This window comes from Malania oleifera, chromosome 4 (assembly GCF_029873635.1).
Source record: "Malania oleifera isolate guangnan ecotype guangnan chromosome 4, ASM2987363v1, whole genome shotgun sequence".
NCBI lineage: Eukaryota > Viridiplantae > Streptophyta > Magnoliopsida > Santalales > Ximeniaceae > Malania > Malania oleifera.
Window position 1 is genome coordinate 71,430,115 of NC_080420.1, and position 72,089 is coordinate 71,502,203.

A 72,089-nucleotide genomic window follows, 5' to 3' on the forward strand; every position below is an offset into this window, starting at 1 on the left:
ATATGTGAGGAGGAGTGTCGTGATCAAACATCCCACATATTAAAAGGAACAACGCTAAGTATATGGAGTGGACTAGTCTGGAAAGGATCTAGCCTATCTATGAGGTGTCGGGTCCTTCACCCTAGCATCTTCTCACCTACTCGCCATATCCAATCGAGACCACCCTAGATCAACTTACTCACAAACTTGTCGTGAATACATCTGAGGCATTAACCGGTTGAAGCATCTTCATACGTGGAAAATATGTGTCGTCCTTGACTTTTTGTGATATGTATTTGGGCCGGCATTGACATTTCATTTCATGCGCATGTGTATTGCTTATTCTTTATTTTGCTCATTCTTCATTTTCTGTCTTTTCTTAATCAATTAGGACAATCATAACACTTCTTTTGTAATCTTCATACCATCAATGGGAATTGAGCTCAAATAGGAGTTCATGAATTAAGTCTATCTCTAGGGGTGGCTCAGCCTTCGCATTTTGAGTAGGCTACAAGACCTAGGTTTCTACCTCCCCACTAGGTGTCACCTCTAGGCTAGAAAATCAAAAACAAAGACTAGTGTACAAAAGAATCATCTAGAAAAAGAGAATTGAGTTCCATGAACTCTGATTTGATATTAACACTTAAAAGGATGATAAATAGCTCAAGGATATCTCACAAGGTGTCATAGTCTCCACGGGTGCTCTCTCAGTGTTCACTGGAAACCCTAAGTGCAATGAATCATGTGAGTGTGTATTCAACCTCATGAGATGCCATGTAAATACAGGAAATTATATAACCAAATTAACATGAGTGTACTACCAATCAATTCTTCATAGAGTCATAAAGTCATATAAAGAGAAACTACGCATGATTGGCTCAAGTGTGTCATTCATAAGTTATATGCAAGTATGCAAAAGGGTATGAATCAGTGTTAAGCATGACATAGTGCAATGTAATTCCTCAGTGCTCCTCCTTTATTTCTCTCTTCTTCTTCTTCTTCTTTTTTTTTTTGTTTTTTTTTTTAAAAATATATATATAACCCGGTACGTGTACGTGCACAGTGTTACATGCGAATGCACATCCCCCCCAACTAAAGTGGAACATTGTCCTCAATGTGAAAGCATAAGGGAAATAGAAAAGATTGTGCACGCGAAAAGTAAGGCGTACCTGAGTGGCGAAGTAATGGAAAAGAAAAATCGAACTATGAGATAGACCTGAAAACTAACTAAAAATAAAATAAGATAAAAGGAAAGGAAAAGAAGAAAAAGAAAAACATCACAATTGTCTGGTGGAGGCTCAGGAGGAATTTCGTCTGGTGGCCGCAGGTCTATAAATTACATCGGCGGTTCTCCAAATTTAAGCCGCCACAGTGGATCAGTCTTCATACCTGCACGAAAATCAGCCTCAAATGAATAAATGCGTGTCAAAATACCAAACAATACGTGTACAGGTCAACCCTTATGTGTTGACAAGAAAGGGTCTTTATTCAACATCGTTTCCAGGAAATTTGCTTCTTTATGAACTAATGTGTGATAGGAAGTTATCGGAATAATTACCTGTAGTTCTTCAGAAGCATTAACATTAAAGGTTTTACCTAGTTCTTTGAAAATTATATGCTCACCAGACTGGTCAACCTCTTTATCGGGTGTACATATCATCATACCACTGCAAGAGTCTGCCTCCACATTAGGCTCCTTAACATATGATTCAGGCAGGAGTGACGATTTCATGATTTCTGAGCTCGGAGTATGAGGTACCATAGGTTGGTACTCCGTATGAGTATCAGTCTCCTCATCAACTAACTGCTCCGCTTGTGGCCCCGTTTCCTCTAATTTTTCTTTGACCTCTTCTAGTTTAGCCATGACTTCTAGTGCTGGGACAACTGGTTGTTCGACGATGAGCATCTCAGGTTGGGGAAATTCTTTCTCGCTTCTCGAAGTAGTGGTGGCCTCTGCTGTCTCAAGAGAAACATTGTGTATTTGTTGGTGTGGCTGCTGGTACTCTTGAGGACTAGGCTGAGGTTCCATGGGCAATTCTTCGTTTTCTAAGATGTCCAACTGCGTGCTTATCGCAGTAATGGTATCCCGCAATTCATTATTATGATTGACTTGAGTTTGCATGAATTGTTAGAGCATATTCACCATCTGAGTTATGCTATCCTCGAAAAGGTCTGACGACGTACAACTCGGAGAGATCTGTTGTGGCTGATATTGAGGCGGATGGTTGTTTGGGCAGTTTGGTGGCTTGTATACATCTCCACCACTAATTGTGCTAGTAGGGTGTGCAGTCATGGGTGCCTGAGTGTATCGTGTATTGCACTGTGGGACATTGTCAGCTAAGTAATCAAAGAATGATAATACCTGATCTGGATCCTCGCTGACGGGCTCTCCATTAGACATAGTCTGGACAAAACACTTGCAATCAGGGGTAAGAGCAGTATAAAAACAATCAGCTAATCTCCATAAGTCAAATCCGTGATGTGGGCAAGTACTTAGCAGATCCTTGAATCGTTACCAGCAAGCCCCAAATGTCTCGTCATCCTGCTGCGCAAAATTAAGAATCTGTTCCTGCAAAAATTGAGTTCTCTATAAGGGACAAAACGCATGCAGGAATTCACGCTCCATATCAGACCAATTAGTGATAGAATAAGGTCTCATAGAATGAAACCAAATCAGTGCCCTATCCTGCAAAGTAGCAAGAAATAAATTCAATCTAGTAGATTCGTCAGCTCTAGCATGAGAGAAAAACATGTTGCAGGTTAACTCAAACTCTGCTAGGTGCTGATAAGGGCACTCAGATTTCGTCCCGTAAAACTCAAGTAGCAATGACGTCCTCCCGCGCTGCATCATGAAATTAAGCTCGTCATAAGGCAAAACAGTGGAAGAGGATGCAGTGGCATATTCAAGCTGCAAAAAATCCATTATCGTGCGCGGTGCAGGTGCAGCCATTTTTTCCAAAACTCAAAAAAAAAAAAATTTCTGTTTTTGTTTTATGCTTTTTTTTTTCTTTTTCTTAAAACTAATAAAAATGACAGGAAAAATATAAATTTGAGACTAAGAACGACATTCCCCGGCAACGGTGCCAAAAATGTGACTCAATCGAAAAATGAGCAGCTCGAAAGCTATCCCAAGTATAGGAGTTACGTCGTGTAATATTAAGCCCAAGGGCTAGATCGTCTCCTCAGGGAATGCGTTTAATCTCAGATTTTACGTTTGACCAATCGAAAATAAAAATGTACTGAACTTGGTTCAGATTCAGGATTTTCAAGATGGTTCAATTTCACTTTTGACAAATTAAATGACACGCAATTTAAACCCTAAAACTAACATTCACTAAATTAAAAAGCAAGAATGAAAACCCTAACCTACTTAAGGAAACATTAAAGCACGTGTCAATTAAAGAAGAGAACTTTGAATATGAAATTAAAACACGCAAAGGAAACTTAACTAGACATGAATACACACGATAAAAAACGAACCTTTAACAAGAAGTAGGATCTCGAATCAAAATTAAACCATTAACGATCTAAACGAAAACAGTATATGATAAAAACACAATTTTAACAAAGCCGACCCTAAACTAAGCTAAACCTCAAAAGAAAATTAAACTTGGAAAACTTCAAAGCAAAAACAATATATTTTTCTTTTTATATTTATTCATTTTTTTTCAAGAAATCAAACTTAACATATTCGAACATAAAAAGAAAACAACTTTAACAGAAACTTAATACTCATAAAAATTAAATTCTCTAAATAATAACAATTCAACTTGAACTTTACTTGAAATAAAAACAAAAAAAAAACAAAACATTGAAAGAGAATGGAAGAAAGGGAACAACAAGACAAATAATGATATAAAGTAAAATAAAATAAAGAGAGAGAGCCATGGAGAGCCGAGGGTCTGTTCTGCTGTGGGAGTTCTCGGTTTGCTGATCTGCTGGAGCTGCTGTGCTCTGCTAGGACTGCTGTGTGGTGGATGGATATGCTGGAGTGAAGGCTGGGCTGGTGCATGGAGAGCTGGTCGAGGAGGAGAAGGAGAGAAGCTACTGCTGTGGAAGGCAGAGACTAGAAGGAATTTTGGTGCTCAGGCTGCTGTAATCTACTCTGCTGCTTGCTAGTTTGGATTTGTTCTACCGTGGTGCTCTCGGTGGTAGCTGGTATGGCAGCAGCAGAGTGCTCGGCTGGGCTGAGAGAAAACAGAGGAGAGTTGAGGGAGTTCATGGGAAGAGAAAATAGAGAGCAAGAGAGAAGGAACTCAGAGAGAGAGAAGAGAACAGAATAGGGAGAATAACAGAGATAAGGACAAAGGAAGAAAAGAAAGAAAGAGAAGAGAAGGGAAGGATAGAGAGAGGGAGAGAGTGGGGAACCCTCGGGCTGCCTACGTAGGGAGAGGAAGAGAAGGGGATTTAAGGGGGAGCTGGGTTGCCCTAGAATCCGTGAAGCCACGACCCGACCCGTTTGGAAAGGGTTGACCCGTATTATTATATTTTTTTTCATTTTTTTCATTCTCTATTCATCGCAAATTTGACTCTTCTGGAACCCGTTTCTTGCAAAACTCAAAACATAAAAGTTGTAGATAATATTTTCCTCTTTCTCCAAAAATTTGAATCGTCTCAATCGGATCTTGGACGAAAAAGTTATGCATAAAAAAAAAAACAGGTGTCGGTTTTGGTTCCTGAAAATTTTCCTGCGATAAAAAATTATCAAAAATTCATAAATTGTGCAATAAAACTCAAGAATGATAATTTTGGCACTTTGTTAAAATATTGAACAAATTTGGACATTTAATTAAAAATATAAACCGTAAAACCCGGGTTAAGATGCCCAATTACGCAGTTTTGATGTGTAATCAGTGGCGAGGCACGCACACGTGATCCAACAAATCTGAATTCATGTTCACCTGGTGGTCTGAAAACCACTTCTTTTTTATGACAATCAATGCAAGCGTAATTAGCTGCTAGCCAGTCCATACCCAATATCACATCGAACCCCTGCATGTCTAAAACCACGAGTTCAGCTGGTAATACTTTCTCCTAAATACCCATTGGATAGTTTTTAAGTACCCTCCTACACTTTACTACTGATCCAGTCGGCATGGCTACTGACAATTCAACATCTAACAACTGTGCCACAACCCCAGATAATTTAACATATCTCGATGACACAAAAGAATTAGTGGCACCTGAATCAAATAAAACAACAGCTTTATAAGGTAAAGCAATAAGAATACCTGTAATAACGTCTCCAGCAGCCTCAGTATTTCCCAGCGTCAACGCATAAACCCTCGTTGGAGCTTTGTTCCTCTACTAGCCTCCACAGGGCACCTGGCAACCTCCCAGAAAGGTTTGTGAACTGGTGTGTGGGTCGGCGGTCCCTAACATGATCGTGCCATATGATCGGTCCTCCCACACCGATAGCAGATGTTCTTTCCCATCCGGAATTCACCCAAATGTCTCCAGCCACATCTAGGGAAGATGGGATAAGTCTGCCCACCCTGAGAAGCACTGTCTCCCATCATCTGCCTTTATCCTCCACTGTACCAGTCTCCTCTCCATGAGCCCCGGCTGGAACCCGCCTAAAATCCAAAGGACACGGACCTCTTTCTCTAGCTCAATGCTCCCACATCTTTTTATTGGCTCTCCTCTACTACTGTGGCTCTATCAACCAGTTCATAGAAGTTTTGCATTTTCAGAACTGCTACTTATTTATAGATTTCCCGCCTCAAGCCCCTCTCAAACATCCTCGCCTTTTTAACCTCATTTGGGATAACATAAGGGGCAAAGCATGATAGCTCGACGAACTTCACTTCATACTGCTGAACCGTGAAATTTCTCTGGGACAAATTCAAAAATTCTACTACCTTAGCCTCTCTGACGGTAGCAGGAAAATATCTGTCGAAAAATACTTCCCTGAACCGACTCTAAGTCATAGCCACTGGTATAGGACTCTGCTCCTCCAATAATTTCATAGCTGTGAATTACGAAGTTATCCCAAGAGGGGGGTAATTGAGTATTTCAAAATTATTTAAGTTTATTTTACTGCTTAATCCCTATTTCAATGTTTAACAAAATAATCACAAAGGTCTGAAATTAATTCAAATAATTTTCTCAATAAACTCAATTATACCCAATTAATTATCAAGTGTATGTAATATTAATCAACATACAAACATGCAAAAATTGATAATGAAATGCAGGCAGAAATTAAAAAGTTAAGGGAAGAGAGAAGGAAAATACGATTTTACGAGATTCAACCAACTTGGGCTACGTCCTCGCCTTGAGCAACCCACTTAAGGATTCCACTAAATCCCTGCTCCTTTAACCGGGACGGATCTTCCCTTACAATCCACTGCTTACAAGAGATATAGTTTTCTCCTACTCCGATGATTACAAAAGGCACAGCTTCCTCCTCCCCGGTTCACAACCCGAACCGTGATTACAATATATAATTACAATTCTGCAAAACTCAATATTGCTTCTAACCAAGCTAGTGAGTACAATAGAAATCCTAAGACATATTCATATGATAAAACTTGAAGCTCAGTATGTATGTAATGATAAGATCGTTATATGAACGATATGCTTTGCAAAATTACCCTTAAATCAATATCTCCCAAAATAATTATATAAGTAGATGCTTTGGAGAACTTAGGGTTTTAATTCAACTTACTAAATACAAGAATACCAAATGTTATCTTAAAAAAATATATTCTTGAATGTTATGAAGATCTAAGTTCTTGCTATCAAATAATTCGTAAGAGCGAACCTTCGAATAAATATATGACTTTGAGTATTTCAAAAATTTAATAAACAATAATTTTTCAAATACTCTTTTTACCAATAAAGTAGATCCCTTTGTATAAAAATATGACTTTGAATATTTCAAGGATTCAAACTTTAGAATACTATTCCCACAAAATTTTTCACAATAAATAAGTATGAGAAAATAAAGTTTATTACTCCCAAGAAGATTGTTATTTGAACAGATAAAGGAGAAGACAACCGTTTAATAAAAAATTTATAGCTCAATGAAATATTTCTCAAACCTCAAGATCAAACCTAGATTTAGCAGAAGTTTTCTTGGATCTTGAAGATGCAAATGCCCACTAAGTATGAATTCTTTGGAGTGCAGGCAATGATTCTCAGCAATAGTATTCAAAGCTCTAAAGAGATGTACAAGGATGTTCAAGGCTCCCCAATCCTATTCAACCGTTGAAGGACTAAGGTTTATAGGTTACTTTTATAAGTGTTCTCAGCGTGAGTTTCCTTGTTGCCCTAGATACTTGAAATATTCCCCATGTTTGTAACATTTAAATTTGAAAAACTCAAATTTTCTGTAGGTTCAGTCGACTGAGCTCTCAGGTTCAGTCTTCTGATGTTCCTTAAAGCGCTAAAAATTTTAGTCTGGACACAGGGTCAAAAACGACTAAACTGTAGGTTCATTCTTCTGAAGTCCCAGCTCAGACGATTGAACTTGACGGTTCAGACGTCTGAAGGTGTTCTTCCTGTTCTTTGTTTCAAAAATAATTTTTCAGATGTCTGAACTAAATCTTCAATCTTCTGAGGAAATACTTCAGACGCTTGAAGTAAAACTTTAGTCGTCTGAGGTTGCATTTTCAGACTTCTAAGGATATACCTCAATCGTTTGGACAAACCAACTTCAGAATTTTCATTTTTGTTTTTAAAATCATTTGTGCTTTCTTGCTTTGCTTCTTCATAAAACATTTTTCGGGTTTTCAAATAAGGTCTCTAAGTCCATGTTTAACCATAGAAGGTTTTCATGAGATGCATGTGTAGGGTATATTTTGAGCTTCTAGTTATATCATATAAAATATGCAACTACAATCAATTCTAATTACCCATTCCCACGACGATCTTAAACTTGACGCTTGCATCTTCATTCTTCTACTCTTTTAGTTCCATGGATTTTGCCAGATCATATGCGCTTCAAATTCCTCATGATTTCCATGACTTCCTCACCTTTTGTGCATGCTAAATAATGTTCCTGCTAAAAATCTCAATGCACATATAAGATAATTGTGTTTTGTCATTATCAATACGAGATCGGACCCAAAAAGTCAACAGTAGCCATCCACCATCTCTCGGCCTCGCCTGTCAACTTGTACGTGGCATAGAAGACCCTATGTTCATCGATGCAGTGGAGCACCATTAATACTTTCTCAATCTCCTGCATTCAGTTCTCAGCAACTACAGGATCAGCTCCTCCTGAAAACGCTGGAGGGTTCATCTTTGTAAACCTCTCTATTGTACACCCCTGAGCTACAAATGGGCCTCCCTGCTCCCTGGAGCTCCATGCAATTTTAGCCATAACCTGCTGAGCCACGCTGCACAAAATAGCATCTGAATCTCCGTCGCCTATGTTAGAAGGCCCTGCACCATCATCGCCGCTAGCATAAGCACTACTACCTTCAGGGTCCATCTTGAAATAATATTAAATCCTGAAATCGTCAATGATTTCAGTCCAACCGTCGACGGTTATCCTTCTGCAGCCTACTCTTTTGTTATTTGCTTCACGATGCTTTCCTGATGTATGAGTTCCACTCAAATATGAGTTACATCTCCAACAATCAGTTTGTCTTAAGAGACCTTCAAATGTCAAACTCAATTTTTTTTATTTTTTAAATTACATGCCTATTTTATGATTGGTTAGTGTTTAAGAGCAGAATTATTATTAGTTATGCTCTCTCTCTCTCTCTCTCTCTCTCTCTCTCTCTCTCTCTCTCTCTCTCTCTCTCTCTCTAGATTAAAGATGAAGGAAAATTGCATTACTCACTCTACCATGGCAATAACTCTACCATTGACCAGCCCCTTCTTATTTGTTTTCACTTTGACGTAATTGATGATTAATGGAAGGTTCTTCTTATGTGTGCTCAACAATCCGCCCAACTCAAACCGAATCGACCAAAAAAATCAACTTTAAATGGTTTGTGGGTCAGTTAACAATTTTCTAATTTGCATAACCTAATTGTACAAGTTGATTTGTGGGTTTAGTGTCTAACCACCCAACCTGTCTCTAATGCATATATATATATATATCAAAAAAAAAAATTAGTAAGGGCTTAAAACTATTTGAAACTTATGAAATAATGCATATGATAGATTAAGCACATTTTGAAATGTTTAAATTTTTAATTTAGCTTTTTTTTAATCCTTCTCGAAATGGAATTTTTTTGCATTTCATGATTTAATGTGGTTAATATTATATATGTTATAACAAATATAATACTTTAATTATTTTCAAAACCTTATTTGAATTTTGTTATCAATGAGAAATTAAAAATTGTATATTATTTATTATGTTACATTATATTATTACATTAATATTATTTTTTTATAAGAAATCCATCAATATAATATATTATTATTATTATTATTACTTGGCATTCTTTGTGTTTTTCCACCTTTTCTACTTCGCCTTTAAATAAGTTAAACTAACAACCTGACCTAACACTCGATAATCAAACCAACCCAAATCACATCCTTATTAGTTTGATTTAGAATTGACTTTTTACTAAACCAACAAGATTGGATCGGTTGAAATTTTGGACACAAGCTGATCCATAAATACATGTTTTTGTCAATAAAACTAAAGTTTTCAAAAAATCTTTTAGTGCTGCAATGGCCCTGTTAAGAAATTTGCTAAATTTTAGCCTCAGAAAATTATATATGTATGTTGAAATATCAGTAGCTCATACTTGATTGCGTACCTTAATTTTTTTTATTCACTCTTTAAAATTTTTTCCTTTCAAATAATCATTTGTTTACAAAGTCAGTTTATCATTATTATTATTATGACTCCACGTTCCCTGAATAATAAAAGAATATGGACCCAAGCTCGGGTTACACTGAATTTTGAAGTCACATTCGACGAGAGCTATTGACATTACAAGTGGCAAAATGGGTCAAAATCCGACGAGTGGCCCATGACCTGTCTGTTTAAAACGGGTTCGAGTTTATGCAAAGTCAACACGTTTATAAACGAGTCAACCAATGACCTGCCCGCGTATAAACAAATCAACCCGGGTTTGGGTCGGGTGAATCCGTCTCACTCTTAGTCTCCCTCTCACGATCTCACCCGCAGTATCACCCTCCCTTTCTCTCAGTCTCCCTCTCAAGTCTCGACTCACTCTCAGACCTCGTCTCTCTCTCTCTCTCTCTCAACTCTCTCAATTCGTACAAACAATTTTTTTTACATTCTACATTTTTTTAAGATTTGATAAATAAAATAAGTACTTTAAAAAAAATTAAATATATATTTATATATATATATCATTATTTTTTTAAAACAAGTAACCTGTGAAACTGGAGAATTCAGGAGAATTAAGATTTACATGGTCATGACCCAGAGAGAGAGAGAGAGCATTGGTTCTCAAGCGTGTGAGAGAGATTGAGGGGGTTTTCCCACTAAATGGGTTAACGATCCGGGAATAGTAAGTACGTTTTTTTATTTGAATCATCATAATATTCCCAAGATGATAATATTACACAAGTTCAGTTGAAATAATAAAAGATTAAAATAACTCATCTGTGAAAGTGATGTTGATTTACAATTTTATTTTCATTTTCAATTTTCACATAATTACAAGAATACCCCTTACACGGTAAGGGGTCGAAGTCCAGACACTTGCCCGTTAAAATGCATCACAACATAACACAGATTACACTAGCATGCATCAAAACGATTAAAAAGCTGTTAAATCAATCATAATAATCATCAAATTCAACATTAATAATTGCTGGAGCTTTTAGAAACATCCCAGTAACTACTAGGGGAAAAAAGCAAAAAGGGAAACACATCTTGATGACAACGAAAGAGAGCAAGCATAATAATAAGTATAGGAGTTCACAATATATATAACTGGGCATAAGTACAGATTGTGTATCAGGGTAGAATTAATATACAGAATAAACAGATGTAAAACATATTTTGCTGCCAGCAGCTCACATGCCCAACCTTTCAGCAGACTGGTTTTTGGGAACGATAAAAATCCCAAAGCAAGGAGGGAGAGGGAGAGGGAGAAAGAAAAAGAGGGGTACTTGGAACAAGTCTAAGAAGAAAAAGAAGTGTGGAAACAAAAAATCTTTAATGCAAGACCCAACATGCGATGATCTTCATTCCCAAGTAACTGAGATCATAGAGTTAGCTACTCCCGCCTCCTCAAACGTTAGGTTGCTCTCATATTCCAGACACTTCGAAGCCCCTGGTATTGCATGCGTCAAGTGAAATGGCCGCAACCCACCTTCCTTGAGTTGAGAATGGCAGAACGACCACAGCAACTGCAACAAAAAAAGTGCAAACCATCCCCAGTTGAGTCATTCAGGTCATTAGATGGGTCAACAATTTCTGCAGCTGTTGACAAAATCCTGTTCCCTTGGGTAATTGGGTCAAACTTTCTAGATCTGAATGATTCTTATAAACATTTTTTTTCTAGTTCTGCCTCGACAGTTAACAATTCCCTTTTATGAGTTCTCCAGTTTTTAATTCGTAAGTTGGATCTACAGTCGAATAAAAATTAAATGACTTAAAAGTTCCAATTGGGTCAGTATGTCCCCAGTTCAATTAAATAATAGGAGCAACTCTTAAGAAAATATACACCTTTTATGATGAATGCTCAGCAATAATAAGGATGCATTTAAAATGGAGATGACACAGAAATCTACCAAAGGTTTTCCCGATAAGTTATCTTAGAATATTCTCACCCCTTCCCAAGGCCAAACCTAGAAAAAGATTCCTTGAAATGGAACAAGGGACAGCCAGAATCAACTGCCTGTATATTGTGCAACTCTTAAAAAATATGTCAATGGTTGGGGCGCATTTAAAAGTTTGGAAAAGGCTCACTAAAGACGGCACATCTCGTCCAACACATGTATTTCAATGCATAAAGAAGTGCCTATGCATCATGAACTTCATGGAATTATTTTTACCATATTTACATGTATAAGCGCCTTATTTTATGTTCACAACCAATGCAATAAGTAGACTAAACCCAATGTTCAAAAATTGGTCAAGTTATTTTAGACATGATTTTACACTATAACTCATAAAATTGAAATTCTTTTTTTGGTTCTGGTGCCAAATGCTTACACCCAAACAATCCAGTCATTCACTTAGCAACATTTCATGCTTATGTAAGGCTCTCATCAAATGGCAGGTTATTCATCATTAGACACTGCTTTGTGCCAAAAATCCAGTATATTTGCTAGTGTATATAACAAAAAAGGGAACAAGCAAACATAAATAGACACAAAGCAATAGCAGGTACACTTGTTTACATCTGTGGTCTAGGAAATGGCTTGAATGCATTCCTTTTTCTCATTGTTTCATAAAGCTAATAGAGTTGAGATACTTCAGCTAATATGAGTCTCCGGCATGGCCTGAAATTTCCGAGAAATTGTTGAAATTTACACTTCCCCACCGCCCTTGTCAAAACAGCGGTCATTTTTAAGCTACAGCTCAATATCAAAAGACTGAATCTTGGAAGCTTGTTGGAATTGTTATTGTATTTCATATTGTGAAGCTTATCTTGATTGATTGAATTGACTTATTGAGTTTTGGTTTCATTTGCTAAAAGAAGTATTGAGAAACTTGCAAAGCATTCAAATTGACATAGCCGTCCATAAAGACTTCAAATTAAATTGATGCTTGGCTGAATTTGTGATTGAAAGTCAAACCATACATGTGTGAAGAGTTGAGAAAGAATTAATGAAAGAGTTCAAAGAAAGTTTTAAATCCCAATTCACCCCCCTCCTTGAGAGTACACCTTACTTTTCAATTGGTATCAGAAAAGGGTTATAACAAATTTTAAATTAAAAGCTATATAAAGATCTCTATAGCACACCTAGGTGTATCTCCCTTTGCTGAAGGTCAATCCTCATCTAGATCACCTATTTTCTGCAGTGTAAACTACACCTTTTGGAAACAAAGAATGAGAATTTACTTACAAACTATGGATTGGAAAGCATGGAAAGTTGTCACACAAGATGACCTTATCTCCACTAAAATTGTGGATGGTAAAGAAATACCTAAAGAAGAAAAAGAGATCACCGACAATGACCATAAGATGTTGCAAGTATATTCAAGTGCTATGAATGCATTATATTGTGCTCTTGATGTAAATGAATTCAATAGGGTCGTGCCATGTAAATCAACCAAAGAAATATGGGATAAATTAGAGGTAACCTATGAAGAAACGAATGATGATAAAGATAGTAGAATTGACATGCTCACAAGCGAGTATGAGGCCTTTAGGATGAATCCAGATGAAACTATTACTAGTATGTACACTAGGTTCACCCATATAATAAACTCTCTCAATGCTTTAGGGAAAAATTACTCAACCTACGAGATGATTTGAAAAATCCTTAGAGGACTTCCTCCAATATAGGAAATTAAGGCCACTGCTATAACAGAAGAAAGAAACTTGAAAAATACTTCCATAGATGAATTGATAGGTTCGCTCCTCACATATGAAATGGCTATAAACGAAAGAAATTCTGAAAATAACAAGAGTAAGAAATCAATAGCCCTTAAAGCTACTAAAGAAAACTCTAGTGAAGATGAAGAAGACAATGAATTAAATGATGATGATATAGCCTTCATCACTGAAAGACTTGGAAAGTTATTCAAAAAGAATAAAAAGTTCCCTCGAAAGTTTAAAGGTTCTAAATCTGACGAAGGGGAAATAAGTAAAAAGGAAACTAAAAATGAACCCCCTACTTGTTATAATTGTAAGAAAGTTGGGCATATTAAATCAGATTGTCCACTACTGAAGAAGAAGAAGAAGAAGAAGAAGAAGACAATTAAAGCTACATGGGATGATACAAGCTCAAGTGAATCAGAGGATGAATCAAGTGATCAAGAAGTGGCAAACATTTGCTTCATGGCAAGAGATGCTGAGGTAAACTCCTACACTAGTTCATCTGAAGGATCTAGTGATGAATCTTGTAGTGATTCGTGTGATAGCATGCCTTCGTATAAAGAAATTCAAGTTGAACTATTTGCCTTACACAATAGGTTCATAAAAGTAACTAAAAGAAACATAGCCTTGAAAGAACAAAATAAAAAGCTAAAGAATCAACTAGAAACCTCAATATCTGCTGAAAAAGAAAGACACACATATTTATGATCTTATAAAGAAAATAAATGAGATGTCTCAAGATTTAGTTAAATTACAAGTGAGTGGTGAAAACAAGAAGGACTTAGAAATAAGTAATCTTAAAAGTAAAGTTGAGGATAAAGAAAAAATCATCTGCAATTTTACAAAAGGAAAAGAGAACTTTGAAAAGTTGATTGGAACCCAAAGAATGTCATTAGACAAAGAAGGAATTGGATATAATAGAATTGAGAACAAAAAGAAAAAGAATCTATATATGGGATACTTTATAAAGGAATCAAAGTATTATGAAAGCACATCTTCTACAAATATCTATGAACACACTACATGCTTCTTGTGTAAGAAAAAGGGACATAAAATTTGAATGCCCATTTTGGAAGAAAAAATGTTAAAGTCAAGAAAGTATGGAAAGTCAGAGAAAATAAATCGAAAATAAAAGGACCTAAGAAGGTTTGGATAGCTAAAAATAACACATTGAACCCTTCTTGTAGGTTTGCTTTAGGACAACCCCATCAAAAGACAAATGGTACTTGAACAGCAGGTGTTCAAGGCACATGACCGGAGATAAATCCAAATTCATCACACTAGTGCAAAAAGATGGTGGATACGTCACGTTCAGCGACAATGCTAAAGGTAAAATCATTGGAATCAGAAAAATAGGTAAAGAACCTTCTTTGACCATTGATGATGTTTTGTTAGTAGATGGGTTGAAACATAATCTTTTAAGTATAAGTCAATTAAGTGATAAAGGATTTGACATAATCTTCAAACAAGACAAATGCATTGCTAAAAATAAAGAAAAACATAATGTTCTATTCACCGCTAAAAGAGTTGATAATGTGTATTGCATAAATTTTGAAAATCTAAAATCTCAAGATATCACATGCTTAGCAGCCATGAATGAAGCAAGTTGGCTATGGCATAGAAAACTAGGACACGCTAGTATGGACTTACTACCAAAATTAGTTAAAAAGAACTTAGTTAGAGGACTACCAAGCACTAAGTTTGTAAAGAATAAAATATGTGATGTTTGTCAACTAGGAAAGCAAACTAAGTCCAACTTTAAGAAGAAGAAACATATTTCCACTAGCAGACCCTTAAAGCTTATCCGCTTAGATTTATTTGGCCCTACTAGAACACAAAGTCTAGGAGGAAAGCAATATGCTTTCGTCATTGTTGATGACTACTCCAGGTTTACTTGGGTACTCTTCTTAGCCTCCAAAGAAGAAGTTCGCAATATGTTGATAAAATTGTGTAAAAGACTTCAAAATGAAAAAGATATGGTGTTTTAAATATCAGGAGTGATCAAGGAAGAGAATTCAATAATAAAGATGTTGATAAATTCTGCAATGAACATGGAATAAAACACAACTTTTCAGCACCCAGAACTCCACAACAAAATGGAGTTGTTGAAAGAAAGAATAGATCCCTTCAAGAAATGGCTACGACCATGTTAAATGAACATAAGCTACCTAAATACTTTTGGGTTGAAGCGGTTAATACCGCATGTTATGTAATGAATAGAGTTTCCATAAGATCAACCTTAAGTAAAACTCCCTATGAACTATGGAAAGGAAGAAGGCCAAAACATAGCTTAATTTCATGTATTTGGATGCAAGATGACTTAGGGAAATTTGATGCAAAATCAGATGAAGGAATAAGGAATCTTTTTAGGGTATGCGTTGAATAGCAAAGCATTTAGAATCTATAATAAAAGAACACTCACAATTATAGAATCAATTCATGTAACCTTTGATGAAGTAAATCCATTTACACAAGCAATTGATATTGAAGAAATTAAAGCTAAAACTAGAAGACTTAGAAATCATAGAAATGAAAGAAGAGAAAAATGAAGTTAACTCCAAATAATGATTCTACTAAAAATTATGAGTTACCTAAAGAATGGAAATTTGTAAGAAATCATCCAAAAGATCAAATCATACAAGAACCATCACGAGGAGTATCAACTAGATCTTCATTGAAAAACCTATGTAATCATTATGCATTTCTATCCCAAGAAGAACCAAATAACATTGAAGAAGCGTTAAGTGATGATTCATGAATAGAAGCAATGCAAGAAGAATTAAATCAATTTGAAAGAAATAGAGTATGGAAATTAGTTCCCAAAACCTATAATCATTCAATAATTGGAACAAGATAGGTATTTAGGAATAACAAAGATGAAAATGGTATTGTAGTAAGAAATAAAGCTAGACTAGTGGCTCAAGGATATAATCAAGAAGAAGGAATAGATTATGATGAGACCTTTGTAGCTAGAATGGAAACTATAAGAATGTTATTAGCCTATGCATCCCACAAGGAATTCAAACTCTATCAAATAGATGTAAAAAGTGCATTCTTAAATGGATTCATTAATTAAGAATTATATGTAGCACAACCTCCAGGATTTGAGGATATCAAGAACCCTAATCATGTGTTAGGTTAACCAAAGTTTTATATGGATTGAAACAAGACCCTAGAAAAGGGATTTTCTAAAGGAAAAGTAGACAGCACATTATTTATTAAATCTAAAAATAAAGATATGCTCATCATTCAAATCTATGTAGATGATATTATATTTGGTACTACAAACGAAGATTTGTGTAAGGATTTTGCAAAATGTATGCAAGAGGAATTTGAAATGAGTATGATGGAAGAGTTAAATTACTTTCTAGGACTACAAATCAAGCAAGCTAAAAATGGAACATTATAAATCAATCAAAATATGTAAGGGACATGCTTAAGAAGTTTGACATAGAAGGTAGCAAGCCTATAGGAACACCAATGAGTACTTCCATAAGTCTTGATAAGGATAAAAAAGGAAAACCAGTTGACATGAAATACTATCGAGGTATGATAGGTAGTCTACCATACTAGACAGCTAGTAGACCAGATATAATGTTTAGTGTATGCATGTGCGCCCGGTTTCAATCAGCTCCTAAGGAATCTCACCAGATAGCAGTAAAAAGAATCTTAAGATATTTGATAGGCACTAGATGATTAGTTATTCAGATGCAAATTATGTGGGATGTAAAATTGATAGAAAAAGTACAAGTGGAACTTGTCATTTTCTAGGATGATCTCTTGTGTCTTGGTTCTCCAAGAAACAAAATTTCATAGCCTTATCTACTGCTGAAGCTGAGTATGTGGCAGCAGGTAGTTGTTGTGCACAAACACTCTATATGAAGCAACAATTAAAAGACTTTAATTTAGAGTACTCAGCTATACTGTAAAGAGTGATAAAGCAAGTGTTATAAATATTTCCAAAAATTCGATATTACACTCAAGAACCGAGCATATAGACATAAAACATCATTTTCTAAGAGATCATGTGCAAAAAGAAGATACATTACTTGAATTCGTGAATACAAATGACCAATGGGTGGATATTTTCACCAAACCTCTACTAGAAGATAGGTTTATATCAATAAGAAGAGAACTTGGCCTATTACATAGTAGAGAAGTTGTTTAGGAAGGATACATGATGAGTGAAAAGAGTTTATTTGAAAGATTGGTGAGGTCAGGCGACTGAGCCTGTGACCCCAATCGACTGACAAGCTACTGACTAATAAAAATTAAAATTCACTAAAGGTCAAGCAACTGAACTCAGGACCCTAGTCGACTGGACTGACGAGATTTTAAATACTCCTCAACGCGAAACCCTAACTTTTCAAAATCCCAATCAACTGACCCTGTTTCATCACTCACCCGAACTCCCTTCTCATTGATCTCCATTGATTCTTGTTGGCTTTTTGAGTCTGATCTCTGTTTTGATGCTGACAAACACACGTGTTACTTATGTGTGTACTCTAGTGACTGAACAGGTTATAATTCAACACACATACAAGGGGAAGTGGAATACAGGAGGAACTTCAAGTTTATCATCATTCTAACACGTTTCTTGGAGTCTTGAAGAGCAAAAGGAAGACGAAGACATTTGTTTATTTCATTTGTAATGCATTTATTTTTTAATTTGGTTTGTAATAACTGCATTCATCCTACATAATATGAATGTAAGCTCAGATAGAACCGTAGACAGACCTTAGGGTTGGACGCTAGGTTTTTTAGGATAAATTAAAATGACTAGACCTTAGATTGATCCTAAGTTCCTGCACTTAATTTTTAACTGAAACAGAACTTAGGCTCTAGTTTGTGAGGTTTCGGGCTACCGAACCCAAGCAAGTCAAATTGCCTCGGTCGACCGAATGGTTGACTAGTCAACAAGTTTGACTTGGTTCAGGCGACCGAACCAAATTGAACTGGGTGTCCCCGGGCGACCGAACCTTAGAGCGGTCACTTTTCACCTTCCCTAGACGCCCAAACTCCACATTCAAAATTGCCTCGGGCGACCAAATTGAGAAGTTCGGTAGACCGAACTTGAGACCGGGCAACCGAATCTCGGACATTTTAAAAATCGCCTAGTTCAGTCAACCGACCCTGTCCACGGGCACCCGAACTTCAAAAAATGCCTTTTTTTTGTGAGTGTTCGAGCGACTAAACCTATGGCTCGGGCGACCGAAACTCTCGGGTTGCCAATTTTTTACCAGGGTAATTAAGGTTAAAACTTAATTAAAACATTTCCAAAATTCTCAATAGGTCCCCAACGGTCATATTTTCTTGAAAATTTATAAAGACCCCCTTCATAACTCAACTTAGCAACTTTGATTAATCCAAATTTTTCTCTCTAATCCATTGTCAATCAAAGTTCCCCCAAAATGTTTTTTATTGTTTAAATCATTCTCTTGGAGCAAAATGTTTTAATCAAAACTCTCCAACTCTCATTCCATTCACTTATTTCAAAATCATTGTGGAAGAGAGTATATTCATTTTGGGCATTTATTTTTATATATACATGCTTACACTCTCACATATTATTCATCTTTGAAAATCATTTTCTTGAGAGTATAGCTTTGGTTTCTCCTGGTTATTTCTTTTGAGAAACATTTTTTTGGGAGAAATTATTTATTGCACAAATCTTTTTGAACTTAAACTCCAGATTCTCCAAATACTTTTATTTGCAAATATCTTTATTGGAGAACATATTAATCATATTATATATTCATATGTTTTATTTGTGCATTAATTATTTAGATAAGCACCCTTTACTCTACTGAACTCAAATCATATCATAAGAGAGTGCATACATCTTAGAACTTTAATGTTGTACATTTCTACTTGTATTTAGAAGCATTGTATTATGTACAAAAATTGTTTTCCATGTACTAGTTGGGTTCATCCCATTAATTGAACTGGAGAGTCTCAACCCCCTAAATGAGACCGATTCGGTTCAGCCCGAAAATTGAACTAAGGAGTCTCAGCCCCGGAAATGAGACCGGTTCAGTTCAACCCAGAAATTGAATTGGAGTTTTCCTCGCCCCATAAGGAGAGGATGTAAACGGCTTCTACTCCGCCCGTTTAAGTGAGCAGGGTCCTTGGAGGGTACGCCCAAGCCGGGGACGTAGGCTGGTTTGGCCAAACCTTGATAACAAATATCTTGTGTCACTCTCTCCCTATCTCATTTTAATTCCTACACTTTAAATTCAGTATGTGTATGCCTATTTATTTATTGTTATATTAGTTGCATGCACACCTTTAATTTAAATGAGATATGTTGCACACGTGTATGCCTGCACTCACAGTTCTATTATTTTACATACATGTTTGCATTATGAATGGGATATGATTAGTAGTGAATCGACAAAATGCTTAATTGGCCAAAAAAATTTTAAAACCCAATTCATCCCCCCTTTTGGGATCACACCAAAGCTAACAATTCTAAACCTCAAAATCCTCCGATCAAAGTGAGAAAATCATCTTCCTACATCACCTACCCACGATTCCAAGGATTTTAAAACATTCAATTATTCTCCTCTGAAATCAAAATGCCCCAAACAAAGAGTACGACAAACCACGGTGCAACTTCGGGAAAGGATGACAAAAATATTGAGAGATGGCTCGTTGCTCCTCATGCCAAGCAACGATATCAAAATTATCTTCGCTCTATGGAACCCATCATAGGTAAGATCCTTGATACTTTGTTCTTTGAATCTGAATTTCCCAATATTCTACCGATGTTTCAGGAGATAGGATGAAAAAACTTTGTTGTCTATCAAGCAAAAGGTTTATATCCCAATCTTGTGAAGATTATTTATGCAAATATGGTTCAAGGTGATTCCGTACTTACTACCAAAGTTAAGGAAAAGGCAATCGCCCTAACTCCACAAATATTAACCCCCATTCTCCACATTGGCCAAGGTGACTTTAAGTGTCCGGATTTTGCACAATCGTGGATTATGGAACAAGGTTTCACACCCGAGGAATTCTTACCCTTAATCATGGTTGAAGAACCCGTATATTTTGGAAATCCTCCATTGTATAAACAATTGAACCTCCAAGAACAAATTCTTCAGAAAATTATCACATACAATATTTTACCCCAAGTTGGTTCACATGATTATATGTCTTACGTCGACTGCTTTGTCATGTGGTGTCTGTTGAAAGGGAAGAAACTCGACTGTCAAGTTTAATTCTTAAATGGATGTGGACAAGATTAGAAGCCCGACGAGTTACTCTTCCGTATGGTGGTATCCTTAATCTTTTGTTTACTCACCTTGATGTCACCACTCCTACCGATCTGTTTATAAAACGGACTAGATACGATCTTTTGTCCTCCACAGCTCTGAAACAAATGGGATATGAGAAACATGAGCAAGGTTGGTTTCTGAAAGGAGGACAACCACCAAGACAAGCAACTGGACCGGCTTTTGATCCGCAACAAGAACCCGAGCTTGAAGCTCCTTCTTGGTTTATTCCATTCCATCATTAGTTCACTACTTTCAGTAGTGATATGCGTTTAGGATTTTAGTCTCTTTAGGTGAGCTTTGCCTCACTTCAGTCTACCTGTTCCTCACTTGACCAGCAACTTAGTCGTATGGAACAGCATCGGGCTAGTTCCTCACGCACTATAGATCCTATGGACATCAGCTCTGCAGCTCCCAGTGATGATGCATCTAATGAAGAATCTGAGAAAGATAAAGAAGATGAAAGTACTGAAGATGATGATGCAGCTGATGATGCTTGATATTACTTTCTATTGCTATTTTTGTGTGTATCTCAGTTATCTATGTTCTATCTTTGTATTTGATTTGTATCTCAGTTTTAATTCTTTCTTCTATTTAGTTTGTATCTCCAATTGTTTTTGACACTATGTACACCTCTAGATGAATATGAATACTTTTTTTTGTGTGCTATTCTGTGCCTACATTTGCCTTTGCTTTGTTACTTTTCTCTTTTTGATTGATGTCAAAAGGGGGAGAACGTTTGAGCAAAAATGAGAACAAAATTGAGATAAATAGATAAATTAAATATATAAATAGCAACATTGAGGAGATAAAATGAAAAGTTGAGAAAGTTTAAGCCAAATTGAGCTAAAATGCAGAATATGAGATATGATGATATGAGACATGATATGATGTTGCTAATACTTATATGATGACATGACATGATGATAAGAACTATGATGCACCGATACTTGATTGATATATAGATCTTAAAAAAGAACTTACATGGAATCTGAAATTGAAGCTAGAACTATATGATCATATGAATGAATATTTTTTCAAAACATTGTTAAAAGTGTGCTTATTGCAAGGGGGAGCCTTATCAAGGTTCACTCACCTTTGCTCCTTATTTGTCATCATCAAAAAATTGGAGATTGTTGGCCTAACAAGGCTTACGAATCTTATTTTGATGATAACAAATCAAGGGAATTTAACATTTTTGGTTAAAGTGATGATGTTTAAAGAAACAAGCATATAAGTTCAAGATCAAGGTGATCACAAGCCTTTATTGAAAGTCTACATTCCAAAGAAGTGATCAGATGAAAGCTTAATTGTTCAAAGATAGACCAATTTGATGCAAGTTTAAAGAGTATTGAAGCTCAAGGTCAAGATGGACTCGAAGAAAGACATACATGAAGACTTCGCATTTAGATTGTTTTTAAGTCTTAAAGTCTTATGTACGTACTTCAATTAAAAGTCAATATGGATGCTTTGAAGCTCATTAGGATTAATTATTGACTTAGAGACCAAATTTTGGAAAACCCCGGAAAATATCTTCAAAGACTCAAAGTAATTTGGCAAGTAAAAGCTCACAAAAGTTTTTTGAAACAAACAATATAAATGCAAGAATTTTTACCTGTCCAGGCGACTGACCCATTCTAGTCAAGCGACTGACATTTATGTTGAATTAATTTGGGAAGACAGAATAGGCCCAGTCAACTGACCCCTGTGAATCCAGGCGACTGACCCCATTCTGACTTTGATATTTTGCTGAAATTCAAAGTCCAAGCGACTGACCCCGATAAGTCCAGTCGACTGAACTTCGTAACGGTTATTTTTAAAGAGTGAAAAAAAGTTTCCAAATTAGATTTCTTGGACCCCAATCTTTGTAAAAACTTGGGAAACACTAAGAAACTTGAGGAACATGAAATGGAACCTTTTTAACTCTATAAATACATGGAAAACCAAAAGATTTTATACAACTACATACAATCAAGAATTACATTCAGCAATCAAGCCTTATTGCCAATACTCTTCAAAAGCTTTCTTGCTCACACTCTTTGCTGAGATTTTACTGAGTCTTGCTAATCTATTCTCACCGATTTTTCAATCAAAGAAAGAAGATCTCGATGATAAATTTTCTGAGTTTGAATTCAATTCTTTATTGAAATTTTAAATTGAAATATATTAGTTGTGCTTTATCCTGTACGAATCAGCTCTATTTTGATAGTGCTCTTTGTACACAAGAATTGTTTTTGTTCTTGTTTGGGTTTTTTTTTTTTTTTTGATGGTTCAAGATTGTTGAATCGTTGGATTACCAAGCGTGAGGTATCACTTGGAGAGGAGGGTTTCATCCTACTTGAAGGAGTGTGCAAACGATTTGCTCTGTCCGGTTAAAAGAGTGGTATAGTGAAATCCTTGGGTGGTGTACCTAAGGCAAGGACGTAGGCAAGTATAGTCAAACCTTGTAAAAATCTCGGTGTCACTCTCTCCCCTATTCTTTTTTAAATTTCAGCATATATAAATTGCATGGATGCTTATTTAAATTGCTGGAAATTATTTTATGATTGGGAATTGCGGAAACCTTGAATAAATGGGAGTACGTTGATCGAATCTTGCGGAAACCTTCTAAGGGAGTACGTTCATTATACAGGTCATTCATTAGCTACAGCTCAATATCAAAAGACTGAATCTTGAAAGCTTGCTGGAATTGTTATTGTATTTCATATTGTGAAGCTTAACTTGATTGATTGAATTGACTTATTGAGTTTTGGTTTAATTTGCTTAAAGAAGTATTGAGAAACTTGCAAAGCATACAAATTGATATGCTCATCCATAAAGACTAAAAATTAAATTGATGCTTGGCTGAATTTGTGATTGAAAGTCAAGCCATACATGTGTGAAGAGTTGAGAAAGAATTAATAAAAGAGTTCAAAGAAAGTTTTAAATCCCAATTCACCCCCCCTTTCTTGGGAGTATACTTACTTTTCAATTCTCCATCATGGTCCTCTAGTTTAAAAAAAAATTTCAAGTTAAAACTTGGAGAATTGAAGAATCAACCAAAATTGTTGTTGGGAGAAAACTTTGTCAAAAAATATAACCCTTAGGCCTTGGAAATAAATATGAACACAAGCAAAAAACAACGACTATGACAACGACTACTGGAGGTGGGCTACATGAATCCTTTTTGGTCAACTTGCACAATCTTGGACTATTTCCTCTTATTAAATGGAACATTGTTAAATCCTTACCATCTCTTTCCAAGTTATTCTAGGTCTAACCCTACCCCTTTCACAGCAACTAACATTAACTAGATCAATCCTCACTAATGCATCATTTGGCCTATGCCTAAACCATCCCCTTATACCGCTCATCCACCTTAGCATTCTCCTTTCAGAAACTTTTACTTTTTGTATATGTAGTTTCTTAATTGCCCAACATTTTGATTCATATAGCATGGCTAGTCATATAGCCGTCTTATTGAACTTCCCTTTAATTTTAAAGGTTTTCTTTTAATTTTACGGGCATCCTACAATCACAAAACACGCCTGGACCACTTCTCCATTTTATCCAACCTCCTTTAACTTTGTTTTACATCTTCAATATCTCCTTTAGCTCCATTTATATCCAAGATATCAATGTTAATTATTTCTTAACCATTGAGATTAACCTTTTCTCCAAAATTCCTCTTGCCATGAATAAATTACACTTCATGCTTTATTTCTACTTATCTTAAGACCCCTAGATTCTATAGCTCCTCTATGTAATTCTAACACATATTATACTCCAGCTCTAGTTTCATCAATCAAGACAATATCATTCGCAAAGAACATGCACCATAGAACCTAATTTTAAATACTCCTAGTAAGTTCATCCATCACTAATCCAAACAAATAAGGACTCGAAGCAAACCCTTGATGTACACCTACTGAAATACACTAGACTCTCTAACCATAGTCCTGATGCTAGTCATTACTATACTGCACATATCAATATATCTATTGCATAATTCCTTTTCTTTTCAATAACCGATCCATAGAACTTCCCTAGGTGCCCTATGATGGGCTCTCTCAAGGTCCTTAAAAACCATGTTGCATCCATGTTCTATTTCCTAAACTTTTCCATTAATCTTCTTAATACTTCTGCAGTTAATCTCCCAAGCATAAATTTCAAGAGTGATAAATTTCACATAATCCCGCATTCTTCAAACTTAAAAACAACATTTTTATCCTCCACAGATGACTTAATTTTTACAGTTTCCACTTCCCAAGGTTATGGCACTCAGTCACATGGACTATGACAGAAGGCTGCAGCAAGGGCAGCTATTGACCTGCAACAATAGTCATGCCAGCCTGCTCAAGCAAGGACTCAGATGCTTCTTCTGGCAAGGGCTGACTTCCGAAAATACTGAGTTTGAGGTGCTAAAGAGCTACCAGTCATCAACAATCAGTTTCTCAGCAAGGACTTGTGATTGCTTTAGGTTCCAGAAATAAAATCTGCAGTCACAGATGGTGCTGCTACTTTCCTGATGATGCAGAGGTTCGACAACAAATACTGAATATGGTTCTTCTCCAGCGATGAAGTGATTTGGCTTCAGTTGTAATTCCCTTTTTTTCCAGCAATTAACTGCTGCTCCAACTCTTCAGTTAGTTACAGCAACAGCAAGAACGATCTTCTCTATTCTTCCCTTTTTTACTGTGAGATAGGTGAAGTATTGATGTGTGGCAACAGGTGTGATGAAGACAATAGGATAAGATTTCCACTCTGCCTGGCATGACAGTGAAAGGATCGTTGTTAGACAACTATGGTGGATGATGGTTTGAAGCTGAAAAGACAAACCAAAATTAGGCAGTTATACCAATTGACACAGGACCTCTGTCCTTCCCCACAAGGGATAAACCCTAGTATCTCAAATCCAAATCATAATCATCTACACTAATAACTCTTGCAGGAATATATTGTAGGCTCAATATGCTTGGGGATCAAGCAAATAAAATTAGGAAACTTAATAAAACTAAAATACTACTTTCTAATATCTAGATGCATAAAATCTTCTAGTTTATCTAATAAACATATCAGTAGACAAATTAACTAAAATTGAAATAGAAACTACAAAAATAACTTAAAACTGAGTAATTAACTCCAAATGCCTTAATCTTGCTCATGTGACATCTATATGTTCTCCACCAATATGTTTCTAGGCGTCAGACTTGTCTCACTTCACGCTGTTAAGACATGGAGGCAAATGAATCATCTAAATTGTTCAATTTTCTTCTCCTATTCTAAAAGTTAACAAATCACCCAACTTATCTCAGCGTTTTATCAGACACAACTGTTGGGATAAGTCTAAAACAGCCACTGTAAATCACTACATCCTCTCCTGACTCAAGCATGGGCCATGGAATGAGCATGAAACACCCAAGTGACCAATTCCACTAGCCTTAAAAGCTTAAGAGCCTTGTCACAAAGGCACCCCAAGAACCCATACCATTCATGTTTTCTCATGTCAAACACAAAGAATGTACTATATATGCTATATCTACATCTGTTGCATAAAATATAAAACATTTTTATAGAAATATCAAACATAGTTATAATTGCACTAACTTCTAAACAAGTCAAAATATGTCCCCCTTGAGTAGAATGTCAAACCATATCTTAAAAATATATTTTTTTTAAAAATGCAATTGAAAAGCATATCCTCATCAATTGTAATTTCAAAGAATGGTTAAAATCATAAAATATCTATTTCACTGGTCAGAAATAGGCCTCCAAGGAGATTAAAAAAAAAAAAATTCACCATCAATGACTGAAAGAGGATAAAGATCAAAAAACTAAACTGTGCAAAGTTCAAAGAAAATTTTTACTTGTATTGGATCAGTGCGGAAGAAATTTCGCTGAAGCCTCCGACCATCAGGAAGACGAATCCCGACCCTACAAATGAGGTTCCTATCACCCTTGGGCTCTTCAGGAAGTGGTGGATATGAAGGCTTCCTTGATAAGTGTGTTTCCTCCTTTGTAGCACTGATAGCATTTTTATCTTTAGAGTTGATTCCACTAGGGTTTTTCATGTTTTCCATGGATGCTGCCAATGCCAGTTGTACTTCGGCATCCTCTTCATTAGTTTCATCTGCAACCACTGATGCCTCTGAAGAAATTTATGCCAGATTAATGACATTCATAAATAATATACAACTGGGTAAAAAAAATTACCATATAGGACAGCAACTCCACAACCCTCCCAAAACACACCAAAAAATAATATGCAAAAGAATAACAGCAAAACATATATATATATATATATATATATATATATAATATGAACCTCTTAGACATTTTCTTGGTGCACAGAATCTTTGAAGGACAAGAAAATTCTTCAAATCTTTTATTCTGTAAGCACATTTGTTTGCCTCATTTTACTGTTCTACTTAGAGCTTTTAAGGGATTTGCTACACTCGCATGTAGATGGACTAGAAGGCTTTGCTTCACTAGTTTCTCTATATTTTTTTTCTATTTCTTTCACCACAAGAATTTCCAATTCTTTTTAAAAGAACAAGAAACATTGCTATTACAACAAGTATCATACTATAACAGCAAACAAGCCAATATGGCAGTACCCTTTCCTACTCCATAGCAACCACTAAATAAGTAAACACTAAAGGGCAACTACACACTAAATCCACTTATCATACATAGAAATGGACATGAACTTAAACATGACATGACAAGGGCATGCCAGTAAAACAACCTTACACAAACAGAGGGACCTGAACATCAGACGAGGAGGACTCCATAATTTGCAACTAAACCTCTATAATATTTTTTTCTAACTACAATACCTGATTGATTTTTAAAAAGAAGATCAAGCCAAAGTGAGGTGTCCAACAAGGATCAGCTAAGACTAAAGTTAAAATTTGAAGTCAAGTGCACAGCTTTTGACAATGAGAGACATGCCCAAAAGAATGCCCAATAAGATGTTAGTGACCAATATAAATGTGACTCCTCTGAAGAGGGATTCTCACCGTCCAGCTTTCACCTTTAAATTAAGGTAAACAATAATTCAGCAGGAAACTATGGCATTGTTCAGTTCCAGTTGCAAGAAATATTCTTACATTTGAAAGCAAAACGTGCAAAGATTTTAGCTTTCAGAACCAGGACTAATACATTGAGAATTCAAACCTTGAAAAGATTTTTTTCCTACAAAATGAATGCTGAGATGATTCTACCTCAAAGTTCTACTAAATTTCCACTTGAACTATTTGTCAGACAGACAGATAATAACACATGTAACAATATCTGCAATAGAACATTTCAACAGTTCCCTAGAGAATCTCTTCAAGAAAAAACCATCACCAGGTTACTGACTCTTACCATTTAATGATTAGAGCAAAACATAAAATTAATAAAGCAATGTCAAATTGATCCAGGACAAGCCATGCAAAAATGGCAGAAAAACATAAACGCATAGTACCTTTAGTTTTGTGTGCAGAAGTATGGTAGCTTTCTCTAGGACGCTTGTGAGATAGAGAGACATGATGATCCTTAGGACCACCATCCATGAATGGTAACAGATCCTGCAGTTGAGACGGATTTTATTAAGTGAAACTGTAAGATAAAAAAATGGTCATGATTTAATTACTAATCATTTGGTTTCGTCATCCCTCCACTGCATGCTAATAAATTGCAACAGTAATGCACAGGAAATACAATAATACACATCACCATAACACATACCTCCAACAAACTATCTGGTTGAATCATTCCACACCATGAGCGCATTTTTTGTCCTGTAATTGGATCAATGACAAGAATTACAGGGATAGAGTCCAGTTTGTAATAGGTACAGACCTTCCTGCCTTCACTTGTATCATCATATACCTATATTAATGACCAAAATTTGTCAAATGACCATTTTCAAAAACTAATATAATCTCTGAACTAACACCCACCCCACCCTACATCCACCAGGGAAAATAAAAACAAAAAATAAATTAACAAACAAACAAAAACCTATATACTCCTGCACTTCAATGAATTGAGTCTAGGTGAAAAGGATTAGCACACAGTTGGAATTGCTGCGAAAATACCACAAAAAATGCAGAAACCGTGAAATTCATTCATCAGACTTTCATCTCATAATTCTCAGACTCTGGAGTCAGGTGGTGACAGCAGGGAAGAGTGACGAAGGTGAAGGTTGTAAACATAGTGTTTAGATATGGAGACAGGGCATGGCAGTAGGCATAGATTATATCATGTATTCAGTGTGGTGGTGACTTGAAATTGAAGGAACGTGGGATTTTATCATTGGAAGCCACACTTGATTGAAGAAATATGTCCATATAGTCAATGTGGCTACGGTTATATAAGAGCTGCGTGGGCAATGGAGGCAGTTAGGGTTGCTCTCGGAAGGATGAAGTGAAGAATATTGGGCTGGGGTGTTTGGTGTTTGTTTTGGACCTGGGCCAAGTGTCTGGTGTTTGCTTTGAACCTGGGCCAGGTACTTGAAAAAGGAGGAGTTTGCTTTGTAACAAATCTGGGCCAGTTAATTGAACAGGCCCATATTTGTGGAAAAAGTGGCTTGGGCTTGAAGCATTCTTTGGAGAAACAAAGGAGGTTTCTTTTATGCACAAATGGGCCAGTCGATTGAACTGTACTGCAGTTTGAATAATGCTGACAGAGCCCAATAGGCAGGTGCAATAGCCCATGGAGCTGTTCAGTTCTCAAATAAGGCCCAAGAGGATTCTATCTGTAATGTTTAAGGTAGCAGAGAAGCCCAAAAATCTTCTTTTTGCAGAATCCAAGGCCCAAGCAATATGTCTAAAGAGCAGAGCTGTTCATGTGGGAGTGATGGATGTAAGAGAGCATTTAGGTGAAGAAATAAAGGAGGGAATTGCTCAAATGTAGCAGGAGGCAATCACCTGGAGGACAGAATGAAGTAAGTTTTGGAAATGTTTCGTGTCCAGAGGTTGTGAACATTTTTGGGGAAAAATAAGGATGGAAAAAATAACATATGAATTCAAAGAGTGAGGAAGGGAAAGGTATGAAAAGTTTGCTTGTTAAAAAAAATTATGAATTCAAAACAGCAGAGAATAACATTGAAAAAAATTGATGATGCTGGAAAGCTTTATGATGGGTGGGGAATTTGAGAATCGCTCTAAGTCTAACTTAGAAAGAGGAAGAAATCAATTTAGAAGGAAAAAAAAAATGGAGGAATATCTTCGCAGAGGAGAGTACGACAATGAGTTTGCTTGGAATGGTGGTTTATTGTAGGATGAGATTCGCGAAAAAATGGAATGGGTTTCTGATTCTTTTGATGCACTTCAGGATATTTCCTATATGCTTCTCTGCTTGAAGGTTTGGAGGGTTTATCTATTTTTGAGTTGGGGGAATTGGGTGTAGATTTGGCTGGCATTAATCAACAGATGGATGTATTATACCAAGTTACCAACAACTCTGGAGGAGGTCTGTGCACGGGATACTGTAACCCATAATATTTTGGATGACATGGTTTGTGGCTGGATACTCCTAGAAGGAATGAAGTTCAATTGGATGGAGTGAAAAAGAAAAGTTACTAATGGTCAGCCAGGCCCATCACCTTTTGCGCCACCAGGCACGAACACAAAAAATGACTCTGCTTTCCACACCAGCCAACTATTAAAAATTTATGTATGTGGAGTTTTAGGACAATTTTTTAAGGCTAAAAACAAGGTGAGTAACTGAGTATAAGAGGTTTAAAAAACATTTTAGGACTGTAAGCTATTAAAAAGCTTCTCTGCTTCTTTGCCAAAACTGCAACTGTAGTTAGACTATTCGAGCAATAAAAATTCAAAAATTGTAACTGGCAGTTAGCAGTCAGTTCTGGTCTTCTGGAGTTCAGTTTGCAAAGTTCTTGACAGCAGAGTTCTTGTTGAGACCTGAAAGAGACAATAATTTTGGGATGTAAACAGAGCAAAGAGAACAAACATAGGTTCTATTTTGCCCTAATTCTAAACAATTTGGGCCAAATGGTGCAACTGAGCTGCAAAACAAAACAATAGGGCCAATAAAAATGCACTTTAGGTCTTGTATTTAAAGCCCAGGAATTTAAATAAATAAATAAAAGACCAGACTCGTTCACTAAGTAGAATCAGTAGAACCCCATGTAGGATCTCAATTCTACAATTCTACCTGCAATCCGATTCTACAATTCTACCTGCAATTCTAGATTATACTTTACCTGATCGTATGATCCTGACTCTGGATTGCATGGGTAAATCTGGATCATAGGATCATAAGATCCTCCAATCCGAATCTCATTTTGAAACCATGATTACGAGGGAATCTCAAGGGGACCAACTATTCCAGGATTTTTCACTGCAGACATGATAGTAGGAGGATAAGAACAGGGTTTGCTGCAAGAGCCCCAAGTAGGAGTCGATATGACTGCAAATTTAACACACATGTCCATACTGCATAATAGAATTTCCGCAAAGATGTGGAAGATTATGTGCAGCCTGCTCATTAGTCCATTATGCTATTATTGTTGTGAACATATCATCCTCCATTTGGGTTAACACTTAAGACAATAAGGACAAGGTAAACACGGAACACAGCACATATACATGAGAAATGTATTATCCCAAGCCGCAAGAAATGCTACAACGGCGCAGGGGAGAATCCTCCTCTTTGTGTGTTGTTGTTGTGGGTTCATTGTATGCATGACAATTTTGTAAATACTCTTGCAATTTTGTAAATCCTACATATTTCCTTGGGAGCGGATAGACATTCTTGGTCTTCAGATTCTTTGGGGGTTGTTTCTTGCAAATCCTAATGCAATTTTTTGACCCATTCTAATATTTCTTTCCCACTTCAAAAAAAAATATATGGAAAGCCAAAGTTCCCCCCAAAAGTTAAGGCTTTTATGTGTGATTGGTCGTGCTTAATAGAGTCACCAATCACTTGCTGCAGAGTAGGTGATCATTGAAGGCATTTTTTTCCTAGATGTTTGTTTTCTTTGCTATAACAGTTCAGAACCAGTGTCACATTTATTTCTGCACTACGACTTTGCCTGGAAAATGTTGCCTACTTGGTATATTGGGAGAGAGCTAGTTTTGCCTGGAAACAGCAGAGGATTTTTTGGCAGTTCCTATTTTGGTTTTGGAAAGAGAAATGATCAGGAAGCCCTTGCAAATGAGCTTATTTTGCAGTGATGTGGAGTTTATGGTTGGGGCGTAATGCAGATATTTTTCTGGGGAAGAATCTGAATTCTTTGCTGGTTTGGGAAGATTCACTATCTGCCTTCACTTTAGTATGTTTGCCTACAGGTGCTTTAAAGGAGTGAGCTCCTCAGATATTCAATGTATTTGACTCCATTTTCTGGCTTGATTTTGTGTTTTCTGTAATTTACCCTGTGGTGGCTATTTTCGTTTTTTCTTTTTTTCCTTTCTCGTTTTTTCTAGGTTTTTTCTACAAGGATGCCTTACTCTCCTCTTTGTGCATTCCTAATCTTTTAATGAAATATTCTTCTTTTGCTATTAAAAAAAGAACAATTTTAAAAGCAAATGGGGAATGAAAAACAGAGTAATCACCCTGAAAATCAGCAAGTTCATTCCTCTAAGAACCCCTGAAGAAAAAGTTTGGACCAAAAAAATATCCTATCCTAGAGTAAATGCTATGGTATGGTGGAGGGAACAAGATCCTTAAAGCATTCTGCCCAACCATAAACAACAAATCACGGCGCAAAAACTGAAACCTCAAACTGCAGTTCCCAAATCCATGTCATAACCCCAAAAGAAGAAGAAAAACTTCTATACAGCAAACATAGCAAAAACTGAAACCTCAAACTGCAGTTCCCAAATCCGTGTCATAACCCCAAAAGAAGAAGAAAAACTTCTATACAGCAAACATACTCCACATGCTCCAACCCAAAGAATAGATAAAAGATCTTGTTGCAAAGTGCACAACACGACGTTTTATATGATTACTAGTACTGCATTTTAAATTCTTAATCTGGATCACATGGAAAAAATGAAACAAGCTTTCGGTAGAGATTTTCAGAGGGAATCATTTGGGACAGAATTAATTTCTTCCCCTTAAGCTTATGGTGCTGGCTGTTTGTGGGGTGCTGCTTTCAAGATATCAGTAGAGATTAGAGTGCTTTTTAAAGATGACTCAGTTTCTTTTTCTTTTATCTTTTGGAGGAAGACTTCTTGTTCTCCTCTTTTTGTATCTTTTTCTCCTTCTGCTTTTTAATAAAGTTTCTTTTTCTATCAAACATATATATATATATATATTGCTCCCAGAAACCTAAATATCTACAGAAATTAGACACTGACACTTCTTCAAGACACCAGGACATCTATCTGGTGTGTAGGAAAATTTTATTTTTAAAAAAATCTTATTTTCCAACACTTCTTGCACCCATACTGCGACACTAAAGAAAAACATTGTGGCACGTATGTTGGCAAGACAATGCATTTTGAATTCCTTCTTCTTGGTTTCGGAGGCAGGTTGGGGGGGTGTTTTCATAAACTAAACTTCGATCTTCGATCTGGTCCCACGGTCTAGACCCTTAACAAGATACGAAGAAATTTCTAAGCTTGCCATGTCTTAAAAACACCACCTCCATAATCTGTGGAAGAGTGTGAGTGCAACTGGAGCTCCCAAAAACCAGAATATCTTCCAGAATCTCCATCATCTAATATCATCACTTAATCAAACTATGAATGTGTAAAATTAAATAATGAAAACAAATAAAGGGGGATATGTATATGCAATGAGAGTACCGTGCCTATAAATACACAAAATCTTGTCCATGTCATGTGTTGATGTCAGTGCTCCTTGGTTGGCACCCATTAGATGGTGGACAAATGAAAAAAGTGATGATTTTTAACATTTCAAGGATGCCCAATGCCATGGGCTTCAACAACACAATTTCCATCTTGCTAGTGGGCCTTTCAACTGAACATGCAACAACAGAAAAGGAATGAAAAAGCCAATTCAGATTTACTATTTTGCTCAGGCACAACACAAGGACCATAACAATTTGGTGCAGCACAACCATAATGAACTTAGGACCGTCAGTTTGGTGGGGACAGTATTCTTAACGAAACTTTGACTACCTGTGCTTATTTTTGGCATCTCATGTTATTTAGAACATTTTCATATTCTCTTAACACACCCCCCCCCCCGGCCCCCACCCCACCCCACCCCATTGTGACATGTTCTTTCCCCTCTAGTGTTTCTATTCTTCGCTTGTGAGGGCTTCCCTTGGCCCATAGAACTTCACCCTAATGCTCAAAAATTTAATAATATAGTGTTTAAAAAGGCGTTTTAAATACCTTGAGGCACACCTTGGGGCATTTTGAGGCCAAAACACATTAAAGCACGCTTTTCTAAATGTGCAAGTCCTGAGAAGCGATCGCTTTTTTCTAATAGACACACGTCCAAGAGCAAAAGGGGCACCTTTGACGCCTTCTCAAAGGAGGCGTATGCATAATGGGAACACAAAATTTATGCATAAGCAAAAATAGTGGATTAGGCTTCAAAGGGACTTCATTCATTCATTCATTATGCAGCAGAAAGCAAAGAGATGAGCAGCAACTTCTCTGATCTCTCTTCACCTTTGACACATATCTGTTTGTCACCACCTTCTTCACTCTTTGATTGATGGTCAAAGCAGGAATCTTCATAGACAACCTCTCTTGACATTCCTCTCCCACTGACGAGCTTCTCCAATCAATGACTGACCATCACTCAACTGTATCTGTTCTTGAAAATTCATTTGTACTTGATTCTCTCCGGGAAAATGTGTGTGAGAAGCACAAAAGAGAGTTGAAAGAAGGGCTGAAGTGCTGAACTACTAAAATTTGGATCATGAGACATTTCCTTGTCTCTCTTTTACTCTCAAAAGTAATGTTCTTTATTCTTATTGGTTGGAAGATAACCCATTAGTAATTGTGTTTCCTTGGAAAGGAACGTGGCTGTGACTGTGGCTGTGGCTGTGGCTGTGGCTGTGGCTGTGGTTTTCCCATTTCTGGGCAGAGACAGCTCGAGCTATATGAAATGGAAGTCTTAGAATTTTATATAAATGATTTCATAATTTATTTAATAAAAGTGTATTATTTATAATATATAAAATTTATTTTTGTATATTTTTAATAATAAAAATTATTTATAGCATATAAATTTATTTTTATATATGTTAAAAAATTAAAATTAAATTCCCAAAAGGCTCATGTTTCAATGCCTTGAGGCCTACGCCTTGCCTCTTCCAAGGTAAAATGCCTCACCCTTATGCCTTCTTTTAAAACACTGATTAAAAATGACCAACATACTCCAAGACACAAGCACACATATGGAGACAAAGTGCTAGCATTATTTCTAAAGCTTCTTAATCGCGTTCACAAAGTTAGATGAAAAATGTCCCAGTTTCACAGCTATTTAGTGGCTCTAGGATGACATCATAAAACTATTCATTATTTTATTTATTCAATTTTCTGATAAGCACAAACTAATCATGACTTTTGAGCTAATAATATCTTCTTTGGCAGCACAAGTTGATCAAAGACAGTATTATGCTAGGTTTGTTGCATTAGGCCTCAGATTATTGCATCATAAACATTAGTAGTTCTATAGTAAATTTACCATCCTCATCCCCAATCTAAGCAGCAACAATTAAAATGTCCAAATCAAACCCCAAAAAAAAATTCATGAGGAAAAATGGATGTATGTTGAGATTAAAATTCAGAAAGGAATCTGAATTTCTGGAAGAAAAAATATTTAATAGTGAACACAAAAATTGAAAATGTTAAAATAGCATAAGGATGCCGAATACTAGTGGCAAAAAATTTCAAAGCCCTGTCACTTCCTGCAAAAAGTCCAAGTTGGAAATGAAAACAATAAGTACTAAAAAAATACCTGCCAGAAGATGAAATTCGAACTGATGGTTTGGGCAACAGCTTCATTTGCCCATGTATCTCTGTTAAGCTTCACAAGTAACATATAATTTTTATATATATATATATATATATATAAATGTGAAATTTTAAAGAATAATCATAACTGTTTGAAATAGGAGGAGGTTTCTGGTACTCTAAAAAAACTACCATGTGTGAGCTGAATTCTTTTGTAGACTGCAAGTTAACCAGGAGCCATTTGTCCTGGACAGAAGCAGCAACTTTTGCCTGCAACAGAAATAATGCAATTTTGGTACAATTCAAAAAAGAAAATGTGCTGTTAAGAGCAAAGCAATCAATCAAAATTGAGTTCAAGTTTTTTAACCCCAAATCAATAATTTGGAATAAATAACTAAGAATTCTATTCCTTGATGTAGTCAAACTCATTTTGGTTCATCTTATTCTGCACTCATTCATTTTGAACATAATTTTGAAGCTCAAGTGCATTGCAATCAAGTCCCACAATTCCTAGTCTAATTAACCTTGGAACTATTTTTTGGTAAATAATAAAATTTCTAAATTAATTTAATCACGTGAGAATAATTTGAGGGCCTAAAATATCACAGATCAGAGAGATCTGGGAAAAATACACTTCGTGATATTGAAAATAACGAAAAATGGGTTAAATTGCAAACTTGGAGAAAACAAATATACACATTCTGAGTGCTGTCACAGTGCAGCTCTAATTTTAGTGTCATGTAGTGCTCTTTTTTGCAGTTCCCTGGAAATGCTTTTGAACTTTCCTTCTTTTGTTGTTGTTCTTCACACTTTTCCCCTTTTTGATGGCACCAAATGATTATTCTGTTTTGCAGTGCTCTAGATGCGCTTTCCTCCAATTTTTTTCCCTATATTTTTTCCTTTTTTGATAAACAACAAACCAAACCTTAAGTCCCACTAGGTGGAATCAGCTGCATGAATCCTTTTCTGCCAATTTAAATAATTACAGGCAATTTCCTCCAACAAATTTAGGGCTATTAGATCCTTACTATCTCATTCCAGGTTATTTTAGGCCTAGGCCTACCCCTACCCCTTCTACTACTACTCACAATAACTAGCTCACTCCTCCTCACTATGTTGCACATGCCCCAACCATTAAACTTCCCTAAGCATAAAGCCACATTAATTTTTTAAGACACTCATGTTTAGCTTAATCTTTGTTCAACTATCCTTGTTTCATTATATGACTCATAAGTTTAATTCCATGATAGTTATTACTATTTTTGAATATCACCTTTATTTTTGTATATAAGTATTGAAGCATTTTTCCTCTATTCGTCTAGTTTTTTTTTTTTTTTTTTTTTTAAAAGGCGTTCCCAAGCCATAAGGCTACCTGTTTCGCAAGGGTTTTTTTTTTCGTCTAGTATTTTCTTAGTTTTTACAATTGTGTTTAATAAATTGGGATGTTATCCGGTCCTATAGCTTTTCCTTTTTTTCATTTTTTTAATGCAAACTTTACTTCATTAACACTAATCTTGCAATTAAATTTCATACTTCTAGTTTTTTCCTCATTTATCAAATTCAAGTTTAAGCCTTCTACTTGGTTTTCATTAAATAGCCGACTAAAGTAACTTCGTCATCATTCTTTGATGTCTTCTTCCTTAACCAAGCGACCATACCATCCTCATTTTTTACACATTTTACATTACCTTAGTCCTTGTTCTTCTTTTTTCCTCTAGCTCTAACAATACTAACGGCCTTCTTTGCATCTTTTCTCACCTCTTTATACCTTTCAAAATTTTCTATCTTTCTACATTTTGCCATGTTTGATACCAAATTCTTTGTCTTTACCGCTTTTTGGATAACTTGATCCCACCACCAACTTTCTTTACTATCCGAAAATCTTCTTCTTGATTCACCTAAAATATATCTTGCTATCTTTTTAATAGAGTTAGCTATCCTACTTCAAAGAGTGTTTGTCTACACTATCCCCTATAGTCCAATCACCATTTTCAATCATTTTATCTTTAAATTTTATTATATTTTCTCCCATTAGGTTCCACCACCTAGTCTTACGCATTGATTTCTATTCCCTTTTCTCTTCCATTTTGTAATACATATATCTAATACTAAAACTCTATGTTATGTACTTAACTTTCACTTGGATACAATCCTTAACGATAAACTATCTACCCTCGTAGTTTAAAAAAATTTATGTTTTATTTTGTCCACTCTTGAAGGTAATAAAGTGTTCTTCTCTCTTATTAAAACAAGCATTCATTGTAATAAGATGACCATATCCCCAGGGACTCATTTTCATCTTCGTATCCATGTCTTCCATGGATCCACTCGTAACCTTTATTATCCTCTCCAATGTGTTCATTCAAATCAGCTACTAATATATTTTCTTAGTCCCTGATATCCCTAGTACAACCCATATTTTCGCAAAATTGTCTCAAGGTTTTCTGCTAAACATACTAGAGGAGCATACGCACTAATGACCATCTTGACATTTTTTCCTTTTTTCATGGTGTCCAACAAATATTCACAATACCTTTGACCAATAATATCTTATGCACAATTTTGGAGATTGAATGGTTTGTTAGAGCATATGGTGAAACCCGAAGACGAGCATCTATTTATTTATAATTCGGACCTTAGACTTTGTCTGTGCTCTTGATGAGTGCGTTGCCTTCTATTTCACAAGAACTACTATTCTCCATTAAAAAAAAGTTGAGTATGCAACTTGAAGTTTCATCCCAAAGGCAAGCCCATAGCTACTTCTATAGTCATTTTCTTTTAATTATTTTTTATTTCTGCATTCTAGTAAATGTGCAAAGTGCACGAAGTTGTTTATTTTATGACTTGAGCTTACTTGAATGCTTTAAGTAGATTACATGTTTGACTTATGTTAATTCAATGTTGGGTGTGATTTGACGCTTTATCTTGATTGAGTGAATTCGCCGGCTTTTTTTAGATGATTTTGTTTCTCTTTACACACAATTAAGAATACTACTTGGCCCTAAAGAAGATGAAAAAAGACAACTTGAGCTGCATAATCAGTTTGTAAATTTCCCTGACAATCAAAATTTGCAAATTAATTTCCATAGCTTTCAAGTATTGGAGGCATAAAACGGCTTTTACATAGTAATAACATCATGATTCCATTCAATTATAAAGATTCCTATCATAGTGGGTATGTTAATTAAAGTTACTCCCCACACTTAGGATACTATTTAGTCTTAACCTAGGAGTGGTCATCCTCCAAAGCTTAATTTAAAGAACCACCTACATTTAAATTGAATAGGTTTATGGTGACATTTAAATTGAATAAATTAGGGGTGATGACCATTCTAGAATTCCTAATCAATTATTAGGAATGCTATCATAAAGCAACTACGCTTGGAAAGAAATCTTAATTTTTTAAATCCTAATTTATAATATTTTTTTAAAAATCCCTAAAGTAAGGTCAAGCTTGATTCGCAGAATGTATAAAGTGGTCATAGTATAAGAATTTGATGGTCTAGAAAGGAAAAACCGAAAAATTGTTATCATAAAGCAATTGACAAAAACGTTTATTAATCCACAACTTGGAATAGATGAGGAATGATTATTTCCAAATTTCACTATGGGAATCTCTATTCCTATACTATTAAATGTTGGATGGAATAACACAAACTTTTGTACAACTTTCTTATAAATTATTATATCTTGATACAATTTCTGTTTCCACAAATCAAATGTATCCTAAACATTTTCCAAAAGCTCTACATTTCTTTTACAAGGGACTTTCCAAAATAAAAACAAACAAACATATATTTTTTTCACGGGCTTAAAGCGGGATATATAGTCATCAACTTCATAAATTCTTAATCTCTCTTTCATGGTTTCACTAATCAAATTCAAGATGGGTTACTGTAAATTCAGAGAACCAATAACAATCATAGGGTCTGTTTGGTATCATTGTTGTGTTGTTGTTTTTTGTTTTCTATTTTTATTTTTGTTCAATGAAGAAACAAATTAAGAGAACACATTTGCTTATGTTGCCAATTTTTTATTTTTGTTGTCAGTTTTCAGCTATTTAAAAAAAAATTAAAAATCAGATTTTATGGTTTCAATTGTTTTGACAACCTATTGCTAAAAAATTTAATATTCAGATATAGTTCTTTTGGGTTAAATCACTCATTTTATACACTTCTAAATCAAAATTAAAATTAAAATTAAAATTAAATGATCATATAAATTTAAATATAATTAAAATAAAAATATACATAAATCTCAAAAAATAATAATAAAGCCAATTACAAAATATTTTTACTATTTTTCAATTGTCATGTCCAATTAAATTTTTATTGTAAAGAAAATTTTAGTACATTTTTTTCACAGGCTTAAAGCAGGACCCATAGTTATCAACTTCAAAAATTCTTAATCTCACTTTCATGGTTTCACTAATCAAATCCAGGCTGGTTTACTTTAAACTTAGAGAACCAATAACAATGTTAGGGTCTATTTGGTATCATTGATATTTTTTGTTTTCTAATTCTATTTATGTTCAGTAAAGAAACAAATTATGAAAATATGTTTGTTTATGTTGCCAATTTTTTGTTTTTGTTGTCGATTTTCAGCTATTTTCGAAAAAATTAAAAACTAGATTTTATAATTTTCAGTTGTTTTGACAACCTATTGCCAGAAACTTTAACATTCAGATATAATTCTTTTGGTTAAATCACTCATTTTATACACTCCTAAATTAAAATTAAAATAAAATGATCATATGAATTAAAATAAAAATACACATATATCTCAAAAAATACTAATAAAGCCAATTTCAAAATATTTTTACTATTTTTCAATTGTCATGTCCAATAAAAAAAAATTTATTGTAAAGTAAATTTTAAAAATATATCAATTAAGTAAAATAATTATAATAATTTTATTTTTATTATAGTATTTTTTTTAATATGTATTATTTGCAATTTTATTATTCTAATCATATTTTTATGATATTATTTAATTTAAAGACCAAAATGAGCATTTTTTAATTAAGCTTTTTTAATTCAGATTAGTTTTATAAATATTAACTAAACAGGCTGCTGGTTTTTTATTTTTAATTTCTATTTCTGGTTATTGGTTTTCGTTTCCAAATTTTCGCTTCTGTAATTTTTGACAGTGATACCAAACAGCCCCTTATTTTTGCAGAAGGAAACCTATATTACCTTTTCAAAGGGCCCATGATGCATCAGAGCAAAAGGAGGGCGGTATAAAGAAGCAAGATTATCTCGAGAATTATCCATTGTAGATGCAGCACCTTGATCCGATTCCCAAATCCCAGGACGTTTCAGTTCCTCCTCAAAATTACGGAATGCAACTAATGCGTTGGGTTCATGGGGAGGATATCCCATCCTCGATGCTCTACATATATTTCCACATCCAACAACAAAATAATGCATATAATGTTCAAGACACAGGAAGTAAGAAAAGAAAACAGCCTCACATCTTAATGCAACCAAATCATAAATCACAACCAAATCATGGTCAAAGAAAACAGCTTTGCATGTTATTGCAAACAAACCATAGCGTAGGTGAAGCAAGGAGAGTCACCAAAAGTACAACAACAATAGTAGAAATAACAACCATGCTGATATATTAAATGGAACATACCCCAAGGACACAAGTTCTGCAAGAACTAATTAATATTCAATACAAAAAACAAACTTAACCCATATCCTAAGAAGTAAAGCAACCCAAAAAACAATTGAAGAGCTTAGAATGTAATATTTACACACACATACACACACACACACACACACACACACACACACATATATATATATATATGTCAAAAAATTACTAAAAACACAAAAGAGAAGGATAAAAAGTTGGAAAAATCCTTCACAAACTTTCAGAACATAATATGACAAAAAAATAAAAAATAAAGCACCAAGCCCATAGTGCACATTAACAATAGTGCTTTCAGAATCAGAATCTAGGTATAGGCAGTAAATTCAAGACACTGGGAAGGTATAGAACACTGATATAACACGGGCAAACAATAACGCAGCATGCTGATAACCAAAAAAAAGGATTCTAAATATATGTAATCAGCTTGAAATATAGTGTCTGTCTTTTACTGAATATTCAGAATCAAGATAAGTAATGAGTATTTAGATTCATAGAAAGTTCTTAACAATTTCAAATTAACTTGGAGCAAAGTTCTTGAAAATCATCATATGTGGAGCAACTTCTGGACTCCACCCCAAAAAAATGACACCCATCAAGCCATAAACCAAGTCTTAACAAAAAAATAAATGCAGCATATTTTATAAAAAGTAACAAATAAATAAATGAAATCCAGTGATGGGGAAGCGAGGATACGAATCATGGGAAGCATAGCTCCTTGGTTCAACTACCACAGAGTGCAAACGATTTCCTGGGGTCACTTTACCCCATGCCGTGCCATTTGTTTTTGGGGGGTCAGAGGGTTGCTATGATAGTGAGAGTGGCCATCTAATTTGCAACCATGCCCTCCATTATTCAAAAAAAAAAAATCAAATAAATCAACTAAATTAATAAAATGTCCCCACTTCCAGTAAAAAGGAAAAACAAAACAAACTATTTGACTTCAAATAATATGGAAACCTTCAAATGATGCAAGAATAGAGTGGGAAACATACCCATACAACATTGTGTCATCGTAAAGAGCCTCCCTTATCACCGGTAAAGGCGGACGTATTTCATCTTCAACATCCTCCCCAAGAAATTCATTTCCAGCATCCTTTTTCAACCCCCTATTTCAAGCACACAAGTCAATGTTGAAAAATAAAATATTAAAATAAAGACCATCAAAAAGATTAATGACATGTTATCAAATTTAAGAGAACCACTCCAACGTACCCAGAACTCTCATCAGGACGGGAACTAATATTTTCCATCGGTGAAGAGTGTGAGGATGATGCCACTGCCGCACCTTCATTACCCACATAGAACAGTTGGATAGCTTCCTCAAGCCTCCAACTTGTGGCCTGTAGACACATTATTTTCAACCTCAATGATGTCAACATGTTTTACAACATAAATAAGAAAATTTTAGTATCTATTTTAATAAACAGGAGGAAAAAATATAATATAAAATGAAGCATTCAGGCCTATAGAAGAAAAAAATCCATATCAATTCTAATATTAACAAAGAAAATTCTCAACAGTACAGCTTGTTCCAATAATTCAACAGATTCCCATTACAGCCACACATAAACACAAAAGCAACAAAAAATAAAGGAGGCAATTTCAAGATGGACAACTTCAGCTTTGTACATTTCAAATCATTCAGCCTCCACTCTCCTTCCAAACTCCAACACATCTCAATAGGCCAAGCAAAATTTTACCCATTGGAAACATTCTGCATCATGTTTAATTAACTAATCAGTCAAAGGATAACTTAACAAAAAGCATATGCTTGGGCTTCTAAACCGCACTGCCCTGTCCCCTATTTCCCTCCATGACTTTGCCTTGTAAACCTTCTTAAGCCTCACAGCCATCCCTCCCCATCTCCAATAGAATTAGGATCCCTTCCACTTGTGAGCAATTGGGTGAGATCAAATTGAATCAAGGCCATTGGATTCAGTGTTTTGATGGCTCAGATTCATCTACATGGTTGGCCACTGTGACTCTAATTTCTCAAGAGTGAAAAATAATTTCGTGAAAATGTGGAAAAAAATCCAACTGGATCACCTTCAGTTGCAGAACAGTCAGAGAGGAGCTTTATCCCTCCCAGTAAATGCCTGAATGCATAAATGAAAAGGTACAAACACATAATCCAAAAAATAAAATAAAACAAACCAACCTTGCCATTCTACCATAATCTGCGGCCAGACTATCAATTAAAATCAATGAAATGTTTTTATAAAGTATAGAGGAAATATCAAACAGAAGTGCACAAAAAATCTGAGACAACACGTTCTACAGCTCCAAACCAAAAAAAAAAAAAAAACACCAATAAGCGTCCGCATGACATGCACTTAAACATATTATTGTCTAACCCCGTATAAGTATTCAGGATGCGAACTATTGCACATCAATTAACACGGGCAATCAGTTTATAGCCAACACAATAAGCCTAATCAACCAACCTCCTAATTTGTCGATACTGAAAGTACCCACGAAGCTCATTTATCAGCTGACGCTTGCAAGCTTCATAGCAACGAGAAATAGAAAGAAAGCAAGCTATTGAGCAATAAATGCAACAACTTGACGACAGATAAGAGAGATTTGGGTTACATTAACCTGTAGGAACTGTATGGCAGTCTCTGTGGACTGCCCGACGGCGATCTCCAGGAACGAAGAGACCATGTTCTGCTTATCAGACGCAGAAAGGACGCTTTCCATGTCGAGCGATGACCTCAATCGAAACTCTTCTTATTAGAACTCCGGTCGTCGAGAATGAGACTCGTCTATAGCCAAAGAATCGTCTAGGGCTGGAGATGATGGGGAATTCCCCGCAGCAGAGCCGCGCGTAATAACAACTTCGTCCGCATTGTATGTTCCGTTTTTTCCCAGGGGTTTGCCTGCCGGGGCACCCAAAATTACAATGTCATGGAATTGTCTGTAATTTATAACCCTACAACAGTTTTTTTTTTTTTTTTGAATAACCTGGAACTCCAGTGCATGCAGTTTATAACATTTATAACCCAATAACATTATTCAATTAATTTAAAATCTTATATAGGTACATACATTTATATTTTCTAATATATATTATTAACACTTAAGTTTTTAATTAATTGATATTTAGCTATGAATTAATTTAATAATAACTCAATAATAAAATGAGTAAATAGATAAATTAATAGGTATGAGGATGCATGTTGTTAGACATTAAAATCTGACAAATAAAATTTTTTTTTCATGTTTAGTTTGATATTAAATTAGAGTTGGAGTTGACTTATTGCATTTGGTATATTACAACAACGACAACAATAAAACCAAATCTTAAATCTCATTAGGTGGAGTCGATTATATGAATTACTTTTTCATCAATTTATATGATCATTGACCGTTTCTTTTGACAAAATTATGACTATTAAATCCTTATACATTATCTCATTTTAAGTTATTTTACGTCTACTCATACCTCTTCTACTACCTTCCACAGTAACTCGCTCTTCCTCACCGCCACACTATGTGGCCTACATTGTAATGCCCAAATCATACGAGTCGTCCCTCCCTTATCTTATCTTTTATAAGAGCTACACTTAACTTATCACGAATATGTTCATTCCTTAATTTATCTTTTAATGTTATACCACTCATCCATCTAAGCATTCTCATCTCAACAACTTTTACATTTTTGATATTCTATTTTTTCGTCGCTCAATATTCTGATCCATATAGCATAACTGGTGTTACAATCGTCCTATAAAACTTCACTTTTAATTTTAAAGGTATTTTACGATCACAAGACACACTTGAAACACTTCTCCATTTTACCCAACCTACTTTAATTCTATACATCACATCATCTTCAATTTCTCCTTCAACTTGCATAATAGATCCTGGGTATCAAAATCTACAAGTGTTATTTATTTTTTCACCATCAAGTTTAATTTGATCTCCAATATTCCTCCGACCATTACTGAAATTACATTTCATATATTTTGTCTTATTTCTACTTATCCAGAAGGCTCTAAATTCAAAAGCTTCTGTTCATATTCTAATTTAACCTTCGCCCTTAGTTTCATCAATCAATACAACATCATCTGCAAACAGCATACACCATGACACCTCATTTTAAATGTTGTTAGTCAATTAGTCCATCACTAAAGTAAAAAGATAAGTGCTCAAAGTGGATCCTTGATGTACACTTATGGTGATTACAAATTTTCTCATTTTTCCATCTATAGTCTTTATACTAGTCATTACTCATCGTACATATCATTAATGACATCAGTATACCTACTACATACACTTTTTGTTTTTTTCTAAAACTCACCACAGAACTTCTCTAGGTATACTATCGTATGTTTTCTCTAAGTTAATAAATACCATATGCAAGTCCCTCTTCTTTTCCCTAAACTTTTCTATTAATTTTCTTAAAAAATACATAGCTTTTGTGGTTGACCTCCCAAGCATAAAACCAAATTGATTTTCTAAAACCTTTATTTATAGCCTTATATTTGATATATACACATACAAATGGGAAATATGTCTACTTCATTGACATTATATAGTATAAAAAGCTTAAATAATTAATATAATATTAAATTAATTATTTTTTATAATAATATCACTATCATATCATAATTGATTATACTTTGCACATTATATTTTGTCATAACTTTTGTTATTAATATGTTATTTTAATTATATTATTAACATTGCATTTTATCTTATATTTTATAATTATTATATTTTTAATATGTAATTTAATAAATTTAAATAAAAATATTATACATGATATTATTTTAATATAATTTATTATTTAATATAAATTAATAATATAATAAAGCAATAACCATAACTTTATATTTTATTATACAATACTAGTATATTCTTTGGTATATCATATCATTATTAAATTTTATTATGTATATAATATATTAATAATTAATACTTTGTTTTATTTTAAGATTATAAATAACAATACAATAAATCAATAGTTACACCACAATTATATCATATAAAGTAAACTACTTCTAAAAGTATAAATGGGGAAATCTAATATCCCCAATTCCTAAAATAATCCCATAGAAGTTTAGTATTATCTCAATTCTTCATGCTTATTCAATGTGTTGCCCCACAGTGCTTTGTTGGTTGTTCCCTTAGCCATCTTCATGTCATAGGCCAAATATTTCACCTTTTGTGAAGGGTTGTGCGATACTAGTTAAAATACTATTGCTTAACTAGTCATCTAAAGATTACCACAGTTTATCACAAAAATACATTCACAATAGTTGCATGCAAAATAAATGGAAATAGCAAGCAATTCATGGAAAAAAACAAAAAGGCAAGCAAGCGGTAAACATTAAAACAATTGTTAGCCCCAAGGTTTCAACCTTAGTTTTGATAATGACAAAAGTAGTGAGAATTTCTAACTATATGTGCGAGTGTTTTTGGATGCATAGATAGAGTTTAAAAAAAAAAAAGACGAAATTCTTAGAGATACATAGATTTCAAGGTCCAAATGGGAAAAAGGTTGAAGGAGGAGGAAAGATAAATTCAAAAATTGAAGAGCATGAACCAAGGAAGAGGAAGTTTTCGCTTGTCTCAGGACTAAGTTTAGGGAGTGCTCAGAAAAGTTGTAGAGTCGTGCTCTCACAATTTTGCAATTTTTCATTGGACTTCACTTGATTTTTTTCCCCTCGAAAGAACCTTTAAGGGAATTTTTGTCATGTGTTTTTAAATTATGGCTAAATGCTCTAGATTCTAAATTTTCATATAAAATTACACGTGTGCAAAATTTCACATCAATTGGAGGTCATGTGATTGGTTTTTCAAACAAAAAGAAAAAACTCTAAATAGCAAAAGTGGTATGTGTCACTTATAATTTGTTTTCTCTCAGTATAAGACTTTTAAAATAAAAAAAAAAAAATTGTCATAAACTAGACTCATGAAACTTTAAGTTGACAGATTACATGTATATTTTGGATTAGAATATTGGGAGCAAGAATTTATTAAATGTAGACAATTTATATTATCAAAATTTTCTTTCTAGGCTCTAACATGTTCTAGTATTTTGTCTTTTTCCTCCCTAAAAAGATATCCAATTGACTTGATTTTTTTTTAAAATAAAACAAGGCTCAAAAAGGAATTGTTTGACATATAAACCATCATATTTGGACACATGTACTAGCCATTGAAAATTTTTTAATTGACTAAACCAAATTTGGCAGTAGTCCTTTTCACTATCTGACCTATGTATAATAAATGAATTATATTTCATATTTGCTCATATCCAAATGATTTGAAACTTAATTTGTTTTAAATTAGACTCATTTTGGGATTTTAAATAATTTTCTTCTCATTTTTTAAGTGATTGTAACAACCGTTTTAGACTTTCAAAGTTAAACTATGTGAACTACCAGAATTTTCTCCTAAGATGTGCGTGTTGTTGGAATGACTTAAAGTGTGTCATTATGGAGCTCCAATGGCTAGTAGAAGTTTTTGGCTATAAAATGAGGTCTTCAAGGTGCTCCAAGGAGAACAGAAGCATCACATGCCTTAAGCTCTCATTCTCTCACAAGTTTTCAAGTTTCATTTGAGTTTTAGACTCAATTATGTCTCAAAGCTTTGTTCTTGATCATCTTCATTTTTAAGATTAAGAGAATTTCTTATGCTTATTTTCATATCTAGTATATTAAGAGAATTTTATTTCTTGTACTCATCTGCATTGCAAGAAGATTGTTAGCTTTGGTGTATTCCCTACAGAGGGGTGAATTGGAATTTAAAACTTTTTCCTAGGTTTGATCTAAATAGCAGAGTATATTCACAACTTATGGTTTTTCTATACAATCCCAAATGCGCAAATAAATATAATATACAGAAATTCAAATCATGCGCACCATTCACATTATAACATACACGTGTGATAAATATAAAGTGCGTAAATATAAATAGACACACGATATGTTATCGGGGTTCGGCCAACTATGCCTACGTCCCCGCCTCTAGCTCGCAAGCCCGAGGATTCCACTAATGACTCACTTAACGAGTGGAGCCGCACCAATTACAACTAGGTCAATTAGCACAGGGCTGACATTAACCTTTACAAACTCTCCTTACAGGGCGGAGAAGGCCCTATGTCAAATTTACAGGGTTGACCCCAACCTGATCCTTCCAGGCTAGATTAAACCCCCTCAGGCCACGACAGGAAATACAACAGTATTTTTCACAATAAACTGGTATAGTGATTATGCTTTCATGTAAAGTAGATATGTACCCCAATATACGCAGTATACTTAATCAATCACATACACATCTACAATGTAGGTAAATGTAAGCTCAATGATGTGTATTTTTGTGCAAGCTACACTCAACGAGATATGATCGTTAATATGCTCAAAAGTGTTCTAATCAAGCTATTTCTTTGAAACAATAAATATTAAATCTCAATAATAAACCAGGGTTTCAAAGATGCTGCAAATATTCAAAACAACTCAAAATATTTTCTTCAATGTAATATGCTCAAGAGTTGCTTGAAAGAATAATTTAGCTTGTTAAAAATATTTTGCACAACAAAATCATGCTATAGGAATCTTTGCAATGACAATGCAAAGATCCTTAAGCTACTAGGTTTTTCCCAACACAAGATTTATTAAATGAAATCTATGGGAAAACCTTTGCTAACTCCCCAAAAATAAATCAATCAATCAAACAAGAACACTGGGAGTATTAGCCCTATATAATGAACACAAGGACAATCAATATACTCTCACACTATCAAGATGTATCAAGGGAGTGACTATTTGAGAGTATTTTGGGCAAAATGTGATTTTGAGATAGGGAGGATTTTCTCTAATGATTTTTGGCTAATCACGCTTAATCCACACAAATGAACTCATATATATAGGCTAGGTAAAAAATATGATCGTTTGGGACTTGTTGGGTATTCTTAGAAAAGTTTAAAAATATTTAAACACAATTAACCCAACTAAACCTATTTTTACCTCAGTTAAAAACTTTTTAACCCGACAAGGTTCAGGTGGCTAAACCTTGGTTCGGTCCCCCGAACAGACACAGTCATAACAGGTCTTTAAATAGGTTCGATCGCTCGAGTTATAGTTCGGTGGCCTGTTTTAAAGTTAGAAACATTTCTTCATGAATTCGGGTGCCCAGTCATAGGTTCGGCAGCCCGAACTCGTGTGTTCTGTTGCCCGGGGCCTGATTTGAACATAAAGGTTTGGCAGCTCGAGTTGGTGAAAAGCATTTTGACATGGGTTCGGTCGCCCAAGGGCAATGCATTCATTCTGGTTCGGTAGCCCAAACCAAGGTCAAACTGTTAACTTCTCAACAGTTCGGGCGCCCGAGATGATTTGTTCACCTGGGGTTTGGTCGCCCGACCTCACTCATTTTATGCCTATTAAGTTCATTTTCATTTCAATTAATTCCCATGATATGTTAAGTGATTATGGGTACTTTGTGCACAGTGTGTAGGGACCTAAGGTCTTTTCAAGTACGCCAAAAAACCTAGCGTCGGTCGACCTAAGGTCATTCGGTCTCTATGGTCAGTCTATGGCATTTTTGAGCTTACAAGAACCTACATGCATGACATGCAGAGATTATTACAGACCATATACCTAGTTACTATTATAGGCCCATATTACAATCATTGATTTGACAATACAAATTAAAGTCTTCAGGGTATTCACGCTTTACTTTCATATGCCATCAATTTGATCTTCCTAATATGGTCCTGCACACAAACTTGCCAAACGTTAAATACCAAGAGTATTTGTCATTATCAAAACTAGGTGTGACCCATGGGGTCAACAAAATCATAGAGTTGAGCTTTCTAGCTCGGTTGGAATCAAGTGAAGGTTTCGGGTTGTTGAGCTTTCAAGCTTGGGGTGAACCAAGTTTGGTTTGGTTGTACGGGAGCTCGCCCATTGTGAAAGAGCCTCCGGTTAAGAGTTTGTACTATGGTTCATTAGTGAAATGTGCTAAGAAGAAGGATCATAGCACAAGTGGACCTAGGCAAGTTTCCGAACCACTATAAAAAATCTCGGTGCTCTCCTCTCTACTTTTCTTCTCTCTAGTTTATTTACATTGCTTGTAATGTGCTTGATTGCTTATCTTCAGCACTTTAAATACTTGTGATTGTTCACTTGTGCTACATCAATTAACTTATTTAGCATTCATACTTTGAAACTTTGTGTTTAACTTACACGTTAGCTCCAAATCATAGTAATTTTTGAAAATACACACTTAGCCAAAAAATACTATTCACCCCCCTTAGTACAAGACCATCACCACATTTTCATTTAGGATCAGAGCTTATATGACATTTTCTTTTTAAGCTTAACGACTTTTGAAAATATCACAAATGACCAACTTTATAGTGATAGTCTTTCCACTTCTGGGGTGTCTTACTTTGATGGTAGTGATTATGCATATTGAAAAACAAGAATACATATATGGTTAATCGCACATGACTTTGATATATGGAACTTAATTGAAAATGGTCCACATGTTCCAATAAGAGATGTAGGCACTACTAGAGTTAGAAAATAACCTAGTGAATATGATGACAATGATGAGAAATCGATTTCTTTAAATGCAAAGGCTATGAATTATTTGTATTTTTCTCTTGATAAATGAATTTAACCGAATTTCCTCATATTTAAATGCCATAGAAATATAGAGGCTACTTGAAGTGACTTATGAGGGAACCTGTAACGACCTGAAATTTCCATATATTTTTTTGTCTATATTAATATATGATTTCTGATAGCTTGCATGAGTGTAGTTGACATCATCACAGCCTGAAGTGGGACCGTTGTATACTGTGCATTACATATAACACCTAAGCAGCAGAAGTACATACATATCCAACACATACAAAAATACAATACCAGAGTACCATATACCTAGTTGTACACATACACACATATACATAACATTTCCCAAAAAGTTCCAAAACACTGTGGGCTCCACGGACCAGGCCAAAACTCACTCTAAGGACTACGCCGACTCTACACCAACTCTACCTCTGAGCCGGCCCTGCTCGCCTCTCTAGATTACTTGAAATGTTTAATAATTTTGGGGTGAGACACCTCTCAGTAAGGAGAAACATGTTATCACTAGTGTGTGGCATATGAGTTAGTTGGCAACATATCATTTAATTAACAATGTATACGATATACATCAAGAAAACATATGTATGGTAACACATGCTTATATCATATAGTGTACGAAAATTTTTGAGTTATCTATTCAAAAGTACTTCTATCTATAGTACATAATCTCTGCTTTCTGTGTGTACTATACATAACTATATATTTATAAACTTCCCCCTGGATGCCATATGTCATGACTTACCCCCTCATGACTGGGTTGTGTGGCCCGAAGGCGGGGCTAAACACTAGTTGGCCCTCTAGTACTAGCCTAATTGTATGCATATCTAGATGCCTAAAGCACGAAAGGCCCACTCCACCTGGTCCGGACACCAGGGAGCTCACAACTCTACCTGAGGGCACAATCGGTTGTACCATACTCTATTTGAGAAGTATGGTTGCACTATCTATACTGTAAAGCAACGGTACCGTGTTCAGTAAACTGCTGTATTCCATCGGAGTCTGATACTGTATAATAATATTTCTATATAAATCTAGCTGTTTTACCATGATTCTGTATTTTTGTATAACCATGATTCTGTATAAACTGTATAGTCATGATGTTGTAATAACTATATATCTGTATAATATCTGTATATTTTGTAATGTTGTAACTGTAATTATGTATTTAGTATGTCATGACTCTATATTCTGTATAATCTGTATGTCTGTATATCATGGTTCTATATTATGTAAATCATGATTCTATAAAATTTTGTATAATCATGGTTCTATATTCTATATATCATGATTCTATAAAATTCTGTATAATCATGGTTCTATATTCTATATATCATGATTCTATAAAATTCTATATAATCATGGTTCTATATTTTGCATAACACGATTCTATAAAATTCTGTATAATCATGATTCTATATTCTGTGTATTATGATCCTATAAAAATCTTTATAATCATGGTTGTATATTCTGTATATCATGATTCTATAAAATTATGTATAATCATGGTTCTATATTCTGTATACCATGATTCTATAAAATTTAGTATAATCATGGTTCTATGCTCTGTATATCATGGTAATAAAACATTGCATAATCAAATATGTAAAATGTTGTACAATCTTGTTATGGAATATACTACATAATTGTAATTTCGTAAAATACTATATAAGTATGATTCTGTAAAATATTGTATATCATATAAACTATATTTCTGTAAAATTCTATATAGTCGTAGTTTTTAACCTATAAAATATTATAAGTTGTGCTCCATAATTCTGTAGGCTATATAACCATGCTTTTGTAAAACTGTATAACATATTTTATAACATTTCAGTATTTCTCATGCCACACAATTCAATAAAACTCTATACATATGTTTTGTAAAACTGTATAATCTTCATGTTCTGATCAAATACAATAGTATACTGATAAAATGTATAATAATACTGACATAACATGTATTCCCCCTACCTGACTATCTGGGCTCTAAATACTATTTATAATTTCATGCTTGCGGCATTTACAATTTTCAACTCCCTGAAACAACACCCATATAATTTCCAATCACACAACTGAATTTACCAGAATAATTATCACATTCATATTTTCCCCAACTCCACATATTCAACATTTCTAAACTATAATTTACTTGAGTTTCTAGAAACATACCCGCTGGTGTCCTCAACCCATACCTGCAAGGTCCCAAAAACACCATAATCCTGAAAAAACATAATACCCCAATTTTACTCCACAAAACACAAGTACATTCCCATACAATACAAACTCTAAACTCAGATAAGTTTGGTAATACTAAAAATACCCAAATATTAAACTTACCATAGTTTTGGAATGGTGCCCAAGTTAGCCTAACCAGCAATCCTCCAGCAGACTTGAAGAGAATCTTCCCAGGAGTAGCGTGACGACTTCCGATACCGGCGAAGAACGAAGCCGAAATCAATGAGAGAAGGGGAGAGGGATGGGTTTTAGAGAGAGAAGGGGTTTTCTGCATGGATTTCTCGCTGGAACCTGAATTAGACCTATTTATAAAATGTGGATTCATCGACGAGACACGTCACCTTGTCGATGAGTCCATGAAGGTATTTCGCCAACGAACTTTAATCCCTCGTCGACGAATTTCAGGCTCTGCTAAACCTCCTCTTGGTAAGTTCTCGTCGATGAGACACGTGTCCACGTCGACGAGCCCAAATAGTATGCTCATCGACAAGCGCCCTGCGTTCGTCGACGAGACTCTATGAGTCCCTTTTTAAAATTTCCTTTTCTTCTATTTTCTTTTATTGTTTAATTACTATAATTCCTCGGGTTACTATAGAACCTCACAAGTGAAGGAGTCTAAAATAGCTATCCTTACAAGGAAATATGAGCTATTTGAAAGGAAGGTTCATGAGTCAATTAAGGAGATGTTTATAAGATTTACAAACATCATAATTGATCTCAATGCTCTTGGGAAGCAAATCTCAAAATGTTGAGATTACCCGAAAGATCCTTGTGGCGTTGTTTAAGGTGTGGGAACCAAAGTTCATGGCTATTAAAGAAGCTAAAGGCCTTAAATCAATTAGCTTGGAGGAAATCATGGGTTTTCTCACGACCCATGAGCTAACACTCAAAGCTAGAAAGGCAAGGGAGGTTGAAGAGAGAAAGAACAAGAACCTAGCCTTCAAATCTATATTGAAGGAACTTGCTAAAAGTGCAAGTGAAAATGAAGAGGAAGATAAAGATGATGAAATTGCAAACCTGGCTAGAAGATTCAAAAAATTTGCAAGAAACAAAGGAAGGAAAATCTTCAAGAATACTAAGAAGACATCCACCAAAAAGAAAGAAGAGGATGATGATGAAGTCACATGCTATGAATGCAGGAAGAAGGGGCACTATCGAAATGAAAGCCCAAAGCTACAAATGAAGAAAGGGAAAGAGAAAGCCTACAAGTCCACTTAGGATGAGCCACCCAATGAGGAAGAAGAATTTAAAGGAATGGTGGGTTTATGCCTTATGGTCGATGTGGATGAGGTAAATTCTCAATTTTTGAATGATAAATTACACGACGCATATGATGACTTATATGAAAAAAATTATATGAAAAATTCTTACATGTTTTAGTTTAAATAAGAATTTTGAAAAGGCAAGTGTCTTGCTTAGATTCTAGAAATACATGCTTAATTAAGGAGAATGATGATTTATCTAACAAATCGAAATTACATGATTCATTGAAAGAGGAACATATTACTTTGAAAAATAGGATGGATGAACTAAATGTCACTTTTTTAAAGTTTCCAAAATGAAAGGATAGTTTAGAAGAGATCATTAATGATCAAAAAGTTACAAGTGATAAAAGTGGCATAAGATTTGCACATACACAAGTAGTTAAACCTTTCCATGCTCAATTTGTTAAGGCTACTACCGCACAAACATGGTCACAAGCATACACTTCAAAAATACCACCATATAACAGTAAAATATCACATGATGGTGCATTTCCTTCTCATGCTTTTTACCAAAGAAGAAGAAAACTACAAAATCATTATGGTAGAAATAATTATGATCAAATGTATGGTAGATTTGGTAGGAGAACATATAGAAGAAACACATATACTAGATTATATAGAAAAACCTATAGGCCAAAGGATTAGCTATCAAAATGTGCATCGTCATTATTGTTTTGGCCATGGACATTATATTTACCAATGTAGATTTGAGAAATGGTGAATATAATGGACCTCCTATGGTAACAAGCAAGGACCTAAATTCACTTGGGTACCTAAAGGTTGATCTACTTTGTTTTGTAAGGAAGGAGCACAACAAATATAATATAGTATATGGATAATATTTGCTCAAGACACATATCAGGGAATCAATAATTATTTACAAGCTTGAAAGAAAGGGATGGAGAACATGTCACATTTGGAGATAATGGTAAAGGTAATATCATAGGTATTGGAAAAATAGGTAATGTGATTGCTAATGATATTTTAATAGATGACTTATTGTTGACCTTATTGGTCACACCTGGTTTTGATTATGACAAATACTCATTGTATCTAATGAGTGTTTGAGGTTTTGTGTAGGAACTAAAATTGTTAAGATCAAGATGACCAATTCTTTTTTTTTAATTGTAATATATTTAGTTGTGTAATTGGTCTGTAATAGTAAATAGGGATTGATTTGTAATAAGCTCACACACATCACATGCATGATATAATACGTAAACTCAAACAAACCATAAACTGAAAGTGACCTTAGTGTTGACCTTATAGGTCACGCCCGATTTTGATAATGACAAATACTTATGTATTTAATGAATATCTAGTTCATGTGCAGGTCTATATTAGCAGATACATTGATAGCACGTGAAAGCTTAAGGCTTGAAGACGAGTTCATATTTTTTAGTTGTAATATATATATTCAGTGGTGAAATTGGTCTGTAATAGTAATTAGGACATTTGGTTTGTAATAAGCACACACAACACATGCATGGTTTATTATGTAAGCTCAAACCAAAATATGAACTAAAAGTGACCTTAGAATGACCTTAGGGTTTTCCCTTAGTTGACTGGCACCGAACTTTTTCAGTGTCTTCATAATTGAACATAAATGACCCTAGGACACACACATTTGCACCTATATTTGATAGGCACTTGATTAGGGTTTGTGTGATGCATAATAGGACTGAAATGCACACATTGTGCACTTTCGATCGACCAGCCAAGGCAGTTCATCTTGCCCTGGTCGACCGAAACAGGCCTCGGTCAATAGTTGACCAAGGTCCCGGTCGACCGAACCATTGCAGTTCAAAAAGCCCCGGTTGACCGAAACCCCCTGGGTCAACAATTTGATCATCTAGTCGACCAAGACAAAAATGAACTCCAACTACCTGGTCGACCGAGGGTCCTCGGGAAAAATCCTAACGATCTAGTCAACCGAACTAGCCATTTCAAAATGGCCCGGTCGACCGAACCTCAGTAAAAATGGAAAATCGCCTTTGGAAAGGCACTTTCGGTCGACTGACCATTCAGTTCAAAAATGCACTGGTCGACTGAACCATATGAGTCATTGTCGACCGAACTTGTTCTGGTCGACCGGACCTCTCGGGTTGCTCCTCATTTTTTACTGCCGTTAATATTTTTAAACAGGGTTAAAATGTTTAAAATATCATTAAACTTTTCTAACAATTCCTAATAGGTTCCCAACAGTTATAATTCAAGGGGTGTTTATATATACCCCTTCATTTGGGAAAATTAGGGAGTTGATTAGCAAATATATTCAAAAATTCTCTCTCAAGCAAAAATACTCTCCTTTGTTCCTACTGCTCATATCCTTTGTAAGTGCTTGAGTGTATATACAAAAAGGTTTGCTTTCATTGTTTGAAGTGTTTGAATCGATTTTTCTTATGAGAGCATAACCTAAGTATTCTTAGGAGGCTTTGCTAATAAATCTATCCTAAGAAGACTTTGTTGAACTTCCGAGTGTTACATTCTCATTGCAATATCTTAGGAAGTTTGTATTTGTTTTTAGCTTGCAAAAATATTTTTTAAACTTACTCAAATATCTTGTGGTATTCATATTGACTTTTTTGTGGAAAGATATTTGTGTTTGTTATACTAATCTTTGTTGCAATATTTATTCAAGTTTATATCATTTGCTGAATACAAAGATTGCATAACTTTTGCAAACCAAGCATATACACTATTTGAAGTGATTAACATATTCTGCTATTTGGAATATTTGAATATTGCATGATATCTTTGTTTGAGTATCTTGATTGAGAACATACTGAAATACAAAGATTGCTTGCTTATACTCTCACGTACGCATTACACTAATAGAAAATACCTTTGAGAGTTGAACTATCTAGACCACACTGAGCTTACATTTTAAATCATCTGTGGTGTATGTGATTGAACGCATTTGGGTACAAATCTGCATTACATGAAAGTACTTTTATATTGTACCATTTGATTGTATATCTGACTGATTCCAGGCGTGGCTTGAGGGGGCGGTAATCCAGCCTAGTAAGGATTGGTGTAAAGGTTGAGGTCAGCCCTATGCTAATTGACCTGGTTTGTATAGGTGTTGCTCCACTCGTTTAAGTGAGCAAGTTATTGTGTTAATCTTTGTGCTAGTTAGCCAAGGCGGGGACGTAGGCAGTTGGCCGAACCTCAATAACATATCTACATGTCACCTTCTTTTTACTGCTTCCTAGTGCTTGCGTGATTGATTAAACTGCTTTATTTAATTTCTGGTATATTTATATTATTTGCACTAGATTGACCATAGGGTTGTGAACACACTGCTGTTAGGAGGAATACCTAGGGATTAAATTTTAAAAATACCAATTCACCCCCCTTCTTGGGTTCACGGTAAAGTTAACACTTAGAATGACCTTAGGGTTTACCCTTCGGTCGACCAACACCGAATTTTTTCGGTGTCTTCAAAATTGGACCCAAAGTGACCCTAGGACGCACACCATTGCACCTATGTATGTTAGGCACTTGATTAGGGTTTGTGTGACTCAAAACAGGACCAGAAGGCACACATTGTGCACTTTCGGTCGATCGACCAAGGCAATTCATTCTGCCCCGGTCGATCGAAACAGGCCTAGGTCAACAGTTGACCAAGGCGCTGGTCAATTGAACCAGTGTAGTTCAAAATCCCTAGTCGACCGAAATCCCTTGAGGTCAACATATTGACTATCTGGTTGACCGAGACAAAAATGAATACCAACTACCTGGTCGACCAAGGGTCCTCGAGAGAAATCCCAACCTTCTGGTCGATCGAACCATTCAGTTCAAAATGTCCTGGTCGACTGAAACTCGGTAAAATGGAAAATCGCCATTTGGACAGGTACTTTCGGTCGATCGAGTCTTTAGTTCAAAAGTGTCCTGGTCGACCGAATTATATGAACTCTAGTCGACCGAAATGGTTCTGGTCGATCGGACCTCTCAGGTTGCCCCTAAATTTATACCGCGGTTAAATATTTTAAACGGGGTTAATTATTTTAAAATGATTTAAAACTTTCCTAATAATGCCCAAGAGGTCCCCAACGGCTATAATTCTTCCATTCTCTATAAATAGCCCATCATTTGCAAAGATTATCATAGGATTAGCAATCTTGATTAGGAGAAATTCCATGAAAATCCCAAAACCTATAATACTCATTTTTGAGCCTCCTATGCTTATTCTTACCTGATCTTACTATTCAAACTTCTTTGTAAGTGTGTTTAAGTGTGGTTGTTCTCTTGGTTTGCTCTCCTTGCTCTACTTGATTGATATTATTTTTATTGAGAGCAAAACCTTAAGGACTTTTAGGGGACTTCGTTAATAAGTCTATCCTAAGGAGTCTTTGTTAGATCTTCTAAGATTGCATCTTCATTGCAACATCTTGAGAAGATTGTATTTGTTTTTGTTTACAAAATCCTTTTAAAATAATTTTCAAATATCTAGTGTGCTTTATATTGAAAAATATACTTGAAGAGATATTTGTTTGTGAGATAGTGATCTTTGTTGCAATATTCATTCACTCATACATCATCTGTTGAATGCAAAGATTACACATCTTTTGCAAACCAAACATATACATTATTTGATATTTACATGCTTGAGACATCTTGTTGATTGAAATACTTGAGACTTGATATCTTTGTGTGAGTTATTAGATTGAACACATATTATGATACAAAGATTATACTGGTTGACACTCTCACGCACTCATTACACCGATAGCAAATATTTTGAGAGTTGAAATATTGGACCACACTGAGCTTACATATTAAATCATATTGTGGTGCACGTAATTGAGCGTATTTGGGTACAAATCTGCTTTACGAGAAAGCACTTTCATAGTGTACCATTTGATTGTAATATACATCTGTTGTATTTCCAGGCACAGGCCTGAAGAGGAAGACTAGCCCTGGAATAGTCCCGGATTGGCTTAGACCCAGTTAGGAAAGTTAGGTGCGCCATCCTGTTGAGGCGTGTAAGTTGAGGTCAGTCCCGCTAATTGACCTGGTTAAGGTTGAGGTCAGCCCTGTGCTAATTGATCTGGTTGTAATCGGTGCCGCTCCACCCTTAAGTGAGCTATTAGTGGAATCCTCGGGCTTGCAAGCTAGAGGCGGGGACGTAGGCACAGTTGGCCGAACACCGATAACATATCGTGTGTCTGTTTACATTTCCACACTTTATATTTACCGCACGTATATGTTATGGTATGAATGATGTGCATAATTTAAATTCCACGTATCTTATTTATCAGCACATTTGGAATTGTGTAGAAAGACCCTAGGTTCCCAAATCATATTGACTTCTGACTTAACCTAGGAGAAAATGTTAAAATTTCCAATTCACCCCCCCTTTTGGAAATACACCAATTCTAACACTTATGTTTGCCTTAATGGCCACACTATCATGGCTTATTGTGTTTTGATGATATTAACCTACTTGTTGTTCCTAGTGTCTTCCATCATTACAAATTATGCTTAGTATAGGTACAAGTGACACATTCACGAAGTACTGGATCAAAGGCAAATATTGGACCGAGTTGACGATCGAATTAGGAAATATCAAAAGGTCACATACTCAGACGAACCCAAGCACAATCGATGGAAGCTTCATCATTGAATTATTTGTAATAAGGGTTGTGTGTGGTAGGAACTTGTTGTAACTTTTGCGTTTTGTTTCTGCATAATTTATGAGCAAGAGTTAAGCCAATGCATGCATACTAGGACACTTGAGTTTATAGGATTGCACTAAAAGTCACAAACTCACATTCATGGTTTTCAAAGTTAAATTCAAAGAGTTTGTCAAAAACAATCCTAGGCTCAAAATATGTTTTCAAAGGAACAAGTTTTTAACATCCTAATTTTAAGAACATTTTTATACTTGGTCTTGGTTTTGTCAAAGCATGATTAATGTCCTAAAGCTTTAAGTATATAAGATATCAAATGATCTTTCAATTGTATTTTCATAAATAAAGATATCTTTTATTTGAGAAAAAGCTCACTTGGACAAGTTTTTAAATTCATTAGAATTAATATATTTCTTATATTTTGTCCAATAAATGTTTTAATTCATTAAAAGGCTTTTTGATTAGGAAAAGTAAAGTAATCGCCGACTGACATAGTGCAGCATCGAGTTCTAAACACCCTTTAGTATTTAGGGCATAACTTTTGTTATAAAAGTCCAAAAAGGACAATCTTAGTGTCCCTAGAAAGTTAAGAAAAAATCTCACAACTTCACGTTGATGAATTTTTCTGATTCATGTCACTTGTTGACAAGAATAGGGGATTCGTCGACGAGTGACTAGTTGACACTAGTCAATGAGTGCAGGGTACTAGTCGACGAATCCAACGGGCGAAAAACAGCTAGTTTACCAAATAAAATATGTTTTCTTCCCCTCAGCGGCCAATTAATGACTCCTTTGGCTTTTGGGCTATAAATACAAGCTATTAGACTTGTAGTAATATGGTTTTGAAGGTCTTTGATCATTCTTAGTGAAAAAACATAATTTTATACATAACCTAGCACATTGCATATTAGTTTTTCATTACATGTGCTCATTCTCTTTTGATCGCTTATTGTATTTGATTCAATTCTTTAGAGAATAATGTGAGGTTTGGGTTATAATTTATATTTGCTCATTTAAGGAGCATTGTGTTGTATTTCCATTTTCTTGTAAGGTTGCTTGTAAGGTTCTTTGTGAACCATTTGGTGAAGGTTCGTAGTGAACCGAAGTGAAGGCTCTTAGGGAGCGCAGTAGGGATTTGTTCCCGAGTGTAGGGTCTGGTACCCAAGTTTTAAGGCTTGCTCCACTGGTGAAGGAGTACTCATAGTGGATCGTGGAATCCTTAGCTTGGTGCTAAGGCGTGGACGTAGGCTTGGTGTCGAACCACGTTAAATCTCCAGTGTTAAACTTTCTCTCCCTTCACTCTTTTACTTATGTGTCTTGTGCATGATTAATATTTCATATATTGTGATATAATTACTTGTATCTTGCCAATCATTTTATTTTGTAGAAAAATACACATTCCGCGAAAGGAGTCTATTCACCTCCCCTCCATACTGTATACTCCTAAGGCTAGGATGCCTAACAACTTAAATTACAATTTGCTTAGTGTTAGCCTAAGTGGCTACATGATCCTAATTGTTGTATTTCGATGATAACAACCCATTAGTGGTTATTAGTTAAACTAATCTTTGCATTCTAAGTTGTGGCGGGTATAAGTGGTGAAATCACACAGTACGGATTTTGTGCAAAGATCTAGTGAACATTTTCATAGGCAAAGATCAAGAGGACACTCAATTGGAAGAGCTCAAGCACATAATGAAAAATATATGTAATAGGAAGTGTTTGAGGTAGTATTTGCAGTAACTCTTGTAGTTCTATTTCACACATGCTTATTGAACAAGAGTTAAGCAATTGCATATGCATACTAGTACATAAAGCATATAGGATATCACTAAATCATAAGTTTCATACTTAAGAGTTTTTCAAAGACAAGACCATGATTTACATTCTAAATATTATATACCTTTATATACTTGGTCCCGAATGGGTTAAAACATCTTTCATGTACCTAAAAATCAAGATATTGAAGAAATAGGGCAAACCGTCGATGGTTTGGCTAGGTGCATCGACGGTTTCAGGTAGAATGCTAAATCGCTTTTTGGCCAGAGGAAATCGTCAAAGGTTTGGGGAAAACCGTCAGAGATTTGTATCGGGTTCTGAACCCCAATAGGTATATAACAGTTAGTTCTCAAAGTATTTTATTGTTTTAAATGTCCAACGACCATACAACGGGTAGTTCGTCCATTTGCTTATAAATACAAGTCCAAAGGCTTATTTTATGATTGATCTTAGTGATTAACATTTAGTGATTATTATTCCCAAGCACACACATTTTAGTTCATTAATTTTTTGCTCAAAATCTCTCTTACTCTCTAATCTTTGTTGTGATTCATTTCTCGAGAGATTAGGAATTGATTTTGTTATATTAAATATCCGCTCATTCAAGGAGTTTTGTTGGTATTTCATTTTCTTTTTTTAAGGGTTCTTTGTGAGCCAAACGTTAAAGGGATTGGTTCCTTTGTTTGGGCTCTTTGTGAGCAATAAGGATTGATTCCCATGTGAAGGTTCTTGGTGAACTGGATTGTAAGGGTTCTTGGTGAACCTTGCTGAAAGGCTCTAGGTGAGCGAAAGGTTTTGTTCCCGCATGTAAAGGGCTCCTTCGCTGATGAAGGAGGTTTATAGTGTTTAATATCATTTGTCGAGATTTTATTTCCTACTTTTTTTTTATGTCTTGTGCATGATTTATATTATTTATATTATGATATAATTGCTTGTATCTTGCCAAGATTGTTATTTTGTAAAGAAAAGCTAACATTCGCAAAAAAGTCCATTCACCCCCCTCTAAACTCGACTCTAGGGCCAACAATTGGTATTAGAGCAAGACGCTTACTTTATCAGAGTAATTTCTAGAGTGAAAAGATCAATGGAGTTCAGGGTGAATACTTTTTCCCAAGGACAATCTGTAGATTGACCACCAAGGTTCAATGGCAACTACTATCCAGCATGGATGAATCGAATGACCATCTTTGTTCACTCACATGATTTGGAGATGTGGAAAGTTATCACAAAGGGAGACTTCATCTTCAACAATGATAAAAAGGAACCAAAATCAATAGAAGATATGTCAACCACAGAAAAGAGGTTAGTACAACTTAATTTTAAACCTAAAAATTTTATTTACTGTGCTTTGAGTGATAATGAATATAATCGTATTTGCGGATGTGAAACCGCAAAAGAAATATGGGATAAGCTTGAAGTCACATATGAAGGTACATCCCAAGTTAAGAAGTCTAAAATATACATGCTAGTTAATAAGTATGAAATGTTTAAAATGGATGAGAGAGAATCAATCACATCCATGTTCCCTTGGTTCACACACATCACAAATGGATTAAAAGCACTCGGTAGAACTTATTCTATGGAGGATAATGTACAAAAGTTATCTGATCTTTACTCGAGCCATGGCATGCGAAATCAACTGCCATTGAAATAGCAAAGGATCTAAGCAAAGTCTCACTTGATGAGTTAATTGGGTCACTTATGACCTATGAAATTAACAAAAACACGACTTTGGATCCTAAGGAGCCTAGGAAGGATATAGGTATTGCATTGAAATCATCTAGTTCAAAATACAAAGAAATTCTAGAAGAAGATGAGGATAGTGAGGATGAGATAACATCACTCACAAGAAAAATTAGGAAATTCTTAGTAAAGAAACGACAGTTTGGTAAGCAAGCTAGAAGAGAGGAAACAAGTAAAAATGATAGCATTAGGTGCTACAACTGCAAGAAGGTTGGGAGTATAATAACTAATTGTCCGTTGATCAAACACAAAGGAAAATTTCGAAAATAATATTATAATGCCATGAATGCTACTACTTGGAATCCAATCAATGAACTTTCCACCAATGATGAAGTAGAAGAAGAAGCACATTTGTGTTTCATGACTAACAAACAAGAAGAGGTAAGTTCTGATGACAATAAACCTACCTATGATGAATTAGAGATCACATGTACTAAATTATTTGAAGAATTAGCTATGATCAAAACAAGGAACAAAAATTTGGAAGAAAAATTGTCAAAATGCAAACAAAAGGAACATTGTTTTTGTTCCATCTTGAAAGAAGAATATAGTTCCTTGAAGAGGCAAAATGAGAAGCTTATTTCAAACACTGGAGATTTGAAAATTCAAATTGAAAATACCTTAAAAGAAAATATCCTCTTGAAAAATAAAAATGAAGATGTTTACAATTTCACAAGAGGAAAAGAGAAATTCAATAAGCCCTTATGACCTCAAAGAAACAGATTTCACAAAAAGGGTTTGAGTTTTGGTCTCTCTTTTAATTCCTTTGGTCATACTTATGTCTCACCAAATAAAAATATGATAGCTAAGCCAAATCCCTCACATGCGAACATAACTTGTTTGTATTGTGAAAGAAAAGATCATATTTGTTACTCTTACCCCTATAGAGGTGCTAGAGGTAAATAAAGGAAGCAAGAATGGGTAGTAAAGAAGACCAACCCCTTGGGACCCAAAGAAGAATGGGTACCAAAGTGAACTACCTAAATCTTAAACTATCGCCTCCTTAGAACCTAGGATTTGATAAGAATTGGGTAGATTTAATCATGCATAGGTAAAAAGGGATAAGTGTTGACAAAGTGAGTTTATATGGTGAAAAATGAAAAATAAAAATTAAAGACACTTTTCATAATAGAGCTTAAAGTGTAAAAACCAGTTTAAGCATAATAATTGGTTGATTACTATGCTGGGAACTTTATAAAATCAAACCAATATTGATGAGTTCAAATGTTAAAACCAATATAATTTTATATATCCTTGTTGATTGCTTGATTTATTTTAAAAGTATTGGTTACAGTTTATGGAATGGAGTAACATGCACACACAAGCTCTTTATTCAAGCTTATTCTTTAGGAATAAAGTTATGGGTGACAATAGAAAAATCTTGTATTTATGAGATGAACAACCTAGGTCATCTACTTTTGATTAAAATATCAGAAGCATGCCCAAAGAACCCACCTCTTAAACAAGAGATGATTTTGTTAGTCATATGAACATACCGTAAAACTCTTGAATATGCTAGTCAGCATATTTCTTGCATAAAATTGAGTCTTAGGGAATTTAATCTTAACTTATGGTATCTTCCCATTAGTGGTTAATTGGGAGAACATGCCTCCTATCACCAAAAGCTTTTTAAGCTAAAAAAATAGTTCCTCTATTTTTGATAATGATCAAAGGGGGAGAAATAGATTGGAGTTATAGGTTGGGTATTATAGGTGGGTGTATTGTATTAAGTACAAATCTGTAGTGTTGCTTAATACAATTTTAATGGAAGTTCATATTTGTTACTTCATATGTTTTAATGAAAGTTTAGTTTATTTGTTGATTTGTCTTAATATATATGCTGAATGTTTTAATTATGCCTTAAATGTATATAGTAAGGTGGAGAAATATTTCATCTTATTCAACAATACGCATAAATTAAGAAGAGGGGGGGGGGGAGGCTTACAGTTATATCCTTTGAGAACACCAATGGTTTATCATCATCAAAAAGGGGAAGATTGTTAGCCTAAGTGACTACATGATCCTAATTGTCGTATTTTGATGATAACAACCCATTAGTAGTTCTTAGTTAAACTAATCTTTGAATACTAAGTTGTAGTAGGTATAAGTGGTGAAATCACACAGTACGGGTTTTGTGCAAAGATCAAGTGAACATTATCATAGGCAAAGATCGAGTGAACAATCAAATAGGCAAAGATCAATAGGACACTCAATTGGAAAAGCTCAAACACATACCAATGGAAGCTAATGTAGAAACATATGTAATGGGGAGTGTTTGAGGTAGTATTTGCTGTAACTCTTGTAGTTCCGTTTCACACATGCTTATTGAGCAGAAGTTGAGCAATTGCATATGCATACTAGTACATAAAGCATATAGGATATCACTAAATTATAAATTTCATACTTAAAAGTTTTTCCAAAGACAAAACCATGATTTACATGAAAATATCCTATACTCAATTTTGTTTAAAATGGGACAAGTCTTAAACACTGTAAATATTAGGAAGAAATCTTATTGTTTTCCCCAAGTTTGGTAGCCATATCTTTAAATTTTGGAAAGAAATCAGCGCTGTTTGAAAGTTTAAAACACAGACTTCAGTCGCTTGAACCATATGTTCAGTCGCCTGAACTATTTAAAATAAGTGCTCTAGAACTGGAAGTAGCATATCAATCGCCCAAACTCGTGAGCTTAGTCATCTGATCCTATTCTGATTTCTTTTTACACTGGTAGTAGCACTTCAGTCGCCTGATCAATAAGCCTCAGTCGCCCGAACACTATATAACTCAGTGTTTCTCTATATTTGATTCCAAAACTTTTTTTGTATTTACTTTGAAAAATATTTTGGACTTTATTATATTTTCCAGATTCTTGAGTAGGTCCCTAAGTCTGATATTAATTCCTAAGAGCTTCAGTCACAATTTTGAAGTTTTAAGAGTACTTACATGAGACTCTAAGAAACATTAAATGCATTTAAATCCTAAGTCTTCATGTAGTATAGCTTTAACATCGTCCAAGCGTGATCAATACTTCAGTAAGCTTATATTTTTCATGACTTGTAATCTCCAACAAGAAGCTTTTGAGAGGCATCCCCAAGGTCAAGTATAAGAAATATAATATATGTGAAGCATGCTAAAGAGTATCAACTTTTAGACCTTTGCAATTTCTGCATTTAGATTTATTTGGTCCAATTAATCCTATAAGCCTTGGTGGTAAAAAATATTTTTTTGTCATAGTTGATGATTATTCAATATATACTTGGGTTTTTTTTTTTTATAGCTAAAAAGAAAGATGCATTTTGATGTACCTCAAAATATCCTCATTTAAAAGGAGGAATGGTTTCAATCCCACCATTAAACCTCCTTCCATAACAGGAAGATTTAATTATACACAATGATGAGAGGGATGGTTACAAAATCATATTCAAAACCTCCACATAAATGCCCAAAAAGCTTATGTAACTCCCGCAAGCACAATAAGGCTCATTAATATTGGATCAATGAAGGGTCAATCTCCACCACTATAAAAAGGGACTTGGAGAAGAGGTAAATCATCTTATTCATAATCAATTCTTTCTACTGTTGCAATTCATAACTTCTTAATAAGTCCTTTACTTATGCATCAGAGTGATCCCCCTGGAGTAACCCTGGGTCCTCCAAGCCATCCTTTCTCTTTTTTAAGTGGGCATGATCAAGGAACGTTTCCAAAGATCGTTCGATTTTTAGGCAGTAATAGTTGGCATCGTCTGTGGGAACTTCTTGAGAGGTTTTTTCAATCATTGATTATGACTACATCAAATAATTCAAAGTCAGAACCTGTTGTGGGTGACCAATCACCCCAATCCATACATTCCACACCAGGTGATAATTCCAATGTGACAAAAGGTGAGTTCCTTGTGTTCCAGAAAAGGACGGAGGACATGTTCAGTATGATCCTACAACAAAAAAAAGGTTCATAAGGAACTTGTTCCACACTCTAACTAAGTAAATCCTGAGTCACACGGAAATGTTGCAGTCCCATGAGAGATCGTTGATTAGGCTTCTGACCCAGCAAAGAAGGTTGAAGATGTGAGTATTGTAGGAATCAATGAACAACGATCACACAAACTGGAAGAAAAATTCAAAAGAATTGATTAGTTGGAGAAAATGATGAAGGATGCTCGTAGTAATCCATCATTTGGGGAGCCCTCAGTCAAATCCTCAGATCCACCTTTCAGTAGAGAGGTAATGGACGTTCCCCTGCCTAGCAAGTTTAAAATGTCAAGTGTAGAAGGGTACAATGGCTAGTCTGATCCTGTTGATCACCTGGACACTTTTAAAGTGTTGATGCAACTGCAAAGTGCACCAGATGCAATCATGTGTTGAGCATTTGTAGTCACTTTAAAAGGAAACGTCAGAGCATTATATCGAACCTTGAAGCTTGGTTCTATTATATCTTTTTTCTGAAATGGAGTAGCAGTTCACTAGACACTTCATCAGCAACCGGAGGATAGCAAAAACTTCAGCTTATCTGATGAGCCTTGTTTAGAGGGACGATGATCAAATAATGGATGATGAGCACCTAGCAACAACTTATTAATTAGATCCTCACCAATCATAGCTCTTTAATAAAATATCACAAATTAAATTATATGTATCATATCTTTCAAAGAATAAAATTATTTCTTCATTAATAAATTTAAAATATTGAACAACCAATTATATTTCAATAAGTTTATAACCTATCAAAAATTAACTAATTTTTTTCCAAATATTCAAAAATATCAAAGTTTAGGACTTGTACTTTGGAGGCGGCTTAGGATTTAGCATTTTGTATCATATACATAGTGTGTCTGAATAACAATCAATCAAAGTTTTTCTTTACAATCATGTAAATAAAAATTAAATTATGCAATGACAAAATAGTAGCATTAAATCATGTACCTCTTACTAGATTTTCTTAAAGCTTGCAATCACTAAGTTATGTAAATCCTAATGATAGATTTATCAAATTTGTCCTTTAAATATTTAATAGTATTAAAAATATTATCTTTTTTTTAATAAAAAGCTATACTACCAAACATAATTCATGATTTTTTTTTCGACTAAACAAATAAGAATTGAGGGTGGAGTTCAATTTTTAAAACACATTACACCTAATTTAAATAATTTATTTAAAAAATTTATTAAATAAAACATAATTTTTAAAGTTTATCTTATTATACTTGAGCAAAAATGGTAAAATTATTATTTTATCAATAATAAAATTATATTTTTTATTAAATTTAACTATTGGCTAGGAGATGGATTGTCATATACAAAACAAAATAGTTGGATTTTAAGAAAATATTAAACTGTTTTTATTATTTGATTTAAATGACAAAACAATTAAATGTAGGTAAATAGATTTAATTATACAAATTTAGGAATATAATGATAAAAAGATCTTTTAACATTAAAAGAAAAACACATTATTAATGTAACATTAATATTAAAAGTTTTAAATAAATTTATTTTCTATTGAATTTTTATTTAAGGGTAAAATATAGCAATATCCCTTGCAATTATTCAAAAATGACACTTCACTGTATGAGTTTTCAAAAATTGTTAAAAAATACCTCGGAGTTTGATTTTATTAAAAAAAGAGGCCTTCCATTATTCAATCATTAATCAATTATTAAGTATATATGAAAAATGCATTTTATGCTTAATAAAATCATATTTTAAAATGACACTCATTTATAAAATTAAATTTAAAAAATTGATCATATTTTAAACGATATTTATTTTTTAAAAATATATTTATTCATTTAATTTGCATGAAATTTGTATGTAATACATATTTCGGAACAATATAATTATCTAAATATTTTTTTCTAAAGTTTTAATATTATTTATTTTTCATATACATTTTTAAATAATAATTTAATTGTTGTCATACTTATCAAGTGGTTGACTCAAAACTAATTGAACCCACCAGATTGCTCAATCTAAAAATTGAATATCCAATTTACTTATAAGTTCCATTTTTTAAACACATTACACCTAATTTAAATTGTTAGTCATCCTAGTCAGGAGTATATAGTCTAGGAGGGGGGGGGGGTGAATAGACTCTTTTCGCAGAATACGTATTTTTCTACAAAATAAAAACTTTTGACAAGATACAAGAAATTATATTGCAATATAAATATAAATCATGCACAAGATATAAAATAAAGAGTGTAAGGGAGAGAAAGAACATCGCTGGTATTTTTACGTGGTTCGACACCAAGCCTACATCCACGCCTTAACACCAAGCCAAGGATTCCACAATCCATTAAGGATACTCCTTCACCAGCGGAGAAGCCTTACAACTCGAGAACAAATCCCTACAACACTCACCAAGAGTCTTCGCTTCGATTCACAAAGAACCTTATAACAATGGTTCACAAAGAACCTTACAAGAGATTGGAAATACAAATTAATGCTCCTTAAATGAGCCAATATGAAATACAACCAAATTCTCACTCTATTCTCTCAAGGAATGAATCTCACAAGATAAGTGAGCAAGAGAGGATTGGACACTTGTGAAGAATAACTAAAATGCAAAGTTCAAAGGGCTTAGGTTTTGGATAAAATGATATTTTTCACAAATATGATCAACAATACTCAAAACCATGTTGATACAAGTCTAATAGCTTGTATTTATAGCCTAAGAGCCAAAGGAGCCGTTAACTAGTCGTTGGAGGGAAGAAAAATTATTTTATTTGGTAAACTAGCCATTTTTCGCCTATAGGAGCGGTTCTGCTTGTTGGACTCGTCAACGAGTTCCCTGCTCGCGTCAACTAGTCACACACTGCCACTTGTTGACAAATCCCCTATTTTCGTCAACAAGTTTCTAGAATAAGAAAAAGTCATTAACATGAAAGTTGTGGAATTTGGTCTTAACTTTCCAGGGACACCAAGTACGTCCTTTTTGGACTTTTTTTTAGTAAAAGTCATGCCCCAAATACTGAATGATGTTCAAGACTCAAGGTTGCACTACGTTAGTGATGATTGCTTTGTTTTCCTTATCAAAAAGTCTTTTAATGACTTAAAACATTCTTGGACAAAATTATATGAAATATATTAAGTCTAATGAAGATTAAAACTTGTCCAAGTGAGTTTTCCCATGAATATAAGACATCTTGTTTTATGAAAACATATTTGAAAACTCGTTTTGATATCTTATATGCTTAGTATGTCATTTACTGAAAATATACTTTACTTTCTTTGCACCCTTAAGACATAAGACTCGTTTTGACACATTTGGGACCAAGTATGAAAATTTTTGTAAAAGCAAGATGTTAAAAACTTGTCCCTTTGAAAACCATGTTTGAGTTTGGGATTCATTTAACAAACTCTTTAAGTTTAACTTTGAAAACCATGAAAGGTGAGTTTGTGTTTATGACTTTAGTGAATTCCTATAAACTCATGTGTCCTAGTATACATGTTCATTGCTCAACTCTTGCTCAGAAATCATCCAGAAACAAAACACAAGAGTTACAAACTGAACCTACCACTCACACAACTCTTATTACAAATAATTCAACAATTATAAAACTTCTGCTTGTGCTTGGGTCCTTCCCGATATGTGTGTTGGAATTGATGTATTCCCAAGAGAGGGGGGGTGAATTGGAATTTTAAAATTTATTCATAGGTTTAACTAATTTAACAGTAGTATATTCACAATCTAGGGTCTGTCTATACAGTTTCAAATGCGCAAATAAATAAAACTTGAGGAAATAAAATCATGCGCGACATTGACAATATAACATACACGTGTGATAAATAAATTCTGGAAGAATAAAATGCACACACGATATGTTATCGGGGTTCGGCCAATACTGCCTACGTCCCCTCCTCTAGCTTGCAAGCCTGAGGATTCCACTAATGCTCACTTAACAGATGAAATGACACCGATTACAACTAGGTTAATTAACGGGATTGACCTCAACCTACACCTTACTAGGATGGTGCACCTAGCTTTCCTAACTAGGTCTAAGCCAATCCGAGACTATTCAACAGGGCTAGTCTCCCTCTTTAGGTCTGTGCTTGGAATACAACAAATGTGTATAAAATTTTGCGTGCACATAAATGCTTCTTACACTAAACAAATATGTACCACTGTGCACAAGTAATAATCAAAGCACATCAATATGATAAGAACTATAAGCTCAGTGCAGATATGTGTATCTACTCTCAGTATTATGTCAATATAAAATCAAAGTGTGAGAGTGTATGTGTTGGCAATTTATCTTTGAAACACTATACATATAATAATTTCAACCACAAATATAGTTTCAAAGATTTCAATAGCTCAATCAAATATCTCAAATAAGATTTTCAAAAGTTTAACTACAAGAGATATTTAAAAAAAAAACAAACTTTTTCTTCACAACACAAGACAAGCCTTTGAGCCTTGTAATGAGAATGCAAAGACTCACAAGCTTAAGAAGGTTTCCCACAAATGAATTTATGAATTAAATCACTAGGAAGACCTTTAGGCTTACTCTCACTAAAATCAAAAATCAATACGCTTATATGAGAGTATAAGCACGTAGGAACTATATGGAATAACTCAAAATACTCTTTCTCAAAAG

At 34.7% G+C, this 72,089-nt stretch overlaps 1 protein-coding gene and 1 long non-coding RNA gene across 4 annotated transcripts; both read right to left on the reverse strand.

Moving 5' to 3' along the window:
* Window positions 1-10,824: 10,824 nt before the first annotated feature.
* LOC131153149 (plant UBX domain-containing protein 7) lies at window positions 10,825-44,176 on the reverse strand. 3 transcript variants are annotated; one of them, XM_058105248.1, is made up of 10 exons: window positions 43,828-44,176; window positions 42,442-42,569; window positions 42,222-42,335; window positions 40,764-40,959; window positions 35,761-35,838; window positions 35,573-35,641; window positions 28,409-28,552; window positions 28,146-28,248; window positions 26,542-26,822; window positions 10,825-11,277 (listed from the first exon to the last, which is right to left on the reverse strand). In XM_058105248.1, exons 1-10 carry the CDS (start codon window positions 43,927-43,929, stop codon window positions 11,113-11,115), a joined length of 1,380 nt encoding a protein of 459 aa, XP_057961231.1. In that variant the 5' UTR covers window positions 43,930-44,176; the 3' UTR covers window positions 10,825-11,112. The 3 variants fall into 3 exon arrangements, with proteins under 3 accessions (XP_057961231.1, XP_057961233.1, XP_057961232.1); XM_058105250.1 differs by having other exon boundaries at window positions 26,542-26,804; window positions 43,828-44,137; XM_058105249.1 differs by having other exon boundaries at window positions 26,542-26,813; window positions 43,828-44,137.
* On the reverse strand, window positions 29,650-33,145 carry LOC131153150 (uncharacterized). The gene is made up of 2 exons (XR_009136168.1): window positions 30,891-33,145; window positions 29,650-30,588 (listed from the first exon to the last, which is right to left on the reverse strand). It is a non-coding gene; the product is annotated as an uncharacterized LOC131153150 (long non-coding RNA).
* Window positions 44,177-72,089: the final 27,913 nt, after the last annotated feature.

Coding starts and splice junctions, on each gene's coding strand:
- LOC131153149 (XM_058105248.1), bottom strand. CDS start 43,929: ATGGAAAGCGTCCTTTCTGCGTCTGATAAGCAGAACATGGTCTCTTCG. Junction 40,960..42,221: donor GATGACACAATGTTGTATGG/GTATGTTTCCCA, acceptor AAATATATGTAG/AGCATCGAGGATGGGATATC. Junction 28,249..28,408: donor AACCAGATAGTTTGTTGGAG/GTATGTGTTATG, acceptor TCTCAACTGCAG/GATCTGTTACCATTCATGGA.